The 72,089-nt window shown below is 40.0% G+C and overlaps 2 protein-coding genes and 6 pseudogenes across 5 annotated transcripts in view; 5 read left to right on the forward strand and 3 right to left on the reverse strand.

The window, feature by feature from the left end:
- The first annotated feature begins 13,607 nt into the window (after nt 1-13,607).
- On the forward strand, nt 13,608-19,345 carry LOC147495148 (uncharacterized; annotated as a pseudogene). Its single transcript, XR_015199548.1, has 9 exons — nt 13,608-13,636; nt 13,750-13,868; nt 14,110-14,253; nt 14,338-14,487; nt 14,577-14,660; nt 16,016-16,131; nt 17,988-18,046; nt 18,626-18,707; nt 19,067-19,345. The product of XR_015199548.1 is annotated as an uncharacterized LOC147495148 (transcript).
- A 7,960-nt stretch (nt 19,346-27,305) lies between these two features.
- LOC147495149 (shaggy-related protein kinase eta pseudogene) lies at nt 27,306-28,123 on the forward strand (annotated as a pseudogene).
- An 83-nt stretch (nt 28,124-28,206) lies between these two features.
- LOC147495150 (phosphoribosylamine--glycine ligase-like) lies at nt 28,207-30,151 on the forward strand (annotated as a pseudogene).
- A 1,494-nt stretch (nt 30,152-31,645) lies between these two features.
- On the reverse strand, nt 31,646-35,871 carry LOC147495151 (cyclin-dependent kinase B1-1-like; annotated as a pseudogene).
- Nucleotides 35,872-36,038: 167 nt separating this feature from the next.
- On the reverse strand, nt 36,039-38,900 carry LOC147495152 (uncharacterized). The gene is given in 9 exon segments (XM_086568319.1): nt 36,039-36,103; nt 37,460-37,510; nt 37,513-37,693; nt 37,696-37,715; nt 37,718-37,785; nt 37,787-37,869; nt 38,237-38,324; nt 38,326-38,464; nt 38,888-38,900. Coding segments are annotated over 9 exon segments (708 nt in total).
- Nucleotides 38,318-40,926, forward strand: LOC147495153 (NADH dehydrogenase [ubiquinone] iron-sulfur protein 2-like; annotated as a pseudogene). The gene is made up of 2 exons (XR_015199549.1): nt 38,318-39,537; nt 40,560-40,926. The product of XR_015199549.1 is annotated as an NADH dehydrogenase [ubiquinone] iron-sulfur protein 2-like (transcript).
- A 15,684-nt stretch (nt 40,927-56,610) lies between these two features.
- LOC147495154 (uncharacterized) lies at nt 56,611-59,347 on the reverse strand. Its single transcript, XM_086568320.1, has 4 exons — nt 58,889-59,347; nt 57,659-58,586; nt 57,323-57,549; nt 56,611-56,679 (listed from the first exon to the last, which is right to left on the reverse strand). Exons 1-4 carry the CDS (start codon nt 59,345-59,347, stop codon nt 56,611-56,613), a joined length of 1,683 nt encoding a protein of 560 aa, XP_086424446.1.
- A 7,219-nt stretch (nt 59,348-66,566) lies between these two features.
- LOC147495155 (uncharacterized) overlaps nt 66,567-72,089 on the forward strand; it is a 6,536-nt pseudogene continuing 1,013 nt past the window's right edge. The window contains exons 1-8 of the transcript XR_015197319.1: nt 66,567-66,950; nt 67,038-67,100; nt 67,437-67,556; nt 67,794-67,936; nt 68,020-68,174; nt 68,262-68,345; nt 69,699-69,814; nt 71,675-71,733. The product of XR_015197319.1 is annotated as an uncharacterized LOC147495155 (transcript). The remainder of the gene's footprint in view (nt 66,951-67,037; nt 67,101-67,436; nt 67,557-67,793; nt 67,937-68,019; nt 68,175-68,261; nt 68,346-69,698; nt 69,815-71,674; nt 71,734-72,089) is intronic.

A 72,089-nucleotide genomic window follows, 5' to 3' on the forward strand; every position in this document is an offset into this window, starting at 1 on the left:
CGAGTAAGACTATGTATCAAACTAAGATAAGCCGCCATATGCTTATCTCTTGCTTTAAAAGACCCACCAAACTGATTTGCAGCAAGGCGAGAATCCGTATATAACTGGAGCTTTCGCGCCCTCAGTATCAAAGCTGTTCTCAAGGCACAAATGGCATCCTCATACTCGGCTTCGTTATTTGAAGCGGCGAAGCCAAGTCGCACAGATTTCCCAATCTTTTCTCCGCTGGGTTTAACAAAAACACATCCAATTCCGACCCGCATTTACTATGGGGAGTCATCCGAGTAAACAATACATAGGTCAATGGGTTTAGGAATTGCGTTTTCAAGTTGGTCTTAAATTAAGCCCCGCCATTGGCGGCGAATGTCTTCCATAGATTCTTCCCCGGCGAAAAAATCGTCAATAGGAGAATCATCAATCGGAAAATCAGCTACCAAAGAAGCCAGAGCATGTCCTTTTTTAGTAGTACGACTTTCAAAGACAATGCTATATGCATTAAGATAACTTTCTCATTCGGCTAATCTACTTGATTCTGATAAAAAAAAGATAGGTCTACCATCATCAATGAAAAGAACAAAGACTAACAAATTTGGGTTGTAGCCGGTATATGCCACTAGGTTGACCCATTGAAGGACTTGTCAATATAGGAGGATCGCCAAGTATGTCTTCTTCGGTTGTTGCAATGCCATCCACAATCACCGCTCCAAGTTGCCGCCTCTTTAAAGTCTCAAGATCCTTCGATTTAACGACTATATCATCGATATAAGCCTCCATTATTTTTCCCAGCCAGAAAAAAATTGTATTGAAGAGTGAAATCCATTTCACCCGAAGAAGATTTAAACAGAATTGAGACGCCCCCAAATCCGGCCTATGTGGAAGATGACACCGCCATTACCTCTTACAAGAGTTAGAGATTTTAGGCGGTACACACTTTCGGTCCGGACCGAGATTGTCTTTTTCTTTGCGTGTAACCAACCTATCTAGGTCGATAGTTTGTCTGGGATTGTGGTCTTCCCTCTAGTTGCTTCTGTGACACCTTCATCCCTGCCTGGTCGGACCTGTCTGGGATGGCAGTTTTTCTCAAATCTGCGAGGTCGGCCTTCCCTGTCAGGTTGGTCCAGTCTAAGATGAAGGTTTTCATTATACTTTCTTCCGTGACGCCTTTTTTCCCTGTCTGGATGGACCTGTCTAGGATGGCGATTTTCCACAAATCTGCGAGGTCGGCCTTCCTTGTCAGGTCGGTCCAATCTTTGGCGGTACACACGATCAGCTCCGATCGGTGATTGTCTTTGTCTATCCCTGTAACCAACCTGTCTAGGCCGGTAGTCACCCTTGGCCAGGTGGTTGGTATAACTATACCACTTCTCCATGTTTTGTTGCTCTTGTCTGGGATGCCCGCCTTCCCAGTCATGTCGGACATATCTCGGATGGCGGTCTTCCCTGAAATTGCTTCTCAGAGGTAAATCTTTTATTTGAGATCGGACATGTCTAGGGTATTAATTATCCCTGCCAATCCGATTATCCCCATAAGTACGGGTAATAGGGTCATTACTCTTAAAGTGTGTACTGGTTGATTGTGTTTGAGAAATAACACGTTGTTGAGGACGATGAAGTGGATCTTCAAGACGGTCCCATACACTGGAATGGCTTACGTCCCTTCGTGGTCGCCTGATGTTATTGAATTTGCAGCCTCTTCCATTGGCCTTTGCCTTTTTGCCAGCTTCCTTCTCAAGTTCCTATTTTAAATTTTTGACTTGTCGTAACTCATGCTCAACCGTATTAGGAGTGGCGGTAGCGGAGGCGGTGGTGGTGGCGGTGGCGGTGGCGGTGGCGCTGCTACGGTTGGATGTTGAGAATTGATCTTACCACTAGGAGCAACTTGATTGTTCAACGGTTCTTGCATTGGCCGATTTGAATTTCGAGGGTTGCAATTCCTATTAGCAAGAGGAATATGTTGACTATTTGGTCTACTTTTTGTGCTTACCATCTTGATTGTTTCACGTGATAATGAATTCTAAATTCCCCACAGACGGCGCCAATTATGTTTCGGCAATAAACTGCTTCAACACAACGAGAGCAATGGTAAAGAACGCACTAAGAAATAGAGGAATTTGATGTTGGGGGAGATGAAACTGAACCAAATAATGGCTGCCTACGTACCCAAGATCTATTCTATAGGGATCAAGTTTCAACGTAGTTCCTTATGAAAAATAATGTGGTATTTATATAGGTAGAGTAGAGAGTCCTTGTAGCTCAAGTAATCTTGTTGCTTGAGTAATTGTGATAGAATATAACTGTCAACTGATAATTATCTTTTTTATAAGAAATGAATCTGGACATAAATCAATGTGCATTAGTGGCAAGCCATGTAACTAAGGTTCAGCCTTAGACACATGAGTTAATGGGTCTGTATATTGATCCATGATATTGCGAATTGGGCTTTAGCCCTGTTGATTAAACGAATAAAATGGAGACCCCTAATAATGGACGTTTGCCACATATGTGGGGGTCGAAACACTATGTATCAAATTTTTTCCTTATTGTCCGTTTGTTATGGTTTGTATTGAGGAATTATTTTGATGGTATATACTCTTGGATCTTTTAGTATGTTGTCTCTAATGCTATCATGATTTGTGGTATCTATCTGAAAAACTCAATTGCAATTTGCTTTTCTCAATATTTGGATTTGAGTACTAATTTAAATGAGCGTTATTGGAGTCATCTGCTAAGAGTAAATTAACGAGGTTCAAAATTCCAAATGAACCCAATTCCAAATTAGTAAGTTCTGTGACTTCCGTCTGTCTACTATTATAAGAGTCATCTGCTAATGTACTTTTACAGCTGGCTGAGATATTTGCGCATTTTGCTAAAGGTAGTTAGTCTACGTCACCCAAGAAAACTAGGGGAAGCTTTTGGTCTTGCTTTTTCCTTTAGATAATAGATTTCAGGTTTTTGTGGATGATTAAAGAGACTTAAATTTAGCTCATATTGCAATCATTTGTATATATATGTATGTGCTTAAGAAACTTAATAAATGAATGGCATAAAATCTACTGTTAAAATTAGGATTTAAAAGAGGTTATGGGTTCTGTTTGCTTTCTCGTGGCCTTAGGGTTTTAATGTATTTAGTATCTATTCAACTCAAGGAAAAAAATTAGTTAACAAACGTGATCTTATATATATGTATTATGTAAGGTTGTAAGCTAAAGAGCATCTATTTGGGTTATGTTTGCCCTCCCTTTGTTCGCCTTTGTTAAATGGTTAACTGAATTTCTCTCTCATGAATAATTAACTGAATGTATAAATGATTTTCTCACTGCTCACACAGTGAGGACATCAATAGGTAATGGCACCATCAACCCTTTTCAATCATTCAGGTACTTTTGGTTTTGAAAATGGTGGATTTAGTAAGGCTTCAACTTCGGATGATGAGCCTGTGATTATACACAAGTAAAGAAAAGTAAGGTCCTCTACTCAAAATAGTGAAATTTTGTAGTTAAAAGCGTGATCCTGTATTGTGTTTTAAAATGTGATCACATAAATTTCAGTTGGATTTTAAAATGTTCTTATTAATGCTAGATTTGTTGTCTTTTAATTAAGTTTATGAAATTGTTTGATAATCAGGTGATAATAGGAGTGGGTATTAACGTAGCATAGTTGTGGAAAACTCTCTGGCAAAATTTAGTGAACATGGATGATGAAACCACTTTCTCAAGCATATATCGATGCGTCTCAAGCATTTCTAAACACATGTATTACTAAAAAAATCGAAAAAAATTAGTTAATGTAAAATTTGTTTTCCTCAAGAGATCATGTGTTATTGTTTTCCATATATTGCACATTATGTAATATTTTATATATGTTTATTAAATTGTGTTATATTTTGTAATGAGAAACTTTTATTTAATTGATCATTCATAATCTTAGCATGACATTATATGGACTAAAGATATACTCTTTTACTATTCTGTGTAAATAATTACCATTTTGTTATATAATTACGTGATCTTTTTACTTATCGTCTAGCACAAAACCAATAAAACTTGCAGTTCTTTGTTGCCGCCATACTTTTAAGACCAATTGACCAAAAATCATATGTGATAACTGATAACTTAGTCTTTTTAATGTTTAAATTAAATAATCTTTTAAATAAAAGCAATCCTCTTCCACTATAAATGTAGTAGCCCGGCTAAAGCCGGGCAAAATGGCTAGTATCATAAATAGCTCGAGATATCTTGCGCATAAGTTCATATGTTGCAGGAATAAGCGGGAAAAGGAAGGAGAAGAGGGGGAATGGACACGCGTCAGGATAGAATTGGGCACCACTATAACTGGAGGACTATATAAAGTGATGATCAGGAGAAAAAAAGACAGATTCGATTCATTAGAGAAATATTTGTAAAACGAGAGAGAGAGAGAGAGAGAGAGAGAGAGAGAGAGAGAGAGAGAGAGAGAGAGAGAGAGAGAGAGAGAGAGAGCCTGTATCCGCCATTGTTAATCAATACAAAAGCTTAGCTGAGCTTAGCTTTATATCATTTCAATCTTGAATATTCATTCAAACATTAGTTCAATTTTAGTGATCTTAGAGAGTTTTCCCAAAACACTACATTGGCACCGTCTGTGATTCAAAGACAAAAAAATATTTTTATTTTCTTCTTTCTTTGAAGATCGAATCCAAGGGTAGAAGTTTTGAGATACCGAATAAGTGAGTGTGTTCAAGAAGATTATGTTAAGATCAATGAAGTTGTGTAAGGAGATATTCATTTTCTTGTCAAGATGCCTCCATAGTGTACTCTGATGAAGTAAAACGATGATGGTTAATGAAGGGAGTACTTCTCAAGTAGCATCCAAGAATGAGGAAAGAAGAACAAGGCGATCGGTAAGTATGGTGGAAGAAGTAGATGAGTTACATGAAGAAGAGGTATCTTTAAAAGTATTGTTGAGAAGGTTGGAAGATTTGGAAAAGCATAATAAAGTTTTAATGGCTGAAAACAAAGCTGTGAGAGAAGATAATGAGAAGCGTGCAGTAGATGCCATGTACGAGAAAGATGTCTAGGATTCGAGTTCAGGCACTCCAGTTAGGAGTGTAAAAAAAACCGTTGACCCAACATCCGGTAGGGTATCCGGTCTTCACCCGCCACCCAAACCTGCACCGACCCGAAAACAAACCCGCCCCGCCCCGCCACCGTTTTTACGCGGTCGGGCTATGGGTGTAGGTTCTATGCTCAAATCCGACCCGTACCGTGTCAAAAGCCGTTGACCCAACCCCGTTGACCCGCACAATTTCAAGACTCTAACTCTAATATTTTTGTATTTTGTTTATATTTTGTTTTAACTTTTGTAAGAATTTGGGAGATATGAATACAAACTTATGAGTTTAACATCAATTTCAAATATTCAAGTTTGAACATTTGGCAAATAAATATCAAAAGTTCAAATTCAACTTTCGAATTTTGGAGAAGATGAATCATTCATCCTTGTATTAATTTCGAATTCTTTAGTTTATATTTTATTATTTTGTACCATGGATCCTCGCTCCCATCTTCATTTTATCATGTTATGGAAAATAATCAATTTACAAATGGTAAATCACGAGAAAGAAGTTTCAAATTTGCAGATATGGTTTTGGGTTCAAGTTCAAGTTTTTTTATATTTGTTTATTTTTTTTATTGATTGATTCTATTTTTTTTTTCTATGTTGTGAATTGAAAATATATTACTTGCAGAATTAGAAAGTTTTTTTTGGGTGAAATTGGGTTCAAATGATAATTTCCACCCGACCGGATGACCCGCCCAAAACCCACCCCGTAAGCTAACCCAACAAGCCGGGTGATGGTACTAAGACATGACACTTCAACCCGCCCCGCCCCGTCGGGAACCACTGGATTTGTATCCCCTAGACCCGCCCCGCCCGATCACTATTTGACCCGTGGTTGACCCGGCCCGCCTCGTATTACACCCCTAACTCCAGTGGTGAGGAAGAGTCAAATCAAGGAAGTGAGAAAAACCCACCTCGAAGAGGTGCAATCAGTAGCGAAATCAACACCAAAGGTGGTGCAAAAAGAAGAGGTAAAAACACCAATTACGAAGGAAATGGTACAGGAGATGATGTAGAGGCAATTTGGGGACAAGCTCCTGGAAAAGGTATCAACCTCGATTCGTAAATTGGCAGATGGTGTAAGTAGAAACCCGTTGAAAAAGGAAGTAGAGAGGGTGTCATTACCTCCGAAATTCAAGAATCCAAATTTCACCCAGTATGATGGGATCGCTGATCCCATGGACCATCTTTTTAGCTATCGACATTAGTTCTCAATATACCATAGAACGAAGTATTGGGATTCTGTATTATGTCGATCATTATCTTCGAGCCTTAAAGGCAAAGCATTGAAGTGGTTATGTACAATATCTGAGGGGACCATTTTATGTTTTCGAGAAATCGAAGAAAGATTCCTCACCAATTATGGTCATCAGAGGGTGAAGCCGAAACAAGTGTTGGTTTTATTCCAGTTGAAACAAGGGAAAAAGGAGTCTTTGAAGGATTTCTTGGCGAGGTTCAAGGCCGAAACTCAATCGGTCGAGAGGATCGATGAGTCTGAAATGACAGCCGTCATGGCTTTCCAAATAGGTGTGATACCTGGATCATATATGCACAAATATCTCTTGCGAAAAGAAGTAAAAAGTCTACAAGAGTTGTAAGATAAAACTGACAGAGATATTAGAGTGGAAGAAGGGATAAATGCAGCCACTATGCAATCTGTATTGTAAGTGTCGGAGACAGGAAAGAGAGACAAAGATAATGGAGATCGACATGAGAGTCGATATCCCTCGAGGTCAGATAACAAAAGACCTCAGGAGCATTATACAAATCAGGATAATTAACCACAACAAATAAGGAAATATGAGAGGACACTGAAAGAAGAGCTAGATCCCAGTAATTTTATCGCCATCAATTCCACACCGAAAGATATATTAAGGAGGATAGCAAAAGAAGTTTTCGTGACCTGGCCAAAATACACTCTCAGGGAGATGAAGGGCAGGCCTTACTGTCAATTCCACAAGATTGAGAACCATGAGACAAACAGGTGCTTGCAGTTATTAAAAGAAATTGATAGGCTAATGAAGGATGGGAAGTTGCGAGAGTTTAGGGCTAATGTCAAACCTGTAGAAACAACAACAATACCCAATAAGAAATATTTCAACAGTAAAAGAAGTGCTTGAGGTCAATGTCGAGCCTGTTCTAGTAAGTCAGAGTATGGTATCGGTTAGCATCCCAGGAGCAATTATGTTCATACCAGATGACATGTCTAAGGTTATGTTGCCGCATGATAACACATTATTAATCACTTTGCGTATCTCTAGATATGATGTGCAAAAGATACTCGTGGATTGTGGTAGTTCTGTAAATATTTTATTTTGGAAAGCATTCATAGGCATGGGTCTCAATGAGACTCATCTAAAGCCACTACAATTCAGTTTGTTCGGGGTTTAATGGAAGCTCTACCAAGCCCGTGGGGAAAATAAAATTGCCAGTTCGAGCGAGACCTCAGACAGTGATGACGAAGTTTGTGGTCATAAAGCATCACTCCGATCACAATGTAATACTTGGCAGAAAGTGGATACACTATATGCGTGATGTTCCAAGTACATTCTACTAGGTACTCAGATTTCCCACAGTGTATGGTTTGCACGAAATTAGGGAGGATCAGTCGGAGTCAGAAAAGTGTAATTTCGTCACTGTAAAAGGGATGATGAAGGGAAAAAGTCAAGACATTGGGGGAGTCTTGGAAAGCTCTAACGAGCAGTTATAGCAAGTTTTACCTACCGACTCCGATATGCAGATACATGAGCAGGTAAAGTTCACACAAGAGACGGTGGAAAAAATTAATATTGGTACAGGAGAAAGTGAGCGTCATACGTTCATTGGTACAGAAATGGCTGCCAATATAAGAAATGAGTTGATAGTCCGTTTTGAAAGAGAATCATGATATTTTTGCATGGTCAATGTTAGACCTCATCGGTATCGACCAATGCTATATGTTCACACAAGCTGAATATGGAAGAAAATGCAACTCTGGTCCATCAAAAGCATCGAAAGGTTAGACCAATGTACAAAGAAGCGGTGCAAGCCGAGATACAAAAGATGTTAAATAATGACATAATTAGAGAAGTAGAGCATTCTCAATGGGTGGCAAACATAGTAATAGTGCCCAAGAAGGATGGTAGATTTCGAATTTGCGATGACTTTACCGATGTAAATAAGAAGTGTCCTAGATGCCATGGATAGATGAGTTGGTTGATCAAACAGTTGGTTTCGAATTAATCAGTTTTTGCGATGGATATTCGGGATATTTTTAGATTTTAATGGTTATTATAGACCAACTAAAAACGGCGTTCATCGTTAATGGAGGTATATACTGTTTCATCCGAATTCCATTTGGATTGAAAAATATTGGAGTCACTTATCAATGGTTAGTACAAAAAATGTTTAAGAAGCTCATCAAACGAATTGTCGAGGTCTATATCGACAATATGGTCATAAAGTCCATGAAAGCTGAAGATCTTGTGAAGGACCTCGACACTGTATTCTGAATATTGTGAGAGTTAAACATGAAGCTTAACCCAGAAAAATGTCAAGGTGAAGCATTTTACATTTGCGCCATATTATTTCTCAGGGTATCGGGCAAGCAGAAGCAACAAATAAAACCATTATGGATAATATCAAGAAGAAGCTGGAAGACAAGAAAAGTCTTTGGGTGGATGAATTAAACAGCATTCTATAGACTTATAGAATGACACCTCGAACTGCCACAGGTGAATCTCCTTTTACATTAGCTTATGGCACGGAAGCAAGAACCCCATCATAAATGGTGGTATCGACATCCGAACCAAAGTCCTAATGAATGACCAAAATAATGAAGTAATGGCGTTGAAGTCCTCAATCTCGAGGAAACAAGGGATCAAACAAGATTAAGGCTCGACACATACTATAGCCTTGACAGCTCTAACTTTCTCTTCATATACCAGTAGAGGACACCACATTGCCAAGAAAAACTAGGCTATCCGTGAGAAAACTACACTTCTTGAGGTTTACATACAACATATTCTCACGTAATACATTGAGAACTTCCCAGAAAAGATACAAGTGGCCCTCTTCGTTATGGCTGTAAATGAGGATATTATCAAAGTACACAACTACAAAAAACATACCAATAAATTGTTTTAATACCTGATTCATGAGGCGCATGAAAGTACTTAGGGCATTTGAGAGGCCAAATGGCATAACCAACCATTCATACAAGCCGCCTTTGGTTTTAAATGCAGTTTTCCATTCATCCCAAAGCCAAACACGGATTTGATGATACCCACTCTTCAAATCAATCTTTGAGAACACTTGTGAACCTTCTAACTCGTCCAACATATCATCCAATCTTGGAACAGGAAATTGATAGCGAACTATGATTTTGTTGATGGCGCGACTATCTATACACATTCTCCAAGTCCCATCTTTTTCGAGTCAATAGAGCTGATATTGCACATGGGCTCATACTTGGACAAATCATACCCTTGGACAACAACTTATCAACTTGAAGTATTACATTCTCGCTTTGGACTCGCTCTCAGAATGTGGTAAGTTTGGCAAGCTTGAGCCTGGTACCAAGTCTATGTTGTGTTGGATGTTCCGCATGGGTGGTAAAACACTTGGAAGATCTTCTGGTACTAAGTCCTTAAATTCCTCCACCATAGTCTGAACTTTCGGGTAAACTGGCTCATTGGCTTTATTGTTTCCCTTGATAACAAGGGCATAAATTTCTCCACTCTCTTTGGAATATTTCAAGAAATTACTAGATATTAAGAAATTATGCACCTTCTCTTTTGAAGCTTTGGACCCAACTGGATTTCCCATTGGAGCAAGGACAACCCGGACGCCATTCTTAGAAAATATAAAAGTGTTATGTTTCCCCCTATGGGTTGAATCAACATCATACTGCCACGACCTTCCTAACAACATATGACATGCATTCATGTCCACTACATCACAAAGGACTTCATCTTTATAACGACCGCCCGATTGAAAAGGAAATCGACACCTAGAATCTACCCTTGTTTCGCCAACATCCTTGATCCACCAATTGAATATGGTGAAGGGTATTTTTCAGTAGCTAATTGCAGCTTATCAACCATCTCCTTGGAGACAATATTCTCACTACTTCCTCACAATGATCAAGTTACAAACCCGCCCATTAACCGTACACGGGTTTGGAAAATATTATGGCGTTGTGGGTGCAGTCCATGATGTGGGGTAAGGAGTAATTTCGAACTACAAAGGAAACTCCATCATCGGATGTACTACTTCTTCTTTTTCTTCCAATTCAGCATCATCCAATTCATGTTCTTCGTCATGCGTGGTTAAAGTCACTTGGGCTATTTGGGGACAATGGTTTGACCGGTGTCCTGGCTGTCCACACCTATAACATTTATCATTGTATGATTGAGAATATGGATTGGTAGAGTGGTTAGGTGGTTTTGAAGTACTAGTCCCCGGTGTAAATTTTGGTTGGAAATTTCGGCTAGGTTGCGTTGGTGGAGTAGAGGATTGCTGCATGGGTGTTTTTCCTGGTCATTGCTGGAAGGTGGAGGTGTTGTTAATGTTAGGGTCAATGTGAGGTTGATTTAGTGGTGTGTATGGTATGCTAGGGCCATGATTTTGGTCAAGGTTAGATTGAATGGGAGGTGTATATGGTCTGTTAAGGCTAGGATTTCGGTTTACTGGTCTCTCCATTATGGTTTCAGCCCTTAAAGCTAGTCTAACAGCATCACTCAAGGTATGTGCAGTCTGCAAGGTGATCCGATCTTGAATAGTGTACTTCAGTCCGCTAATGAACCTTGCTGTTTGTTGGGCATCTGACTCACTAAGGTCATTGCGTGAAGCCAATCTATAAAACTCAGTAGTATACTCATCCACTGTGCAATAACCTTGTCGACAATTATGATATTGTGAGAACAAGACTTGATCATAATCAATAGGTAAGTATCTACCACGTAACATCCGTTTCATTTTAATCCAAGTTTTAATAGGAGGTTTGCCAACATGAGTACGAGACAATTGAATTTGATCCCACCATGTTGAAGCGCCAGCCTTCAATTTGTAGGCAACATACTTCGCTCTCTTTTTATCAGGAATTTCCGTGAACTCAAAGAACTTCTCTACTTCAGACAACCAGTCACTGAAATCTTCCATGTGAAGTTGCCCATTAAATGAAGGCAGATTCATCTTCACTTTGAATTCACTCCCCCTTTCTCTATAGTAATCATCTCTTTGAAAATTCCTCCTCCATCGTTGATTCCTTGGAAGTTCTGCCAAATTTTCCAATTCCTCATCACTAGAATCACCGCCATACGTTACAACACTACACGTATATTTTCAGTCCTTACTTCTTCCCTACGAACTCCATTTTCATTCCTTACTTCTTCCCTATGAACTCCAAGATTGACACCCCTTTGCGGTAGTCGCAGATCGGGTGTTGTAAGGTTGGTTAAACCCGCCACCAAAGCCTGAATTTGACGCTGGGTTTGCATTTGAGACTCTACTAGCCACTCAACCATGTCGAGAGTTCTTCGAACCACGTCGGAAGAAACTCTCTCACCACCATTAGAAGTCATCACACCAAGAGAAAACCTAGACTCTGAATACCAATTGGCGTAGCAGAAGTGTTGAATTGTAGATCACGTCTTACAATTCGATTGTTAGGCTTGAATCCACAAGAAACACTCTTGGAATATCAAGAACAAATAATTTAATTTTATGGAATTTTATTGATAATTGCATAAAAAAAATCCATTACAATGAGAGTGTCTTTATATATAATAGACACTAATTCACATAAATAACTTACCAGGGACACTTGATAGTTTATTATAGACTGCATTCTAAAAACATATAATTCTAACTACTAATAATAACTGCTAGTAGCTGAATTCTATTAGAAATTAGTCTGCAGATAACTGAATTCTGCCTGAATTCAGTCTTAACCTACATCATTGGGTATCCAACACCTTGGGGTAAGACTGGAATCAAACCAACGTAGTTCTGGGGCTGACTTTTATAGACGCTACGAGTGTGTAGTTGGTAGAATACGTGTGGTGGTATGGACATGTGTACTACTAGGATAAACGACCGTCCTCACAAATTTACGCGTGTGTGATGGTTCAAAGTATTATGTTGTTTGAGCTGGTGTAGGAAGAGTGTGGTTAAAGAGATAATAATGGTTTTGATTTGAGTGTTGCGCGCCGGATAAATGTCGATACCAATGATAGCAATGATGAAGGTAGTAGGTGGTAATGTCACGAGATGGAGTTGAGTGACAAGTCACTAGTAGTGAATTGTTGTCGGCGAGTTGCGCTTGTTGCTTGCATGTCTAGAGTCGAATAACGCGTTGGAGTGTTTGCTTGTGTCGTGTCACGTATATAGGATGTATTGTGAGGTGGTATGTCCGAGTTATGAGTTGGTGGAGTCTTCGTAGATGTCGGGATCGATTTCGAGTAGGAGGTCCCTTACACTGAGCATCAAAAACATTCACATCATTCATGCAAACCCGACAAGCAAGAGATCATTCACTATTCTGATAGCATCCGGGTTTGTTGTAGGCTTTTCAAGGAAAAAGCTATTCAATGATACTTCAATTATTAAACACATTACTTACTCGGGGCTATAACTTAAATATGTGGAACGCAGTGACTACATCTATTAATTCATTCGTCCTCAATTTTTCGTGGGATTCAAAGAAACATCGAAAGGTGGGAAACATATCGTATGGACCATGTCAACACATTAGTTTATATACATTTAATTACGAAAAGTGAACGGAGGTGTAGCTCAAACAAAAAAGAAAAAGAATAAAAGAAGGTACCTTCAAATTTGATCATTGAGGGTTCGACTCCCTCCATCTCCTACATAAAATCTTTTTAATAGAATTTTTTTTCCCATAATCTATTTATAATAGAATTTATTGAAATAATTTATTGAAATACACTGGTACATGCATGATGATCACACAGATTATTTTTCCCTCTCTAGTTCTCTATATATGAACTCTTTCTTAAAAAGAAAAGAGCCATTTTCTTTTTATTTACAGTTTTAACAAAACTCTTTCTACTACACAGAAGAAAGACAACGATGGACAGTGAGGGAAACAAAGACGAGTGCGAAGAAGTGTTTCTTGACGAACAAGACATCGTTAAAGAAATCCACATTGATGAAGAAGGTCTGCTCGACCCTTCACTCGTCTTATGTATACTTCATATTTAATTTCTCACTCGCCTTTATTTGTTATGATTAACTTTTGGTGCAGAACTTCCTGAAGTCGACGATGAATCAAATTCAGATGTTGAATCTGACTCAGATTCTGATTTTGGTACGCTCCATTAATATAATTATTTAACCGTGTAGTTGGAAAAATGCATGCAATGTGTTATTTGTTACTCATGGCGAAGTTTTGAGTTCAAATCAATTTAACTGAACTGCTTCTAATTGTGAGATTTCTCATTTTGAGTTTGAGTCCATCTCATTTTTTTTTTATCAATGGTTTTGATGCAAACATTGACTAATGAATGCCAACTGGCCAACTTAACACAAGGCGGTTCTTTTTCATCGACTACCTGCACTAATAGATATTGCATAATCTTGGTAGTTTGATTTTGCAAGGAAATTAGTTGCTCCTTTGGCTAATCAAAGGCATTAAATTTGTGGCAGAGGGATATGTGCAGTTGCTTGTAGTCCTACAGATTCAACATTGGTTCTTGGGGGAGGTAGTGGCACAGGAGCATTTCTGTGGAACATTAATCAAGGAGATCAGCGCCAAGTGATTATAGGTATATCAGTGATAATAAAATAACTATTAACAATTTAGTTGATCTAAGGTTCCAAATTTCTCTTTTACCGGCTTTCCCTTGACTAAAACTGAAGTACCAATTTTTTTTTTCTCCCGTGGGTTTTGGTTTTTGTTTTACCACTCTTTTTATATAATATCAAAATCAATTCCTGAATTCTAATCACGAAGGGACAAGGTTTTTCGCTAAAACATACTTTTCAAAATTTTGATGTCTGCAGCAGGGCACGATGATTCTGTTTCTAGTGTAGCCTTTAGTGCTGATGGGAAATTTCTTGCCTGTGGAACGGGTCAAGGGCGCGGTTCAAGTGTGGGACATATGTTCAAGTAGTCATAAGTGCACATTCGATGGTCCTGAAGATATTGAGGTGAGGTCCTGAAAGTAGGTTTGTTTGTTACATAATTTAAAAGAACATGATAGTTGAATTTGTAATATTGATCTATGTACTTAGTGGGTCAGGTGGCATCCAAGAGGCCACTTTGTGTTGGCTGGCTCCATGGATGATTTCACGGTTTGGTTGTGGGATATTGATGAAGATGCCTATCTATATCGTTTTTGGTCCACGAATGTGGTGTCACTTGTGGCGATTTTACCCCAGATGGTACTTTCATTACGTGTGTTGGGAAATGTTCTGTGTTTTGTTCTACACCTAAGGATGTATAGTTAAATCAGCTTTTGATAATGTTGCAGCTAGCACAATTTGTACAGGTTCTGATGACGCATCACTGCGAATATGGAATCCAGAAGATGGAAATAACATACATGTTGTTTAAGGTATGCATTTGGGTTATTGTATTGTATCTAAGGTCCCGACTCCGGTAATGTTAAGTATATGTATAGCACAAAAGTACTAGAATTTGGGAGGCCTTGAAGATACTTGTATCTCTTCTACCATACATTTTCTTTTAGGATGGACTTGGTATGAATGCAAGTTTAATAAAAGTATGCTGGACAAAATTCAAGTTAAAAATGTGATCTGGTGAATCTGACAAAATATCTCCCCCATCTGTTGAATTCCGAGTAAAACTTATACTAGCACATGATGGCACCGTATTCCCCTCAAAGCCTAGCACATAATAATTAGTCAAAGTTCGCTATGCTATGCTATGCTATGCAATCTTTTGAATGCGAAGCAGACCCTTAGAGACATCAAATCGACGGGCCGGGGTTTCAATGTGATATCATTGAATAAGGAACACTTTGTAAACTAAGTAGCTATTAATTTTTGAATTTTAACTGTATTTGGTGCCTTTCATTATTATGCTGTTTTTGTTAGTATCCTCACCTACTTAGCTTAAAACGATGTGAAGGAACTAAATTTACTGGAGGTTTACTGAAGTAGTCAAATTCTGGGTGGTCCGTGATATAGAAAAGTATTTTAGATTCTCAGTTAGCAGTAGTGTTATATATATCATATGTACATGACCAAATCATCTTATATGATATTAATCAAGTTCTACTTGGAGCTACTTTTAGATTCTTTATATCATTTTCACTTCTCAGATTGGTTTTGTCATAGTTTGGGAGACACTTTCGATGGACAGATAAAGATGATAAGAATAGGCTGTTTATAACTTGTGAGGCAGATTTGTTTTGGACACCTTTAAATATTGGTATTGAATACCTTGTTTATGCAGCATTTCCGTGCCTGCAAAAACTGTTTCAACTTCTGTTAATATGGCCAGAGGCATTAACTTGAATGATGTGCTAATGATCGTCAAGTGTCCTTGTTGTCGTACTTCAACCGAATTATCTGGGGTTGACTATGGATACTTGTCAACTGAAGGGATTTTCTATTAAATAATTAGCTCTCTTCGAACCTTCCTCCGTCAGAGTCACTGTCTCACGATAATCTGTAACTGTTCAACCAATGCCCAAGACTCAAGCCAAAGAGTCTTTCTCTATTATTGAGATGGGGTTAGCTTGTCCAGGGACCATATAAATTTACACTGTTCAGGATTTTCCACTCTATATTTTACTAGAAGCACAACCAAGCTGGAATTATGCTTATGGTGTTGATGTTAACAGACCAATGAACAGCTAATCAGTAATCGCATGTCTTAATAATTTGATATTTTAAGCATGTTTACATAACTGTTTTGGGTTCTCTATATTTTCTTTTCCTCCAGGTCATTCGTATCACACTAAGGGACTCACGTGCTTGATGATAACTCCTGATTCTGCTCTTGCTATTACTGGTTCATCGGATTGTTCTGTCCGTATAGTAAACATACGGACGGGGAAGGTCTGGATCCTTTTCTCTACCCCTTTTACCTTTTAGGTTTATGATTTCTTTTCTGCCTTATCTTCCTCTGCTTATGTTGGTGAATATTTAGGTATCAAAAAACATTTTGCTAGAACATTTTTTTATTGACGTCTAAATATATCTACAGTTTTACTGAAGTCCTAATATTAAGAAGTCCCTAGAACATTTTGCTATTGGTTGTGAAAACTGAAGATATGACTATATATACAGTTCAAGGACATGAGTTTACCAATGGCTCTCAGCATCTCAGGTTGCTTAAGTTTCAAGAGTTTAGCATTTGGTGTTTACTTTTGGTTCCTGGTTTAGTTTGATTTTGATTTTGTAATGCAGTGTCTAAATCCTTACCTCCACTTGGTCAATACTTCAATTTTTCCAATATGTACTAAGAAATGTAAGGCTCTAGTTACTAAAAAGTCACGTTTAAGAGAAGCTAATCTGCAAACAAAAAGCAAGAAGAAACATGAAACATTAAGAATTATATAGTATGGAAGGAAAATCACTATTGTTGGAAAGGCTCGGGATAAAGGTTAGGTGGTTGTTTTGCACGAATGGTTTACCTAAGAATAGGGTACTATATGAGGGCATACACTCTATATGTCTTATGCTATAGGCTAGGAACTAAGGTTGGCTTAGTAGCTGAGCTCTTGAAGGGGGACATCCCAACCTACCCTATGTGTTTTCACCTTGAGAAGAGTTGAGTTTCAGTTTCAAGGTCGTACTAGGTTCTCCCAATTTTAAATTTTATTGTTACATTCGCAAAGGCTCCCTCAATTATTAGAATATATAGATTAATCCGTAATTGGGACAGAATGCAACAGATGGTCTAATTTTATATTTGCTTTTTTATCAATAATATATCAAGATTAAGTTTTTTTTTTTTTTTTTTTTTTTTTTTTTTAAGTTGTCGAAGCTGCTTACAAAACAAAGACCACTCCTCCCATTGTGGTAAAGATGAACGGATGGAACAGCCACAATTATATCTCATTCCCTCAAACAAGTGAATCCCAATTACACGAAAATACATGGAAATGTACACCCTTAAAAGTAGGACAAGCACATGCCCATTGAAGAGTTCTTCTTTAAGTTCTTTTATCCCTCCACTGTTTGTCATTTGATCTCATCTTATGTTCTAACTTATCAATACAATTATCGAAAGCAAAAGACCTGAATGCTACACATGATTAACACAATTCATCCCCGATCATACACAAATATAACTTGTAAACTTAAATGAACCATATACTATACTTTGATGAAAAAGTCAACTACAACAGAGTAAAGTACTATTGGAAACCATCATAAATCGCAGAATTATCATCGTTCAGGAATCTAATATCCATTCAGGCCACTGCCAGGAATCGTTGGATAGTTGAAAGTGTGCATGCATTCAAAGTACTCAGTAGTAGCTGAGAGGTTGTAGCATTCTGTTAACATAGACTTATAAGATAAATCTTGCACAAAATGGTGGTGACTACGGAGGTGTTATAGGGTCCAACAGTTAGTTACATAGAATCTGGGCTCACTTGGTCATGCTGCCGATGCTGACACTGTCTCATCATGGAATGTTAGCAACAGCCTTTTCGTGTGTAGAAGTTTTACTTGTGCTAGTTTCTCAAATTCCTGAACTCTCATATTACTTGTGCTAGTGGTCTATCACCTCTTTTATTTATTTATTTATTTAATTTGTAGTTTGTTTAAGATCAACTCTCAAGTCTCATCTGTCTGTATCTCTTTGTGATCCATATGATCTAGATTACTTGTTTAGTACGAATTAATGGATTAAATAGTCTCTAAAGTGAAATGCGCTAAATGTTCATGTTGTGATCTTTATATAGGTAGTCAATTCTTTGATTTCTCATGAGGACCTTATTCAATGTGTTGGACTTTCACCAAGGTATTGAAAGTACCTTGAAGTACTTTACATAATTTCTTAGAGAATAAAAGCATGAAATGTCTTCCACACGCTGTTCTCTCTAATTCCTCTTTGTTTGCTTTGCATTAGTGTCTTTGCCGCCTTAACAATTATCTCAGAAAAAATCTCTTCTGCTTTTGTCCAAATATAAGTATATAACTAAACCCATAATGTTTTTTAGTAAAGTTCTCTTTCAACAATTTTTTGGGTGGTAACTTAAATGTTGACATTTTGCTCAAGCACAACATATTTAGATCGGGATAGGTTAATTACAAAATATAAGCGAAAGAAGAATAATGATCCCACATGTTTGTATTCAGTGCAGGTGTGCGTTGTTGAGGATATGATAGTTGTTATATCTATTTAGGCACTTTGTTGATAGGACATTACAAGATAAGTCTTGCAATGCCCTATTCAGCTGAGGCTTCAATCTCAAAATAATTCTAACAGCTATTTTCATCATGGATGATTGGATGTGCTCTCATGTACGAGCATATGCCTATGTATGCCTCAGCCTTGGTTTCATTTTGAACTTGCAGATATATCTGTTTTTTTGTGCAGGTTACCTTTGGTTGCAACAGGAGGTGGGAAAGAACTCATAATTTGGGAAATAACTCATAGTTTGTTTCGTGTGGTCTTTGAGGTTGGTTACTTAGTATCAATTTGTCAATTGCACTTGTTTTCTTTATATAATTTTTTGCAAACTTGGTGGAGTACCACGTCATTTGGCTTTTAGCATTCGGTGTAGCTAGAATGTATGCAACTCATTTAGGAGTTTAAGAATATCCTTTCAGTTAAGTTACTCTCCTATCATACCCCTTCATAGCTAAGGCCTTGATGAGTTGTCATGTTCTCTTTAAAAGGGATATACTGGTCTAAACATCATAAATTGTATCATATGCTATAAACACTAGAGCAATTATTTAAACCTAATTATGCCAAATGGAACCTAAATGTGAAAGTTACAAACTCTTTTAATGAATACCTGTTTTTTTGTCACAGGCTCATGTAAGTTGCCTGGTATGGTTGGGCGCATCACAGTACATTGCTACTGGCTGTGCTGATGGGAAAATATTAATAATTGACAGCTTATCTGGATGTCTTGTAAAGACGTTCAGCAATCATTCCAAGACCATTCTGTCTCTGTCTATTTCTTCCAATGGGAAGTTTCTTGTCTCCGGTTCAGAAGATAAACAAGTGCTAGTGTTTGACATTGCTGAATTCAGTTAGTTAAAGGAGGCATATATACATTTAGATAAATGAAGCAATTTTGTCCTTTTACTGTTCTGTTATTTCTTGATTACAGTATGTTGATATATATACAAGTAAATCAAAGGATAATTCATGCTGCGTCAAAATGGTATGTACTTGAGTACAAGTAAAACTTACAGTTGAAAGTTTGATCAGTCACCGTTAATGGTGGCTTAGGTCTAGGACAAGATGTGAATCTGTGCTAAATGGGTACTGTACGTTGTAAATAGAATGACATCTTTGCAGTTTGTACCCGACACTTTATATAGACACCTAATGAGGGCATCAAGTTTAACCATTTCTAATGTGCCTACATCCCTATATAAAAAGCATTTTTCTGTTGTAGTGCTACATGGACAATCGAAGTGAAAAAGAGAGGAAAATGTGAATTTATCAAGTTTCCTGGGTGGTTATCGTCTCGACAGTAGAGGTATGCTAGTGTATAAGAACTCCTTAATCTGATGTGCCCAGCTAATCCTTATCTAAATAAGACTTGGATGGAAATAGCAAGTTAAAGAAACGAAGTGTCACAGGGCAAACATTATCTTCTTTCTCATTTTTTAACTTTATTGCTTCGACAGGTCAGCTTCTTTTTTTTTTTTTTTGACCATGCCTATTTTTCGGAGAATTCTATTTTCTATGGATCATGAGTTTGCAATAACGGTTGGAGTTTTTGGCAAAACCTAACACTCAGAAAATACACGAAAATACACAATAACAAAGAGAGAAACTCAATCTTAATAGCTATCAAGATTGAGAGATAACCTTTACAGAGATACAACCCTGTAAAGAGAGAGGAGTGATCTAGTAAGGTGAGAGACTGCAAGGAGTGATTGTAATCTTCCTTCCCACTTTATAAAGGACTAGCTTTTTAGGAAGTAGGCACCATTGGTCGAACCACGTTATATCTTTGTGTTGTGGTTTGCTTTTACTGCTTTACATTATTATCTGTTGTTAATAGTTGTTTAGCGAGTTGGGCATGTTAGTTTGGTTGTAGGAAATATTTAGATTATTGATTGGAGTTGAATTGTATTCAAATATAAATTATCTGTATAGTGGGGAATCGATTGGTATTGGTATTATTGATCCGGCCATTTGTGCTGCTAAGATTATAAAAAGAGTCCGGTTCCTCTATAACCGGGTACAAAGATGGAATCTCTGTAACTGTTATAAATTTTGTGCCACCTGTCTACTTTAACAGCCCATAACTTCCGTTAGTTTCTCTTCTTATTTCATGTATTTTTTTTTTCTTTTTAATATCTAACTAAAAAAACCCATTTCATTTCATTTTTTTTTTTCTCCTTTTAATATCTAACTAAAAAAACCTCACGTATCATAAGTTCATAATTTAAATAATAATAAAAAAAAAACACCCTGACCCATCTCAGCAGGGGAGGATCCAAGGGGCGGGGTGGGTCGCGATCGATGTTTATGATTCTGAACGGAATATCGGAATTCCGCCCAATATTTTGGTTTTTCAAAAAATCGGAAAAAACAACATAGGATCAAAATATTGATGATTTGGAAATTATTCGAAATTTTGAATATGACATGGGTCGAAATATTATGAATTACGGTTTTTGGATTTGTCAGAATTCCGATAATTCCGAAATCCCAAACTATGGTCAGAGAACACCCAACTTTTCAAACCCGATGATCAAATGACTAGTATGGTTTGTCTTGACCTAAAAATGACATGAATCCTAAAAAAAAAAAAAATATATGAATGGGGCCGTGGGGTGGAGGTTAACCGGATTTAGAGGAAAAAGAAAAAATGTTAAGTCACTAAGATGGAGGGGCGGATCTAGGATTGCCATTCAAAGGGGCTGCTACAACTAACATACGCTATAAATGTTTTCTTCTTCGACGGAAAAGTTGGGTGTGATGCAGCTCAGCTAGGGGTGCAGTCGGATATCCAAAAATCCAAATCCGATTTGTATTCGTATTTGTATTCGAAAAATAAGATATTATCCGAAAATTTCAGATATTGAATTCGGATTAGGATAAATTTTTCTATTCGAAGAAGTTTCGGATACTGATCTTGGATTCAAGTGATATCCGTCGGATAATATCCTATCCGATTTCTTATAACATAAATGTAATATTTCATTCTTATATACTGGCACACTTACTTAACTACTTAAGTATTATTATAAAATCTGGTCCATTATCCCAATAACAGTAACTATTAATGCCAGGGTTTTAGAAAGAGAAAGTGTGAAATTCTAGGTTCATTCAATACGCCAGTACACCACTCCGTCCTCTTCTTCCTCAAGTTCTGAACTTCTGGAAGGCAACACCACCACCACGGCTCACAAGAGCATCTCTTTTCTCCAGCTCTTTTCTCTATCTCCCCGTGCGAATCAAATACACCCACATTTTCTTCCTCTATCAAATTATCAACCTATTAGTAGCAAGAACAAGAACAAGAACAAAAACAAGAACAAGAACAAGCAAGTCTGGATCTAGTTTAACGATGAATCCTTCCAAATGTTTTTTAAAATAAAACTATGATACCACCACCACCAGCATATTCAATAATAATTTAGTAATTGTTATTGAATATGATAATTGTTACTACTTGCTGAAAGTGGAGGTGGTAATTGCTTTTATGTTGTTAATAATTTAGTTTTCTTATTTGAATGAATAGACAGATCTAACTTTGGAGTTTTATTAATTTTAATCTTATTTTGAGTTTTTGTGATATTTTTTATCAGATCGGATATTATCCGATTCGGACCGGATATTATCTAATTCGGACATCGGATTTGGATCGGATTCGGATTCGGATATGAGCGCATAAGTTCGGATTCGGATACATCCATATACGAATCCGAACCTATTCGTCTGCACCTCTAGCTGCAGCCATAGTTCGGGATTTCAGAATTATCGGAATTCCGCCTAATCCAAAAAATGAAATTCATAATATTTCGACCCATGTCATATTCGGAATTTCGATTAATTTCAAAATCATCAATATATGACCCTGTTGGTTTTTACCGTTTTTTGAAAAACTGAAATATTGGGTACTGAAATATTGGACAGAATTTCAATATTCTATTTCGAATCATGAACACTGGTTGCAGCCCACCTCCCCCTAGGGGTGATAATTTGGCCCTCAGACCCTCAACCCGCCCGATCCGATTTAAAAAGTTGCATGTTTAAGCCCTCAAAAGTTGGCCCTAACAGATTTGAGGGGCGGGCCGGCCCAACCCTCATGTTTATAGGGGGCGGGGCTAGGGCCTAGATTCTGAAGCATGAGCCCGGCCCTCATTAAGCCCTCACTTGGCCCTCTTACGTTTTCTTGTTATTTTACATTATATTTATGTATTATAATCTAATTATCTAAGTTGTGTAAAACAAAAATCACTAAATTAGTTTTCAATAGAGAATAAATTATAATATAACATAACATATGCGTTTTTTGTAATTGATTTAATGATATGTATATAAGTCATACATAAAAGCAAATCCAACCTAACAAGTAACAACATAGTTAAGTATGAAAAATATAGATGTTTTAAGAATATCATCTCTTCCACCATCTCTATCTATTATTATTATTTTCTAAATACATAACAATTGGTTTTGTATACTTAGTTAAAATTGATATATATAATCAAAGTATGATAAAAATAAATAAAAAATCACAAAAAAAAAAAATTAGTCAAGTATAATTAGATCGGGCCCGACCCGGCCCTTATTTGGCCCTAAAAAATGAGGGTCGAGTTAAGGGCTTGAGTTTTCATGTTTGACCCTACTCGACTTGGCCCTCAATACAAAATAGGGGCGGGCTGACCCGGCCCTCAATCACGAGGGCTTTTATGGTTTGAGGAGCGGGCTAGCCCGGCCCAACCCTTTTATCGCCCCTACCTCCGCCCCCCTTGGATCCGCCCCTGCTGAGATGGGTCGTTTATTTATTTAAGTTATGAACTTTTTTTTAGTTAGATATTAAAAGGAGAAAAAAATGAAAATATAAGGGAAACTAACGGAAGGTATGGGGCTGTTAAAGTAGACAGGTGGCACAAAATATATAATAGTTGATTCTGAGATTCCATCTCCGCATCCGGGTTATAGAGGAACCAGACTTATAAAAATGTTGCCAGACATGCAGAAATGAGAACCCACTTATCCACGCAAGCGAGGCGATCCAAAGATTTCAACTATCTCCTGGCTTAACAACGATAGCAAGAGTCTTGAACAAAAAAATAATAGATACATTCCAAAGAAGCAATTGAAACACCGCATTCACAAGTAGCTAAATATATACCGATTCATCAAAATATCTAATCAAGTTCGACTACAAATCTATTTAAAAAGTAAAACTATTTAAACGGTATTTTACGGTCTTTGGGGCCAAAATCATTTCTTTCCACAATTTCGATTCTAACAAGCACCAAAATTCAAATCCAAAGAAGAAAAACAGTACATCTCGACACGACGACACATTAACACATAACATACAAAATTTCATAACCAACGAACCATATTAACATTTCAATTTTCAAACAACAATTTTCACATATCTAAAGTCTACATTCCACCAAATCAAGTAATACAATTTAAGGACCCGACTTGTCTGCATCTTATCGATAACTGTCATTCAAGTGAAATAAATTTAGGAGTCACTGAAATGCTATTGTAATTGAATGTGGTGTAGCTCAATCCATGGCCAAAAGCAAAGATGGCATTTCCGTTGTAGAACTAACTTATATGTTCATCCAAGATAACTTTTTGCAGTATCTGGTCTGAGTTGCATTGAAGTTATAGTGGATATATATGAAAAAATAATTCCACTAAAATGAATGCCAAAATGTGCAACTCAAAGCGACACGAACATGTGGACAAGGGGTGGTTTTATCACTTGTGTGTTGGCTCTGTATTTGTCCTTCTGTTCATCAACACGCTTACACGCGAAAATGAACCACTCGACTTCACTTAACTCATTCGTCCCGTTCTTCAACCTCAACCACAAACACCATTCTTACAACAAACGCTCAAATGTTAGTTATATCCTGAATTCTCTTGAATCTGATCACACCATCTCCCAAGCACCAATGTTCTTAAAAACGAATCAAAGAAAGGAGAAAATTAAATGAGAAAACGAATTTAAATGTAATGCAAGTTTGATGTTGTTAAGACTTTCCTGAGAAACTAGTGGTGATAAACTCTTTGACTGTTACAGGGATGGAAGAATGAAGGGGCTCTTTACAGGCGTGGCACCTCAAGGGTTTTATTGTTCGGTCACTATTAAGGGTTAAATGTTTGACAAAATTTTAAAATTTTAAATGTTCACATGATGACAAAATTTAGGTTTCGGTTTTTTTTTTTGGTCAAAAACTCAAAATGCATGTACCAGTGTATTTCAATAAATTCTATTATAAATAGATTATCGGAAAAAAAAAAAAAAAATCTATTAAAAACTTTTATGTAGGAGATGGAGGGAGTCGAACCCTCAGTGATCAAATTAGAAGTTGCCTTCTTTCTTTTTCTTTTTTTTTGTTTGAGCTACACCTCCGTTCGATTTTCGTAATTAATTGTATATAAACCAATGTGTTGACGTCAGATTCACACTCCATGGCCCATACGATATGTTTTCCACTTTTCCCCCACATTTCGATGTTTTTTTGAATTCCATGAAAAATTGAGGACGAATGAGCGTAGCATGTCATCCACATATTTAAGCTATAGCTCCGAGTAAGTAATGTGTTTAATAATTGAAGTATCCTTGTATAGTTTTTTCCTTGAAAAGCCTACAACAAACCCAATGCTATCAGAATAGTGAATGATCTCTTGCTCGTCGAGTTTGCATGAATGATATGAATGTTTTTGACGCTCAGTGTAAAGGACGAGTTTGCATGAATGATATGAATGTTTTTGACGCTCAGTGTAAAGGACTTCCTACTCCAAATTGATCCCGATATCTATTTTTGACGCTCAGTGTAAGGGACCTCCTACTCCAAATTGATCCCGACATCCACGAAGACTCGACCAACTCATATCGACTCCAAACATACCACTTCACAATACATTCTATACACGTGACGCGCATACAAGCAAACACTCCGCCAACGCTATTCGACTCTAGACATGCAAGCAGTCGCACACTCGCCGACGACAATTCACTACTGGTGATCTGTCACTTGACTCCATCTCGTGACATTACCACCTGCTACATTCATCACTGCTATCATTGGTATCATACCTTTATCCGCTGCAACACTCAAATCACTACCATCATTACCTCTTTAACCACACTCTTCCTATACCAGTTCAAACAACATAATACTTGGAACTAACCATCACACACGTGCAGCTTGTGAGGACGTGTCGCTCATCCTAGTAGTACACATGCCCATACTACCACACGCATTCTACCAACTACACACTTGCAGCGCCTATAAAAGTCACCTCTAGAACTACGTTGGTTTGATTCCAGTCTCACCCCAATGTGCTGGATATATAGACATTTTCTTCTCATAAAAAGACATGACCACCCACCAAAACACTCCCATTTTTATATTAGAGCTAAGCCATAAATTTTAGATTAGAGCTAAGTTGGTGTAATGCCATGTTAATACCCTAAGATAAAAATAGACATTTACACTTTGTCAGATCAAAGGTATTGGGCCATAAATTCTTGCGATGAATCTACAAGATTTATGTTGACTAGTAAATGAATTGAATCAACGAGGAATAGAGAACGTTAAGATCAAGTACTCACATTTATGGAAGTTCCTTATGGAATTTGTTGCTCGCCTTCCACTCGGTTTTAGTAGTGTGTCTTTGAGACTATAGAAGATGTGTCATTGACAGAGAAGTCAAGGTATGAGTGTATGACACTACTCGACCACGTGTTAATATTTTTAGTTATCTATGTCCAAACTCGCCCTACATGCTTGGGCGAGTTCAAAGGTTTCCATCCGATCACTAGACTGCTGGGCAACCTGGGAAAATCCTTTCCAGTTTTCACAAAATAAAGAATGAGAAATAACCCGAGAAGATAAAAATATCACTCAATACACTAGAATAAATTGACGTGAGCAAATATCGTCAACCCGATATTCCAGCCCAAATCAAATACCATTAATACTTAGTAGTTGAGAATGCTCCCAGTGACCCACGTCAGCCCCTTTTTCTCTCGAGATCCATTACATCAAATTTTTCATAAAAAAAAGAATTCTACGCCTTTTTTTGGCGATTTCAATTGTTCGTAATCCAAAATAGATAAAAACCTCTTTCCATGTTTTTTTTTTCAATTCTACAAAACACTCCCAACTATCCAAAAAACAAATTCATCTCTTCAAACCCTCTCTCTTATTCTTCTCTTCTTCAAGTAGTTAGATTTAAAAGATACTCCAAGTCTTTAGTTATGTTCTTCTCTCAACTGAAAGAAGCGACCAATACAGAGAGTATGGCAAAGAAAAAGAATGGGGAAGATTCAGCATGTAGCCAGAAAGCAGAAATCGATGGAGACAGAAAAGAGTCCAATTTCATTCAACTTCGCATGGAGTTGTTGACGAGTTTTTCTAGCCGTGATAAAAGCGAAGTTACTTTTAGAAAGAAGAAGAAAGGCATGATTTTCTATCTCTGAGCTGTTTATCATTTTTGTAATTTTTCAACAAAAGCGTAGATTGTGCATAACATACTATAAAAATCTTCATTCAGTTGAAGAAACAACTACCGAGCATCTATGTTTTATTGTTTTTGTAGTTGTGTAGTGGTCGGTTTATTGCATACAAAGCGGACTCAAATGCAGTCCCGAATAACAAAGAAATAAGAGGCTTTGGCTGGAATCACATGGTCTCTTTTTTCAGTGGCCCCATCTTCTCATTCTTCTTATTTTCCAAACCACCATTATCAACAACAACAACATAGTGTGAAGAAGATCGATTCAACTCAAATGGGCGAAGAAAATAATAATAAAGTAGTGATCTTTACCTTTTTTTTACTTTGCTTTGTTTTCAAGTTTATGGATGATTCCTGATTTATGCTACAATTGCAGGAAATAAATTCAGTTTTTGTTGATGGGAATGATCAAGTTACGGGCCATATTATATCTACTACTATTGGATGAAAAAATGGTGAACCCAAGCAGGTGGGCAATTACTTGATTAACATGTTTTTATACTCTCTGTTTAAGATTTAACAATTGATGCTTCTTCTACGCACTATCGCCTACATGGCGAGCGTGTTGTGGGGACTGGATCTTTTGGTATTGTCTTCCGTAAGCAAGTATTACTTATGTTCACTATGGCTCCATTGTACATGCCTCATTTTGGTCTAAAGTCGGTTTCTTTACCTGCTAGGCAAAATGTTTGGAAGCCGGAGAGATCGTGGGCTATAAAGAAGGTTTTACAGACAAGCGTTATAAGAACCGTGGAGCTGCAAATGATCGCGCTCAATGGATCACCCAAATGTGGTCTCTCTCAAACACCGTTTCTTTTCCACGACAGCTAAAAATGAGATTTTCCTCAATTTAGTAATGGAGTACGCCCCAAAACCGTATATCGGGTTCGAGACACTATAGCAATGTAAATCGAGGATGCCCCTCATATACGTGAAGCTTTATAATGATCGTATATGCATGACCTTATTTCCATGGAACTATCTCTCGACTTTGTCTATTACTAATTAAACCCTTATTATGCAGATATTTAGGGGGTTGGCTTATATTCAGATCTTGTTCATGGAGTTTCTCACAAGGATGTGAAGCCTCGTAATCTTCCGTATACATTTCTCTTCAAAAATTTATATTCACTAGAGAGACTATGTCGTTTATCCTACAAGCTATGCTTTACGCCTTAGTGCTCTCTCTTATTTGCAATTAGTTGTTTATTTATAAATTGTTTCTATTCCAAATTCGACTTTATACCTGTTGAAGTAAAGCCATGCCTAATGACCTTGATGTCATCCGTATCAGAAAGCATGCACAATTACTAATGGTACTCAACTGTTTCAATTTACTTCTGCATACCTCTAAGGTGTACCAGGTTCGAAACTTATTATAGATATATTTTTTACATATAGATTTATTTCAGTTTTGTTTCGTGTAAGCACCACTAAATTCGTTTTCCAGAGCATAGATTTATTACTTCCAGCTATGGATTTTTAATTTTTATTTGTCGGGTGAAGGAGTGAGGATTAGTATATGGAGAAACATTCAATGTTGTACCCATTTCTATATTGAACAGTTTGTTTCCCCACCTTAAGTTTTCTGATAGATGTACTATGTTTCTCAAGCAATATTTTGGGGCACTGGATGTCGCTAAGTAGCTAAATCGTAAAATATTGTGATGAGACCGCTGAAATTGGAAGAATTTTAGCTATAGTTATTGAGATTAGAAAGTTTTGTAACGTAAGGACAAGGACTTTAGAAACCGTCCAATTTTTATTTTCACAATGTTACACATTTAAAAGTTTTATGGTTTCAGAAATGAAAATTCGGGTTTTTCCTTTTTACTCATGGGATGTTAGTAAGAGCTCATATTGACAGGTATCCGACTTGCGAAGTTGTCTTGGATTTTCCCAGACAGATCAATTAGACGCCAAACATGTTGGTAGAGGTGATAGGTCTCCTGTATAATCCAAAAAAGGTCGCAGAGTTTCTAACCACTTGGCCACCCCAATACCCCCATGCACTTTACACAGGTCACTTGGGTTTTCTAAAGTCTCATTGTTATCAAAGCAGATGGACTTGCTGCGGGAAAAGGAGTTGTAGTTGCAATGACTTTGGAGGAGGCATATGAAGTTGTTGATTCAATGTTGGTTGAGGGTATATTTGGTTCTGCGGGTTGCTCTGTGGTTATTGAGGAATTTCTGGAAGGAGAAGAAGCTTTGTTCTTTGCCTTGGTGGATGGTAAGAATGCCATACCTCTTGAATCAGCTCAGGACCATAAATGCGTTGGGGATGGTGATACAGGACCCAATACGGGTGGAATAGGTGCATACTCGCCAGCACTAATATTAACAGAAGAGCTGAAGTCTTTGGTTATGAGTTTTATAATCCTACCAACAGTGAAAGGAATGTCTGCTGAAGGCTGCAAGTTTGTTTGTTGGGGTCTTGTATGCAGGGCTCATGATTGAGAAAATAGGAGCACCTAAACTAATCGAGTACAATGTGTGTTTTGGAGATCCGGAGTGCCAGGTTAGTCATAACCCTAAGTTAACTTATCTCATCCAGGTTATTGTCAAGGTTCTTGAAAAAGTACTAATGTTAGAGTTGATGCCACCATACATGCAAGGTAATGAACCTACTCTTATATGGGCTTGGTCCAGGAATTTCCCTGGGTCAAAAGGCAACTCATTCATATTCAAAATCCATCATAAGTATGAATCAGTTGTCTGGCATGATAGGATGCTCACAACCCTTTCTTTGTGCAAAGAAGTTATAACAAATTATATGGTCGATTAGTTGCTCTAACTTCTAACTGTGATGGCACTGTTCCCATCAAAGAAAGAGCCTTACATGTGATTGTCGTTATGGTAGACTCCTCGCATATGCCAAGGTGACACATCATGAAGTCGTGCTGGGAATTGTACTTCCAGATGTTTTCTCATCGCCAGATCACCAAACTTAAAAAGAAAAAAATTATATAGATTACAGTGTCTATTGACCACAATTTCTTGCCAAGCCAAACACAATCGCAACCTCAAATGAAAATGATCATATTTCATATTCTGAGTTTTCATTATATAAATGTATCTGCCGTTCCTTGATTCTTTCTGCATGGACTGTTCAAACAGGTTCTGATGGTCCGGTTGGAATCTGATTTAGCACAAATACTACTTACGCAGCGATGGGTCTTCCCTCATATGGGCGGGGGTATGGAGTAGGAGAGTTGTTAAGGACATGACTTACTCTCAAGGCACTAATAATATAAAAGGAATTATTACTCTAGCAGAAGTAGCTGGTGTATAGGAGCGAATGACAAATTGTTTCTAGGTCATTCTAAGTAGATAAAACTTTAAATTTGAAAATAGTTGAGTTGCTAAGTTGCAACTGTTGGAGAATACCGAGTACAATAGGTTGGTCCTTAACACACGCATGCTAGCAAACCCACTATTTTAGTAAATGGAATACTGATTTTAGTAAGTTTAACTACAACAGAGCATGGTTTTAGCAGCGCCATACTCCATCGCTAAAGGTGCCTTTGAGCGTGGCAAAAGATCTGTCGCAACGCACCAGATGGCGTTGCAAAGGCGTGGCTAAAAAGTGCGTCTCAAATACTCAAATGCAACGCCAAAGGTGGCGTGGCAAATGTTTCTAGTTTGTTGCGACGCCTGAGGGTGCTGCTAATACACTAATTCCGTTGCTACTTCATTTATTAAAATTAAATTAATTGCAAATTTTTTTCAAACTATTTATGGCCAGATGGCGCCACAAAAGAGAGCTTGTAACAACTAGGATAAGCGTTGCAAAAGTGATACCTTTTAGCTACACAACTAGGCGCCGCAAAAGGCAACCTTTTGCAACACTATTTAAGTTATGGAAAGTTTAAATATTTGCCTATATAGTCGCGGAAATTTAAATATTTAGTTTGAACATTTGGCGGGCAAAAGACGCCCAAAATTTTAGCCACACACCAAAGCGTGGCAAAAGATATCTACGCTCTTTGTAGAATCAAAGCTTTTAGCTACACCAAAATTGTTGCGAATGATATAAACTCCTGTGCTTTATTTGGGACGCATTTAGCATTGCAAATGGTGCAATTCATACATATACCTGTACATTTCCATTTACATAATCCTGCCCAAAACAATTTTTATAGAACACAATAACCCTAAAACAATTCACCACAAATCATAACAAAATGAATTTCATTACTAAATCATTCAATACAAAAGATCTTAAAGAATTCACATAACTATTTTTTATGAAAAAACATCGTCTCACATAATCTTAACAACGTTCAACTAAATTTAGACGAATTATTCAAGACTAAAATTCCACAAATAATGTCTATAACATGCTAATTTGAGCAAAGATCCACTTTCGAGCTTCTTCTTGATTCTACTACTTCGGCGACCAATCGACCAATCTGCACAACAAATTAAAAAAAAAAAAAAATCACGTGAAAGTAAATTTATTAGAAACATTAATAAACCTAATATATACTCAAGTTGACAATGCATGTGAAACTATGCACCTCCTATATCGTAAAATTGGTGCCCATGGCCAAAAGCTTAGAAAGAACTTATCAAAGTTATAACTTCGATCACATTCATGAAGGTACATATCAAATAAGAAGACAAAAATAGTCAAAACTAATATAAAATGTAAGTAAAGGCGTAAGAAATTATACATAACAGTCATGTAATGTACTCCATATTACAGTAGCTAGATTTATACCCAACAAATTGCAGAAAGCAAGTGCAAATACCAAGATGATAAAGCACACAAGACAGTGAGACGCAATGTAATGCATCCACTTAATCCATAAACATCAACACAGTAGTTCTACTCGCAAAAAACAAAATCATCAAACGATGAAGTCAATACTGAAACTTGTCAAGGCTGTCGAAGTATGGGTGATCAAGTGCTGCCTTTGCTAAAATCCTACTTGCGGGATCATATTGGAGCATCTTCTACTTGTTTCAAGAAAAAAGATTAATATGTTAATAAGAGTTTTTCCTATACTTCACTGATTACTAGGTTTTAGCTGGTTTATAACTTAGCAACTGTACATTTAATGCCAATACACTCGGGAAAAATTGCTATGTAGACCTGATGAATGAAATAGGACAACAATGGCGATTAAAAAATGGTCATCAGAAATCCAACATTCGAAGCATTAAAACCTGACGTTGTTTCATCAAGTCCATCCAATGTTGTTATTTATTCGATTATTATGAATTCCATTAGCCAAGCTTTATGAGGTTCGTAAGACTTTATGAATTTTAGCATGCAACTTGACAAGTTAAATAAAACTTAGAAATGCAACTTGCAACTTAAAGCACCACTGATTACCGATAAAAGATCAACTCCCTCAGGTTCCAAATTTGGAACCGCGACGTTATAAGTTTTGAGGCTTCCACTGAGGATACTCGTGCCAATCTCGCAATGAACTAACTCCCGGCCACTGATCCTCAGATGGTGTTCCCAACAACCTTCAATGCAAAATAAGGTAACTCAGGTAATATGCAAAAGAAATAAGTAAAACAAAAGTACTGTAAAGAGCATATTCTCGGGGAGCATAACTGTACACCGCTATGACTACATAAAGACAAAGATTAGTTAAAACATTATAAATCAGCTTATTTCAGTTTCATCCACAAATGATAAATTGTTGAAATACCAGCTCAACAAGACATTATGCAATGTATAGTGGCCAAATTGACAGTTTTATCACACAAACAAGAAGAAAATGAGCAAATTGGAAAATTCCTAAATCGGGTGAATGGACCCAATCAATATTTTGCAACTTTAAAGATAAAATACATAATCTTTCAAATGCATTCCAGTAGAGGTGCATCACGCTTGACTTGACAAAAGTGTCATGATATTATACTATAAGACACTCTTCAAAGACAGCAAATAATGAGCTCCCACCTATCATGCTAAGGGGCAACCTAAACTCCGGAATCCCAACTTCATCTATTATAGTAGTATTCATATGTATAACTTGTTAGCAGTTTAGAACTATGCACATCAATCTCCTCACACAAACTTAAGAAACACAGGATCAAAGATGTCAACTTGTCATCAACTTCGGCTGTACTATCTATTGACTTGATGTCTAGACTCTAGTCCTCTTATGTCTCCATAGACCATGATAGAGTAGATCCAGTTGACTGTGCTTTATTGCTGTTTTAATTAGGTTTGCCAAATCAACTTGGTGAGTAAAAACTAACACCAAAGCGGACAAATAAATTCTAAAAATAATAATACAGGGACAAAATATTATATTGTCTAAATGCAAGTTAAAATGATGGAAAATCAGAGTTTCTGCTTTCGGTGGCATTATAATCGGGTTTTGGTGAACGAAGTCGTGCCCAACTATCATTTCCACGACCATAAATGCAAAGACATATATGAAGCTCCGGCATGTATGAGTTGATCTATCCTAAAATGTATGTGATGGTTACTAGTTGCAAGTTCGGACCACTTCCATCTACCCTTTGGTCCGTGTTTCCAATCGTGCAATTAGGCATCTTGAAATCATTGCACACACACACATGAATCTTATCGGATCACATGCATGTATTGCCAAAGCTAGCATGTTAACAATTTAAATATCTTCTCTAGAAATAGCAAATAATATGAATAATTATGAAACAAGAGTAAACCAATCCGATTCCTGAATGAGGATATATATCTTTAATGACTTAGTACGTACTGACACTCAATTAATCTTTTGTACAATGAATTAATGAAATGGCTATAGATGTTCAACAATAATGACAAACGAAGGCAACGATATACCAAATAACATGATGGGATGATCCAATTTTAGACCTCTATCAGGTAATATTTGACTAACTCAAATGTAGTTTGACAAAAACGCAACAGGTTGTTTCCCTGCAGAGCTATATGATTTATTTTGATCACACGTCTTTGAGCCACTCCATTCGCTTGGAGTCAGTCTTAGATGGGCACTAAAAACCCACTATTTTTTCAAGTTGAGGCTCCTACGAATTTGAAATTTCAAACGTGTATGCATTATTTTAGGGTCTAAGTTTCTCTGATAGGATGCACTCAAATATATATTTTTTTTTCAAGGGAAGGTCGTAACAAACCATTTATTACGCATAAAATCCAAAACGTCACGGTAATGGACATTCTCATATGAGCAGAAATATTCCTTGGGTTTGCTGATCATAAATGCATAATGAATCTACTTGTTTGTTTTTCTATTTACAGACTTTGTTTACTTTAACATAATATTCAGTTGAGAATATGGTCTGAAAATATGAAATTAACATAAGGAGAAAAAAAAAAAAAACAAACAAACAAAACTTACAGCCTATATATCCAAAATGGGATGCACAAACCAAGCTGGTAGCTAGTGATGATGACACTCACTATTTCACTAATACTAATGAGTAATAATTATATATCTATATCTTTAATGATGATATGACGATAGCTATATATCACAAGAAATGGTTTATGGTTTAAGGCCTATATAAGGTCGCATCCTTCCATCAGGATTTTATATTCATCTGCATTTGTTAATCATCAACTATCTGCTGCAATGGCAACCAAAGCTCCTGTTTTTATTGTGTTACTAGTTGTGTCTTCAATGTTTGTTATTTCCATTGCTAAGCCAAAGAAGCCACCACCTCAACTTAGATCACCACCACGATCGTCTTCCTTTAAGTTGGTGTCATCCCCATTTTTATAGTAATAATATAGTAGAAAAACCACTCTATTAGATAGTGCAGGTTCACCTTTAGAAGTATTAGTTTCTCTAGAATCAACTAAACCTTCTGCATGTTTTATTCCATAAGGGAACGATGTGATGGTTTAAAAAGCTTTAATTCACATACAGTGTACTTGAAGAGTGCCTCAAAACTTGTTTGAGGCAAAATTCTTCACTTTTATTTGTAGAAATATAAATATCCATTTCTACTTATTAAGGGAAAATTCTTTACAGAACAGTGAACTATTTGCTTTGTGAATTTCTCGTAAAATCAACACAAATTTGTGATAGACAAAGCAACAGAGAGAGGAAAGTACCTAAATATATGAAGCAACATTGCATTTCGTAATCACCGTGAAATAGGGCTTGTCTCCTCAACCATTTCAGCTACACCAAGAAAAAAAAAGTTTAGGAAGATGTAATTATTGTTGATTGAAAAATAAAAAGAATAGGGTTCTGAGACCAAATATGCATCCGGCCATGCACCACATATCGACACCGGTGGAGTAGTGTGTTGAGCCGAAAGCGTAACCTCTGGAGCTCTGTACGAGAGAGTTACAATCTGGTAATAATAATAAGAATTGAATAGCGAGAAGAAGGAAGGTTAGAGTTGAAATGGAAATGGAAAAGGAAAAGGAAAAGGAAAAGCAGACCACCTCATGTGTGTAGCTCTTGAGAGGAACGGTGAAGGCTCTTCCAAGGCCAAGATCGGCAATCTTGAGTATGCCCTTGTCCTTGTCAACCAAAAGATTTTGGGGTTTGAGATCTCTGTGAAGCACGCCAGATCGTGGCGATGGGCCACCCCTTTGCACAATTGGTAGAGGAAGCTCGGATGAGATCCGTGTCGAGGTACTTCCGAAGACCGTAGAGAAGGGGCTTCTGTTCTTGTTGTCGACGTGCTCGACACGCAGAGCAATCGGACCAGATAGAGACTCGAGAGAGCATCCGAAGGAGGGCAATCTCGCAAGAGCGGTTGGGGGCACACACACCTTCTTCGTCCATTTCCAGCCGCGTCTTCTTCAGGGCCACCAATTGACCGGTCGTCTTGTCCTGAGCCTTGTACACTTTCCCGTATGTCCCTTCTCCAACCTTCTCCAACTTCTCGTACTTGTGTACTTGTCCATGTACACAACCTATTATTGACAGAGAGTACAACGTACTATGAACACCAACAAAATTCAAAAGGCTCTTTTACTATCTCTGTTGATTGGGTTTTCAATATGGTGGGTGGCAGCAAGAGAAAAAGATGAGAAAAATAAAACCAATTTAGGGTTTTGGATTTTGGATTTTACTTTTTTATTTTTTGGTTTTTTGTTGGAGCGCCAACAATAAAAATAGGCCCGCCCATAAAAAAACCTTTAAAAGAAATTAACTCCCGCCCATAAAAAGCCCAATAGCAGCACTTCTCTAGCTGCAACACATACTACATCCAATAAAACATGGACATTTACAAAAGGTTTTTACAACGAAAGTGGCGTCACAAATGATTGAGTTAACTTTAACAGCAACAATGGCGTGGTAAATGATAAAGCTCTCTATAAAAATTGCATTTTATGTTTTTTGAAAAAAAAAATTATAACTATTTGCCACGCAAGAGGTGTCACAATAAATAAATTTATGTACAATTAAGCTAATAGCACGACAAACCTTTAGCAGCCCCATATGGTGTTGCAATAGGTGACCTTTAACAACAATTTTTTGGCATTGCAAAAGGGTGCGCTGCAAAAGACCCCTTTTGTTGTAGTTTACGATCAGCATTGGAAATGAACGGAGAAGTGGTGGAACGTGCGGAACCACATATTGGATCACTCCAGTCGGTCGCGGTCACCGACGCCGAAGTCGGCTCTATGCCGCTAACTATGCCCCCGCTTGGTCCCCCAAGCGGTGGAGGTTCCGTAAGCGGCGTCATGAGCACCGGCAGCGGGCGGTTGAGCAACTCAAGCGAACCGCCCTATCTTACTACTTAATAGGGACGAAGGGAGAAGGTTGTGAAGGTGGCCTCGTTATCCACACCTCCGTCGGATGAATGGAGGACCGACCGACCGGGTTTTCACGAAGTTGGCGGGTCCCGGAGTGCCCGTCAAAGGCGCTAAGCGATACCCCGGTGATCATCACCACCTGCACCTCACATCTCGGCACGCGGTGGAGCGTGTAACCCGCCTGCTTTCCCCCATTCAACTACATTTGTTCCCGTAATCCATAGCCTAACAGAACGCAGCGGCAGCGAGGGACAACCCGCCCATACAGCCGGCGGGAGGATGGCACTACATGGCAAAGACCGTCCGCGGCGAAACGCCGCGGCGCTGGCGTGGTAGGTAGGCCTACGGGGGAGCATAGCATAGGGAGGAAAAAGGAGCCCGGACGGTGGAAGAGCCGGGGAGCGGGTCATTTGACGGAAATGGAAGGCTTTCCGGCGGCTCATGAATTCTTGGAAAAAGGGAGTGATCCAATGGATCAATGAATAGATAGAGTCAACGGTGCGACACCGCAGTAGCTGCCTACACGCCGAATTAGCTTCGGGTCGGCGGTCTCAATTTCACACTGAGGATTTGCGAATGAATCTTTGGGCCCCTCGAATGGCGTGAGCGCGCGCGGGACCCGCGACGCACGGTTTTAGGGGATCCGCCGAAAGACCGCCGGCGCCCACCGACTAGAGGGACCGAAATTAATAGAGTACAAAACTTATCTTCAAGCTTTACCTTATTCTCGATCGTTCGAGGGCGTCGCGAGTCAATGAAATGAAGTCCTCTGTTTCTTTTTCGGAGGTGCCTTGACCCGCCAGCGAGAGAGATGACTAAGTGACATATGGAATATGGCGGCGACAACAAATGTCGTAGAAGGAGATAACAGGTGGAGCCAACGACCCACTAAGACTAACGTATCTACAACTACATCCCCGAAGCGCCAGCCAAACGGGGCGTGAATCACGAGATGCCAGCCGGAATGATCGGCCGGACGAGGCTAGGTCTGCTTCCCACCGCGTCCTTCCTTGTGTGTCGGAGATACAAAGCGAAAGTGCACCGGAAAAGAACGGAACTGGGTCGATCTATTCTATGGCGAAGCATCCGACGATATAACTGCACACTCACACGATCTTTGCCGAGATAGGAGCATTCGGTGGAACCGTGAACTACACTTGCGGATAGATGTGTGGGACGAGGGCTCGTGGTACCTTTTTCCCACCCTTCCCTCCTCTGCTTTGATAACCGTGTGAACGGAGAGTGGGCGAAGGGAAGGAGGTCCTCATATCTGAGTCGCCAAGACTTACTTGAGCGGTCGCGGGAGATTGGGGAATGGGTCGAGTAAACTCCCCTCGGGCCGGAAAAATCACGCACGAAGTCGACCTTTGATTTGATTGGTATTGATTTTTCTTAGTGATTGGAAAGGAGGGCGCCGGGTATGTTATAGAAAGGGAAGGCGAGGTATTCGAATGGCGAAGAGAGGCGCTTCGGCAGGAAGGAATGGAAATCGTCAAGGATGACTTCTTAGTTGGCTAAACGAGGGGGACCACGCCAGTGATTCTCTGAGCCGGTCCGGATTTCCAACGCCTCGAAACCGGTCGAGATAGATGACAAAGCACCCTTTTCCCCTCTTCCTTACCGGGAGGGCAATCTTCTCTTATGGCCTTCACCTCCCGCCCGGCCGAAATAGAACCCAGCCCCCTTCCCGATCCATTCATTTCGCAGCGGGGGATCAAGAGCTAAGCCCCTCCTATTCGAGGCGGGTGGCCTCGCCCCACAAGCACCCAACCTTCCTTTTGCTCTTCCTTCGGTTTGGCTCCCACCTAACGCCACCTAGGAGCCCTACTACTAAAAAAGGCTTACTTCAATTCCGGCCAAGAAGCCCCCTTGACTATAAGCAAAGTACCCAAGTGGTTGCGGGGAGCGAGACGCTTTCTTTCTAGGTTAGGTTTATGGATGGATTCAGTCAACAAAACTCCCTCCAACTCAATCAATATCAACAACATGTCGTGGACGAAAAGAAGCAAGGGATGAGCCTAACGCATCTAAAAGCTAACGCCAAGATACGTTTTCTTGCTTGACGGAACAAAAGAAGTAACTATCAAACAAACTAAGCCCCCGAAGTACCAAAGGTGCGCTCCGCCCGATGACTAAGAAATGGGTTTGCGCGACTGAAGGAAGTAGGGCTCCTATTGAAACGCTTTCCCTCCCTCAAAAGCGGACCAGCTTTCAATACTAGTTGTTACGTTCTGTTGCCATTTTTCCAATATAATTGAATAGCATGGCACGGGGCTAAGGTAACTCAAGTGGGAGAGCCGTGTTATGGGTGACCTTATTGCACGGTTCGAGAGCACTTGTGTATGTGATGCAAGTGAACGTGTACAAAAAGCATGCGTAAAAGTTTCGTTGTTCGTTCCGGTCGTCGACCCTATCTATGTTTCTCGATGGCCCAAGAACACGCTCATTCTTTAGCCGTAGAGACTTTTGAATTGCGAGGTACCATTACGAGCTCAATATATACTGAGTGTCATTCCGTGAAATAACTTCGAATTTCAAATCATTCACTTGCTTCAACTACTCATGCTATGGATGTGGGAGCATCAACTCCGTCCATGTGGGCTTCGAGGAACGGGAGAAATTGTTGGAATTCTATGAAAGAGTCCCGGGAGCCGGGATGCATGCCGGTTTCATACGACCGGTGGAGTGGCACAAGATCTGCCTCTTGGCTTATGTCGAGATATTGATTCCTCCACACAACAATTTGCTTCTCGTGATCGGCGAATCGAAGAAATTTCAACCGCAACCGTGATCCGGAAACAACGATTAGTGGATATTGGTAATGCTGTCCACGCCCGACAAGCAAAGGATTGGGGATTCAGTGGTGTAATGTTAAGAGGTCGTGCGACATGAAGACATTGATAGCAATATGGGGAAGTTCCCATCAGGCAACAACGGTTCTCCCGACCCTACTCAAGCATGCATATTATGTCGGTGAAGACTTGGTGTGAAGCCTTGGAGACGGCGTGCGGGGCTAGGGTGAGCCGGGGGGGACGTAAGTGAGCGAATGTGTGTAAAGCCCAGTCAAACATGACTGTTCTAGGCGGGCGGGCCACCACCTTCAAATGGTGTTGGTCCGTAGGACCGTGAACGGATTCGCCTCGCCTCTCTCGGCACGTCGGAACCGCATGAGTTCACCGGGGTGAGCACGGTCCGCCAAAATCGGCATAGGTTAGGTGCTATTGATGGAACATGGTAAGCCCATCTTTCTCCATATGGAAGTGCTGCGGGCACATAGAGATGTGGGTAGAGGAAGCCTAAAAAAGCGACGAGTAGAGGTCACACGTGACTGCACCGATAAGGTGGTCGACCGGGCTTTCTCCTTGATCAAAGCAGATCAGCTCGCCCCATTGGTCGGTCGAATCGGGCGGGCCCTGCCCCGAACGTCCGAATGAAATAGGTGGCGGGTTCTCTTTCTACAACCCTTTTGATATGATAGGCCCGCCCCTTCCCCTATCCCTTATGTTTAGGAGCGGGATCCACCCAGAACGCGACCGGTCTTGTGGTGAATGCGGAAGGCACGGACTCCGCGAACGTCCAGCCCCTCGAGAAAGAAAGCCTCAACCGAACCACATTCCTTTTGCGTGCGGATGTAGCTAAGTTTATTACTCTATTGGTCATAGTTCCCTGTTGTTGCGGCGGTGCTTTCGTTTTGCGCGTGAACCAACCAACAAACAAAAGGAAAGGATGCCTCTCGGGCATCCGAGAATGATTCGAGCCGTATGAAGGGAAACTCCCACGTCACGGTTTGCTTTGGGGAAGGAGCCCGATAGGGTCCCCCACCGACTTGGCCCGGCCTAAGTGAAAGTGAAGTGGTGGGCCTACCCATCCCAACCGGGGGTATCTTTGGGATTCGCGAAGAGCAAAGACCTTACGATGTTCATGACCAATCGGATCCCGACGCACCGGTAGGTACCGGAGGAGATCGCTATGATCGTTCATCGTATCCGTGATCGAAGAGATGCGACAAAGTGTTCGGATCATTGTGCAATGTCCTAATCAAATGCCTAGTGGCATGATCAAAGCCGATGATCGTAAGCTATGTCCTCCATCACGATGTCGAATGAAACTATCTATGGAATCGCGGCCGTGTGAAACGTAGATCATCGCCGTTCTTAACCGAGACTCGGTTTAAGCTCCGCCTCGAACCTTGTGGGGTTAGGAGTAAAGCATCCCGAGGTTGGCGATCTCGTTGGGCGTGGAGAAGCATTGGGAACCCCAATTTCTTTCTTCGAGCGGTTTCTTTTCCGTCCCCGCCCGGCATAAGCGCTTCGCTTCGGTTCTTCGAAGAATAAACTTACTTCTCCTTTCTTCATTGATCCGGGGAAAAAGGAACCGCCTACCGGTTGGGAAGCTAGACATCAAGTAAGTGGTTTGATGAGGATAACTAAGGCGACACGCCGGAGTTGGCTGGCGGCACAACAACAGTGGTGCCTTACCGCGACCGCAGCGGACGACGCGGTAGCGTTCTCGGGGTGGTGCTGCGGATTCCAATGTATCGCGTCCCAAGATCGAAACGAGCTTGCCGGGCGGACCACTGCCGTCCCATTCTTGAGTGGCTGGAGCGCAGCCATCTTATCCACTGACTAGCTAGAAGCTATCGCCGGTCGAAGCACTAAAAGAAAAGGACCGGAAACGCGGCGCATAGGAACCACGGGACCCGGGGGAGAAAAGGCGATGTACGGGATACGGGATCCTCGTAGTAGGTGGACCAACATCCAGCCGAGAGGGGCAGCCTTTAGAAGCAACAGGTTGGGAAACCAAGAGAACGCGCCGCGTTTTATTATCTTCTTCCCGCCTAGGAGTAGCAAAAAAGGGATTAGCATTATTGGCCCCATGATAAACCACTAACACCTTCCTCGTTGGGGCTCCGCAGCACCGGGAAAACGCTCTAGCGGCGGAAAATCGCCACTAGTTACGAAGCTCCAATAAGGTATCGAGAGGGCTATCACAAATGGTCGCGAAGTGCCCCTATTTGTAAAGTACCCCTCTTCCTATTTAGGGGTTGAGGCGAAATGGCTTGATGAACCGTTCCGTTAAGCCACGCGACGCCCCATTCACTTGCTTATCGTAGAGGCTGTAAGTACACAGTGCCCCCACAACTATGAATAGTATAGTGGGCTTGAAACACGAGAGTGCCCGCCCTTTCTTTCAAGTAGGCCACTTTTTCCGAACGCAACCGGGATAACCGTGACCATGTATATCTTTCTATTTCGTATTCGATCTTTGTCATTTCAAATGTCCGCTTCAACCACTGTTTCACCTCCCAAAAGCAAAGTTGGCTTGACGAGCCCAGATGAGATGAGGAAGCGGGAGCAAGAAAACCAATAATCTCTTTCTTGTCCTTCTACTTAAGGGGCAAAGAGAAGCGCTTTTACTACTGAGAAAAACGAACGGTCGGTAGCGAAGGTTCAAGACTTAGCCGGCGTTAGCGGGGTAGATTCTCATAGCGAGGCGCTTCGAAGTTAGCGGTTACCGTAATAGCGCCGGCCCCCTATGTGTTATAATGCTGAGCCAAGGACGCTCCGCCTTATCTATAGAAGCAGTCAACTGAGTTCTGAACAGCTCCTTGTTTTTGCGAAGCCCATTAATGATGAGCATCTACCTTGAGGGAACGTGAAGACTAGTTAAGGCAAGTGTCCAAGGAAGCATCCAAGAACGAACCATTAAGTTGCCAACCGATTACAAAAAGAAAAGCTTCCTTTTAGGCTAAGCATCTTCTTTGCCTTCCAAATGGGCTATTGCCACCTTGTCTTGCCTTATCTGTATGGCTTGGCTTACTAGCAGGTCTGGCCAGCAAGTGACGTACGGCTAGTGTAGAAAAAACTACGACCGTGACAAGGGGGCGGGCAGTCAGCCTCTATCAAGATGAATAGGAGTCACTTTTCGGGCTATACCATAGGTAGTCATACCCGGAAGAACGTACCACAAGACCTTCCCATGCTGAGCATACAGCACATAGCATCTAGTACCTTTCTATGACACCTATTACGTACGTAGGCTCATGCCCCCATTCCCTACGGATTTCTCAGATATCAGACTATGTAGGAAGGGCAATCTAATTTGATTGAGTCTTGATTACAATTACTATTACGACACTCCTTCTTGGTATAAGCAGGGGCTTCCGTGAAAAGTTCACTCACCTGAAGATGTCTGATCTGAGCTATACCTATAAGTGAAAGGCATTTATCGGCCTTCATTTCCATAGTCAACGATATTATGCTCCCCCTCCCCGTAGGAGGGCTTTTCCAGCTGGTTAACCATCAGAGTAATCCTTCTATTCCTCACATCAGCAAGTTTCGGATAGACTCACTTAAGTAACTAAAGTATACGAGGAAGAAAGTCAATATAGAATAGAATATCACATAACGCAAGCGTGACGAGTTGTGTGTGATAAACGTACGGCGTCTGCTTTTATTAATCCTTGTTCTTGCTGACCGTAGGAGAGATATGGATAAGCTGCCGATCCGGTCACTCCCTTTCTAAGACCGAGCCAACCAGAAGAATCAAAGTGCTTTCCCATTTCCACTCTATGTATTACCGAATAAAAGTCAATGTGATTGTTATGCCCATCGCTTGTTCCCCATCGATCCATCCCCGTCAACCCTTGCTTCTTTTTTTCTGATACATCTGACTGGTTTACTTTAAATCAATTTTCAGAGCACAGTTCCGATAGTACAGTTCAAGGTTCCGATAATTCATGTTCAAAACCATTCTATCTCTGTTTGCCGCCTATAACGGGCCCTGGTCAGGTCTTCTGCTCAGCATGTTTCTGCTGACCTGCCGGACAACATACCTGATGATCTTTCTTTCTGCGGGTGATTCTTCTGTTGTTCCTGTTGCTGCTATTACTTAACTATCCTCTGCAGTAGAGCCTGCTATCTTTTCCATGGGAACATCACAGTCTAGGGACCATGATGATTCACCTATCGTCTCTGATAAATCAAATAGTACTTCTGATGCACCAACTGTACTAGGTCCTTCTGCTGACTCGACATCCACACATCATATGACGACCCGGATTCAAGATGGGACCATCAAGCCTCGAAGTTACAGGGATCTGCACTATGGTCTTCTTCACTCTGCTTACTCTGATTTTTCTGAGCCTCGTTCAGTTCGTTCTGCTTTAAATAGTCCTCATTGGTATGCGGTCATGAAAGAAGAACCTAGTGCACTTCATCACATGGGATCTTGTTCCTAGAGACCCAGAGATGAATGTTGTTGGTTTGAAGTGGGTGTTCAAAAACCAAGCTAAAGGCAGATGGCTCCTTTTCCCTTTCTTTGCATTCTCTCTTTAGCGTTCGGTCCCCTTATTCGCAAGGGTCCCTTCTCTCGATTTGATAGAATTGCGTATAGTGAACACAGTAGGGCATTGAGGATAAAGAGCAGCATGCTAAGATTTCCATGTCAGCCGAGGAAATGTTTCAGCTCTCCAAGGTCTTTCATTTCAAATCTGATAGAAAGATGCTTTCGAACAGTTTGAATTTCTTCCAAGGCATCTCCAGTTATAATAAGATCATCCACATATAGTAGGATGATAGCAACCTTGCCTTTCAACCTTTTTACAAATAGGCTAGAATCACCTGTAGATACCTGGTAGCCACAGAATAATAGAAATTATGCAATTTCTCCGTACCAGGCCCTTGGCGCTTGTTTTTAAGCCATAAAGCGCCTTCTTTAATTTGCAAGCATAATGTGGATTCTTATTGCTAATGAATCCTTTGAGTTGCTCCATATAGATTTTTCTATCTAAGTCGCCATAAAGAAACGCATTCTTGACATCCATCTGCCATTGTTGCCAAGACTTACTTGCTGCCACTGACATGAGCATCCTGACTGTTGTCATCTTGGCCACTGGTGAAAACGTTTCATCATAATAAATTCCATATTGCTATTGCTGCGAGAAGCCACGAGCAACTAATCTTGCCTTATATCTCTCGATGGAACCATCACTTCACCTTGTATACCCATTTGCAGGAGATAGGCTTCACCCCTTCTGGTAATGGGACAAGTTCCCACGTCACATTCTTCTTTAAGTTTAAGGCCACAATTTATTCCTGCATTCTCCCACTCAAGAATGCCTTCAGCTTCTTCATATGAAATAGGCGCTTCAATATCTTGAGACATGTAACATTCTGAGTATGTTATAGCCTCAATGTAACTTGCATCAGCGTATTTCGGATTCGGCTTCCTCATCCTTGTAGATCTCCTAAGATCTGGTTGGTTGTTAACAACACCACCATCAATAGGTACAGTTACGTCTTGAAGAACCTGTTGATTTCTTTCCTCGTTGCATGCCTCCTCTCGAATACTTGGACTTATTAATCTTCTAACACCTGTTGTCCATGGACTCGAAGATCTCCGAGTAGTAGAAGTAGATGGCTCAGGTTCTAAGTCAAGCATAGCACTAGATTCTGGTGGTACTATATGAACATTCTCATCACGTGCCTCTGTTTCTGGTGCTTCTACGTTGTTCGCTGTCCACCATGTGGAGACACATACACTTTCTCATTTGTAGGATCAATGCATCTCCATCCTTTCTTTCGTTGGTCATATCCAACTTTAATGCATCTAATCGCCTTCTTTTCCAACTTGGTCCTTAGTTGGTCTGGAACAAACACATAACAGATACAGCCAAACACCCGGAAGTGTGATACTGTTGGTTTCTTGTTGTACAAAACTTGGTAAGGCGACCGGAAACCAAGCTTTGCTTGAGGCAATCTGTTAATAACATGCGCTGCAGTTTCCATACACTCAGCCCAAAAGCGTGGTACTACATTCTTCGCATGAATCATGCTACGACAGGTCTCAGCCAAGTGTCTATTTTTTCTTTCTGCGACTCCGTTTTGTTGAGGACTGTATGAACAAGTAAACTGGTGACGGATCCCATGCTCTTGTAAGTAATCCTCAAACACATTTAAGTATATTATCCAGTGCACTCAAAAGGGAATAATAAAATGTTATGATGTTCCTAGGGTACCCCCGGGTACGAGGGCCAGTCCCTGCTCTGTTACCCCTCCCCCTAAACTAGCATGGGACAAATAATAGCATAGAATCTGGCTTGCGGGAAATCCGGAATATATGGTACGTTCCTATCCCTTGGGAAGTTTGATCAATCTTCCTCTCCCGGTCAACTGCGGAAAACCTTCTCAATTCAATTGCCGATTTTTGAGCCTATCTCGCGTTTTCAAGCCCTCTTATGGTCTTTGTACTAGTTCTGCTTTCACAGGCTCTTTAACTAGCCCTGATCTGCCGTCCAATCCATATACATTCATTCTACTCGGTAAATATGGCTTAGCCAGCTCTCTGCCCGCCTCTCCTTTATTGATAGGCTCGGTAGGCTACGTAAGTACTTCCATTGGCCAGTACTTCTCTTGTTAGGCTAGCTAGTAAGTAACGTAGACGTAGTTGGCAAGGCTTTCGGGCTAGTTGAGTCAGAAGCCTAGGCTCGAAAGAAGGAAAGAGAAGAGGCTTCTGTTGGATGTCGCTTAGTTTATATGTCCATCTTTTCCCTTAAACCAGAGTTTTTTCCCTCGAATAAGTGGAAATACATACACCACCGCCTGTAACAGGATTGCTAGTTGGCCCTCTTTTAGCGATATCCCTTTCAAACATGAGTAGGAAACTTATAGTTGAGAAAGTCGTTGACTTGTAAGCCGTAGTCTTCGATTCTTGCCTTGGCAGAGTAGATGACTTCCCTTGCTGAATAGAAGAGGAAGCTTCCGCCCCTTTCCCTTCTTTTGAGTCTACGCGCTTCTGCTTAGTATGTCGTTTATATGCTTCTTAAGCCAGAGGCCAGTTTAATTGATCTAATCATAGGTGGGCCTGTAATTAGCGATTTTCCTCTTTTTCACAAGCATGAGTAGGACTGATAGTGTTGGGAAAGTCATCCTTGGCATAAGCTCTAGTTGATCTCTGTTGTGGCATTCCCATATGCTTCCTAATTCCTATATGTTTCCATATTCTCTATACCATTCCCTCTTTTTTCTTCCCACTCCCTCACCGGTCCCCTCTGTAAGTAAAGATATTTTCCTGCTTAGGTTAGCTCTACTTCCTAGCTAGGTCGGTCATCTATCTGGAATTCCATCTCTTGTTTGGTTTCTGGTACCGGTTTCAGTTCCTTTGTTCAAATCAATATCTATGTCAGGCTTCCCTTCCCGGTTGTCCTGTCCTGTTCAATCCGTTGTTCTTCTGTCTGAGGCAAAGGCGAACCCCTCAAACTGAAGTACCCAGAACAGAAGAGTCGCAGCCCTCTCAGCCGCCCTCAACAAAAAAGAGAATAAAAGGAATGACTTAACTTGGACCTAGGATAAAGATCGTTCATTTGGGCAAGGTTAGACGACCTAGATGTGGAAAGGAGCTCACAAGCCACAAAAAAGGGTGCTGTCTGTCCCCAACAATTCTTCGAACGCTTAGAGTTCGGTCTTTGCGAGGAAAGAAAGCTATGGTCATGATCTACGGCCCCATTTTCACCAAAATTGGCGGCCTCTTTCAAAGATATCTTTCTGTTGGATGAAAGAGAGAGCTCAAACTTCTTTTCCTCAACAATCTTCCTGAATTGTGAAATTTGCCTTCTTGGTTCTGGGACAGACCTTTTTTTCGTCGGGAAGGTCTTTCATTCAATGAAGAAATTCGCAATAGTTAACCGAATCAAAGCAGTAGCCAAGAACAAAGAAAAAAAGCAATTGCGCGGATCGATCCGGCGATACCGCGAACAGCAAGCAGCCCATTTCAACTTTATTTAAATGCGCATCGCATTTAAAGCGCTTCTTTCTAATGCCCTTGTTCCGCTTCGGATGACTCTCTATCTATATCATCTTCTTCAGGGCCCAACACCTCTTCTACTTCTGAAATAGCGTTTGATACAACAGTTGCGTCTTAAACTGAGGATCTTTCTGCGTACCTTTCTTTGGCTTTAGACTTGGGGGAATTGAGACCACACCCTAGCCCAACCAGCTGGGGGCTTACCGATGCCTTTCTTTCGGAGCGGAAACCGAGCCTTCTCATCTATCGGTCTCCTCCATCTATGTTATTATGAGACTTCCTTTTCCACGCGCTCTGACCTTAACCCGAGCCAGCCGCCACTGTCCTCTATTCAAACTAAGCTCTAGCCCTAGCTTCAACAACTTCAGCCCTAGATTAAGCTGAGGCTAATCCTGAAGCTCATTCTTCTGCGTATGTCGTATGCTCGCTCTTGTTTCGGGAAAACTAGATTGTTGGTCAGAAAGACCCTTCTTTAAACTATTATGAAATTGAGTACCTAAGAAAGAGGCACTAAAGCCAGCCTTTCACACCGACCTTTGCTTCTAGACCTGGAACAGCCTCTTTAACGGTTTGTTCCCTTGCCTTTGCTTCTTTATAGCTTAGCTGCGTTAGCCTGCCATTCCTCTTCTTCCTTTTCTCTTGGGTTGGTAAAAGCTGAATCCGCTGGTTCAGGAATAGATGCTTCCTTCCGTGCCTTCCTTGGCAGTAGACAAGACTGAATCTGCTTTAGTGGCAGCTGCGTCTGTTTCGGCTTCTGATTCGGATTTAGATGTGGGTCGGGATATTTATACGTCGTCGGAGTTCGCTTGTGAAACAGCTTATACTTAAGCTTATGCGTCTGTTGATGCAGATTCGTTTTATCTAGGACCTCTTGCTTTAGCTGCGACTTCAGAGTCTACCCATTCAAAATAAGCTGGCCGCTTTGACAAAGTAGGAATTAATAAGTAGTAATTTGCCCCGGAAAGTGGTCCAACCAGATTACCCGCTTACCGTTTCAAGTATGACTGTTACCACTCGCCACTCAAAGCAAGCCAGGGCATTCGATCCGTCACTGGACTTCAGCTTGAAGTTGCCTTTCAGCTTTCCACGTGGTACTGAAGGTACGGAATCAGACTGAGTGGGCGGTGACATAAGCCTTAGATGAGTCTCGCTGAGAGTAGTACAGGAAAGTCCCTGCGCATTAAATAAACTCTTTCTCCCTTGCGAATAGGTTCCCTCCCTAAATTTGATTTCCTCCTCTACAGGTGCATCCCCCCCTGCTATGAGTTCTCATCGAATTGAGCCAAGCGCAAGCCCAGTCTCTCTACTGGCAGTCAGGTCAGTTCCAACAGTTGCTGATTCAGTAGTGAACTCTATCCGTGTCTGCATATGCTGTAACTGGTTCGAACGGAACTATCAAACTCCAGAGCAAGCCACGCAAACGGAGTGACCGAACCCCTGAGGTAGTAACCAGCCCGCATTTCCCGCTGTTTGAGTCAAAATGCCCAATCTCGATGTGGAAAGCATTACACAAACTCCAGAGCAGTCGAGTACTTATTTTACATGCTAAGCCGCTACTGAAACCTATCCGTCTAGTGCAGGCCTTACCTTTAGCTTGGCTCCCTTTTCCGAAAAGACTGAGCTAGCTTACTTTCCTGCCTTTACTGCCGTTCAGTCACTTGGTTGGCTTGAAGCTGCCATACCTGCTAACTACGGAGCAGAAGAAGCAACGGTATGGAATTATACTTCAGTACCGGGCAGTGGTCCGAGACTGACTGAAGCTTGTGGCTGGAAGCAAGCGTACGGAAGCTGACTACACGGAATGAGACTCAAGTTACCCTGTGTCCAAAGCAGCTGGAAAACATAAGTACGCGAATCCCAGCCTGCCTTCACGCTACCTATTTAACTATACATACTTTCCGGCTTGACTAAGATCTTTCAGTCAATTCCTATCCCCACTCCCCCCTTCAATGATATCTCCCCTGCGAAGAAAGTATCTCTCCCACACTTGTTGACTAAGCAGGCAGCGCTGGGCTTTGAACTCAATCGTCCGAGACAGAAGCAAGTGAGTAGTCCGAAAGCATTCCCCCTCTAGCTTAGAGTAGTTCCCTCTCTGCCTCCACTTGAACTGGCTTGCTTTCCGTAGTGTAGTATTCCGCAGCATATGCTTTAACTAGTAAGGAACCCTTATTTCAGTATAAAGATATACCCTCCTCCTCCTAAAGCTACAATGCATAACTAATAGAACCTCCCCTACCAATTCCTTCCCTTCGCTTAACCAGCCCTTTTTTCCTATTCCGGACCTTTAGGGGCTAGCTTACTTTCCAGCCTTCGAGATCGTGGTTGCTTATTCGGAGTCTACTGTATCAGTTCCAATCCATCCAGAAAGGGACTTACCAACCAATGGATAGGAAGGCAAGAGCCCCACTCCGAGAGGAAACTGCAGAAATTGACTAAACGAAGCGTTCACTGCCAGCCCTACATTCAAGACCGGATTGAATGGACGCTGACAACTCCTATCTATAAGCAAGCCATTACTGACCGTAGGGAGCAGCCAAGCAGTGGAGTTCCCGAACCTGCTAATGTAGTTACCTGCCCTTAATTCAAGCCCTTACCCAGAAAACCAAGCCAAGATAGATGTCTTAAGCATATAGCTAGCGTTCCGTTCGTTATCAGACAGGATCACACTAAGCGTAGGCAGTTTCCGGATCTGATCTAGCCGAAGAGCTCTCCCCTTATCGTACTGAACTTGAATAAGGCAGTTTCCCACTAGCCGCTTCAAGTCGTACTCAAGGATTCCCCTATTACCGATCTCGAACAGGCCTCCTACTGTCCTCGCAAAGAGTCTGCCAGGGTGGTCGGGGAATGAATGAAGCAACTTCCTATGGCAAGGACTGGTTGGTTTGGTCTTGTGGGATGGCTGAGAACTCGAGTGGGCAGGGTCCGTTTCCGTCCATATAGGTGGCACATTCATCAAGCCCTTTTACTTAACTTAGTAGCACAGCCATTCATCCCAGTTCTCATGGCCTTCCTTTCTTTCTCGGTCGGGTCGCCTGGCAGAAATTTTACTTTAAAATTTTTTTTTGCGCTTTTTGTCATTGCATTTGAACTTATGAGAATTTGATTGTCACATTCAGATAATTTTTTACTATTTCTACTTTTCATGTTTTTAACCAATGTTGTTTCTCATTGAAATTAGTTGTCTGTTGTTGATACTTGATTTTATATTGCAATGGTTTGCTATGTATCAAATTTTTTCCTTATTGTCCGTTTGTTATGGTTTGTATTGAGGAATTATTTTGATGGTATATACTCTTGGATCTTTTAGTATGTTGTCTCTAATGCTATCATGATTTGTGGTATCTATCTGAAAAACTCAATTGCAATTTGCTTTTCTCAATATTTGGATTTGAGTACTAATTTAAATGAGCGTTATTGGAGTCATCTGCTAAGAGTAAATTAACGAGGTTCAAAATTCCAAATGAACCCAATTCCAAATTAGTAAGTTCTGTGACTTCCGTCTGTCTACTATTATAAGAGTCATCTGCTAATGTACTTTTACAGCTGCGCATTTTGCTAAAGGTAGTTAGTCTGCGTCACCCAAGAAAACTAGGGGAAGCTTTTGGTCTTGCTTTTTCCTCTAGATAATAGATTTCAGGTTTTTGTGGATGATTAAAGAGACTTAAATTTAGCTCATATTGCAATCATTTGTATATATATGTATGTGCTTAAGAAACTTAATAAATGAATGGCATAAAATCTACTGTTAAAATTAGGATTTAAAAGAGGTTATGGGTTCTGTTTGCTCAGGGCCTTAGGGTTTTAATGTATTTAGTATCTATTCGAACTCAAGGAAAAATTAGTTAACAAACGTATCTTATATATGTATTATGTAAGGTTGTAAGCTAAAGAGCATCTATTTGGGTTATGTTTGCCCTCCCCTTTGTTCGTCTTTGTTAAATGGTTAACTGAATTTCTCTCTCTGTTGAATAATTAACTGAATGTATAAATGATTTTCTCACTCTGTTCACAGTGAGGGCATCAATAGGTAATGGCACCATCAACCCTTTTCAATCATTCAGGTACTTTTGGTTTTGAAAATGGTGGATTTAGTAAGGCTTCAACTTCGGATGATGAGCCTGTGATTATACACAAGTAAAGAAAAGTAAGGTCCTCTACTCAAAATAGTGAAATTTTGTAGTTAAAAGCGTGATCCTGTATTGTGTTTTAAAATGTGATCACATAAATTTCAAAATGTTCTTATTAATGCTAGATTTGTTGTCTTTTAATTAAGTTTATGAAATTGTTTGATAATCAGGTGATAATAGGAGTGGGTATTAACGTAGCATAGTTGTGGAAAACTCTCTGGCAAAATTTAGTGAACATGGATGATGAAACCACTTTCTCAAGCATATATCGATGCGTCTCAAGCATTTCTAAACACATGTATTACTAAAAAAATTCGAAAAAAATTAGTTAATGGAAAATTTGTTTTCCTCAAGAGATCATGTGTTATTGTTTTCCATATATTGCACATTATGTAATATTTTATATATGTTTATTAAATTGTGTTATATTTTGTAATGAGAAACTTTTATTTAATTGATCATTCATAATCTTAGCATGACATTATATGGACTAAAGATATACTCTTTTACTATTCTGTGTAAATAATTACCATTTTGTTATATAATTACGTGATCTTTTTACTTATCGTCTAAAACTTGCAGTTCTTTGTTGCCGCCATACTTTTAAGACCAATTGAGCAAAAATCATATGTGATAACTGATAACTTAGTCTTTTTAATGTTTAAATTAAATAATCTTTTAAATAAAAGCAATCCTCTTCCACTATAAATGTAGTAGCCCGGCTAAAGCCGGGCAAAATGGCTAGTATCATAAATAGCTCGAGATATCTTGCGCATAAGTTCATATGTTGCAGGAATAAGCGGGAAAAGGAAGGAGAAGAGGGGGAATGGACACGCGTCAGGATAGAATTGGGCACCACTATAACTGGAGGACTATATAAAGTGATGATCAGGAGAAAAAAAGACAGATTCGATTCATTAGAGAAATATTTGTAAAACGAGAGAGAGAGAGAGAGAGAGAGAGAGAGAGAGAGAGAGAGAGAGAGCCTGTATCCGCCATTGTTAATCAATATAAAAGCTTAGCTGAGCTTAGCTTTATATCATTTCAATCTTGAATATTCATTCAAACATTAGTTCAATTTTAGTGATCTTAGAGAGTTTTCCCAAAACACTACATTGGCACCGTCTGTGATTCAAAGACAAAAAAATATTTTTATTTTCTTCTTTCTTTGAAGATCGAATCCAAGGGTAGAAGTTTTGAGATACCGAATAAGTGAGTGTGTTCAAGAAGATTATGTTAAGATCAATGAAGTTGTGTAAGGAGATATTCATTTTCTTGTCAAGATGCCTCCATAGTGTACTACAGTAAGTAAAACGATGATGGTTAATGAAGGGAGTACTTCTCAAGTAGCATCCAAGAATGAGGAAAGAAGAACAAGGCGATCGGTAAGTATGGTGGAAGAAGTAGATGAGTTACATGAAGAAGAGGTATCTTTAAAAGTATTGTTGAGAAGGTTGGAAGATTTGGAAAAGCATAATAAAGTTTTAATGGCTGAAAACAAAGCTGTGAGAGAAGATAATGAGAAGCGTGCAGTAGATGCCATGTACGAGAAAGATGTCTAGGATTCGAGTTCAGGCACTCCAGTTAGGAGTGTAAAAAAAAACCGCTGACCCATCATCCGGTAGGGTACCCGGTCTTCACCCGCCACCCAAACCTGCACCGACCCGAAAACAGACCCGCCCCGCCCCGCCACCGTTTTTACGCGGTCGGGCTATGGGTGTAGGTTCTATGCTCAAATCCGACCCGTACCGTGTCAAAAGCCGTTGACCCAACCCCGTTGACCCGCACAATTTCAAGACTCTAACTCTAATATTTTTGTATTTTGTTTATATTTTGTTTTAACTTTTGTAGGAATTTGGGAGATATAAATACAAACTTATGAGTTCAACATCAATTTCAAATATTCAAGTTTGAACATTTGGCAAATAAATATCAAAAGTTCAAATTCAACTTTCGAATTTTGGAGAAGATGAATCATTCATCCTTGTATTAATTTCGAATTCTTTAGTTTATATTTTATTATTTTGTACCATGGATCCTCGCTTCCATCTTCATTTTATCATGTTATGGAAAATAATCAATTTACAAATGGTAAATCACGAGAAAGAAGTTTCAAATTTGCAGATATGGTTTTGGGTTCAAGTTCAAGTTTTTTTATATTTGTTTATTTTTTTTATTGATTGATTCTATTTTTTTTCTATGTTGTGAATTGAAAATATATTACTTGCAGAATTAGAAAGTTTTTTTTGGGTGAAATTGGGTTCAAATGATAATTTCCACCCGACCCGGATGACCCGCCCAAAACCCACCCCGTAAGCTAACCCAACAAGCCGGGTGATGGTACTAAGACATGACACTTCAACCCGCCCGCCCGCCCGTCGGGGAACCACTGGATTTGTATCCCCTAGACCCGCCCGCCCGATCACTATTTGACCCGTGGTTGACCCGCCCGCCGTATTACACCCCTAACTCCAAAGGTGAGGAAGAGTCAAATCAAGGAAGTGAGAAAACCCACCTCGAAGAGGTGCAATCAAGATAGCGAAATCAACACCAAAGGTGGTGCAAAAAGAAGAGGTAAAAACACCAATTACGAAGGAAATGGTACAGGAGATGATGTAGAGGCAATTTGGGGACAAGCTCCTGGAAAAGGTATCAACCTCGATTCGTAAATTGGCAGATGGTGTAAGTAGAAACCCGTTGAAAAAGGAAGTAGAGAGGGTGTCATTACCTCCGAAATTCAAGAATCCAAAGTTCACCCAGTATGATGGGATCGCTGATCCCATGAACCATCTTTTTAGCTATCGACATCAGTTCTCAATATACCATAGAACGAAGTATTGGGATTCTGTATTATGTCGATCATTATCTTCGAGCCTTAAAGGCAAAGCATTGAAGTGGTTATGTACAATATCTGAGGGGACCATTTTATGTTTTCGAGAAATCGAAGAAAGATTCCTCACCAATTATGGTCATCAGAGGGTGAAGCCGAAACAAGTGTTGGTTTTATTCCAGTTGAAACAAGGGAAAAAGGAGTCTTTGAAGGATTTCTTGGCGAGGTTCAAGGCCGAAACTCAATCGGTCGAGAGGATCGATGAGTCTGAAATGACAGCCGTCATGGCTTTCCAAATAGGTGTGATACCTGGATCATATATGCACAAATATCTCTTGCAAAAAGAAGTAAAAAGTCTACAAGAGTTGTAAGATAAAACTGACAGAGATATTAGAGTGGAAGAAGGGATAAATGCAGCCACTATGCAATCTGTATTGTAAGTGTCGGAGACAGGAAAGAGAGACAAAGATAATGGAGATCGACATGAGAGTCGATATCCCTCGAGGTCAGATAACAAAAGACCTCAGGAGCATTATACAAATCAGGATAATTAACCACAACAAATAAGGAAATATGAGAGGACACTGAAAGAAGAGCTAGATCCCAGTAATTTTATCGCCATCAATTCCACACCGAAAGATATATTAAGGAGGATAGCAAAAGAAGTTTTCGTGACCTGGCCAAAATACACTCTCAGGGAGATGAAGGGCAGGCCTTACTGTCAATTCCACAAGATTGAGAACCATGAGACAAACAGGTGCTTGCAGTTATTAAAAGAAATTGATAGGCTAATGAAGGATGGGAAGTTGCGAGAGTTTAGGGCTAATGTCAAACCTGTAGAAACAACAACAATACCCAATAAGAAATATTTCAACAGTAAAAGAAGTGCTTGAGGTCAATGTTGAGCCTGTTCTAGTAAGTCAGAGTATGGTATCGGTTAGCATCCCAGGAGCAATTATGTTCATACCAGATGACATGTCTAAGGTTATGTTGCCGCATGATAACACATTATTAATCACTTTGCGTATCTCTAGATATGATGTGCAAAAGATACTCGTGGATTGTGGTAGTTCTGTAAATATTTTATTTTGGAAAGCATTCATAGGCATGGGTCTCAATGAGACTCATCTAAAGCCACTACAATTCAGTTTGTTCGGGGTTTAATGGAAGCTCTACCAAGCCCGTGGGGAAAATAAAATTGCCCGATTCGAAATGAGACCTCGAGGCAGATGATGACGGTTTGTGGTCATAAAGCATCACTCCGATCACAATGTAATACTTGGCAGAAAGTGGATACACTATATGCGTGATGTTCCAAGTACATTCTACTAGGTACTCAGATTTCCCACAGTGTATGGTTTGCACGAAATTAGGGAGGATCAGTCGGAGTCAGAAAAGTGTAATTTCGTCACTGTAAAAGGGATGATGAAGGGAAAAAGTCAAGACATTGGGGGAGTCTTGGAAAGCTCTAACGAGCAGTTATAGCAAGTTTTACCTACCGACTCCGATATGCAGATACATGAGCAGGTAAAGTTCACACAAGAGACGGTGGAAAAAATTAATATTGGTACAGGAGAAAGTGAGCGTCATACGTTCATTGGTACAGAAATGGCTGCCAATATAAGAAATGAGTTGATAGTCTGTTTGAAAGAGAATCATGATATTTTTGCATGGTCAATGTTAGACCTCATCGGTATCGACCCAGCTATATGTTCACACAAGCTGAATATGGAAGAAAATGCAACTCTGGTCCATCAAAAGCATCGAAAGGTTAGACCAATGTACAAAGAAGCGGTGCAAGCCGAGATACAAAAGATGTTAAATAATGACATAATTAGAGAAGTAGAGCATTCTCAATAGGTGGCAAACATAGTAATAGTGCCCAAGAAGGATGGTAGATTTCGAATTTGCGATGACTTTACCGATGTAAATAAGAAGTGTCCTAGATGCCATGGATAGATGAGTTGGTTGATCAAACAGTTGGTTTCGAATTAATCAGTTTTTGCGATGGATATTCGGGATATTTTTAGATTTTAATGGTTATTATAGACCAACTAAAAACGGCGTTCATCGTTAATGGAGGTATATACTGTTTCATCCGAATTCCATTTGGATTGAAAAATATTGGAGTCACTTATCAATGGTTAGTACAAAAAATGTTTAAGAAGCTCATCAAACGAATTGTCGAGGTCTATATCGACAATATGGTCATAAAGTCCATGAAAGCTGAAGATCTTGTGAAGGACCTCGACACTGTATTCTGAATATTGTGAGAGTTAAACATGAAGCTTAACCCAGAAAAATGTCAAGGTGAAGCATTTTACATTTGCGCCATATTATTTCTCAGGGTATCGGGCAAGCAGAAGCAACAAATAAAACCATTATGGATAATATCAAGAAGAAGCTGGAAGACAATAAAAGTCTTTGGGTGGATGAATTAAACAGCGTTCTATAGACTTATAGAACGACACCTCGAACTGCCACAGGTGAATCTCCTTTTACATTAGCTTATGGCACGGAAGCAGTAACCCCATCATAAATGGTGGTATCGACATCCAGAACCAAAGTCCTAATGAATGACCAAAATAATGAAGTAATGGCAGCAGAAGTCCTCAATCTCGAGGAAACAAGGGATCAAACAAGATTAAGGCACGACACATACTATAGCCTTGACAGCTCTAACTTTCTCTTCATGTACCAGTAGAGGACACCACATTGCCAAGAAAAACTAGGCTATCCGTGAGAAAACTACACTTCTTGAGGTTTACATACAACATATTCTCACGTAATACATTGAGAACTTCCCAGAAAAGATACAAGTGGCCCTCTTCGTTATGGCTGTAAATGAGGATATTATCAAAGTACACAACTACAAAAAACATACCAATAAATTGTTTTAATACCTGATTCATGAGGCGCATGAAAGTACTTAGGGCATTTGAGAGGCCAAATGGCATAACCAACCATTCATACAAGCTGTCTTTGGTTTTAAATGCAGTTTTCCATTCATCCCCAAGCCAAACACGGATTTGATGATACCCACTCTTCAAATCAATCTTTGAGAACACTTGTGAACCTTCTAACTCGTCCAACATATCATCCAATCTTGGAACAGGAAATTGATAGCGAACTATGATTTTGTTGATGGCGACTATCTATACACATTCTCCAAGTCCCATCTTTTTTCGGAGTCAATAGAGCTGATATTGCACATGGGCTCATACTTGGACAAATCATACCCTTGGACAACAACTTATCAACTTGAAGTATTGCATTCTCGTTTGGACTGGTTCTGTAATGTGGTAAGTTTGGCAAGCTTGAGCCTGGTACCAAGTCTATGTTGTGTTGGATGTTCCGCATGGGTGGTAAAACACTTGGAAGATCTTCTGGTACTAAGTCCTTAAATTCCTCCACCATAGTCTGAACTTTCGGGTAAACTGGCTCATTGGCTTTATTGTTTCCCTTGATAACAAGGGCATAAATTTCTCCAGTCTCTTTGGAATATTTCAAGAAATTACTAGATATTAAGAAATTATGCACCTTCTCTTTTGAAGCTTTGGACCCAACTGGATTTGCCATTGGAGCAAGGACAACCCGGACGCCATTCTTAGAAAATATAAAAGTGTTATGTTTCCCCCTATGGGTTGAATCAACATCATACTGCCACGACCTTCCTAACAACATATGACATGCATTCATGTCCACTACATCACAAAGGACTTCATCTTTATAACGACCGCCGATTGAAAAGGAAATCTGACACCTAGAATCTACCCTTGTTTCGCCAACATCCTTGATCCAGCCAATTGAATATGGTGAAGGGTATTTTTCAGTAGCTAATTGCAGCTTATCAACCATCTCCTTGGAGACAATATTCTCACTACTTCCTCCGTCAATGATCAAGTTACAAACCCGCCCATTAACTGTACACCTGGTTTGGAAAATATTATGGCGTTGTGGGTGCAGTCCATGATGTGGGGTAAGGAGTAATTTCCGAACTACAAAGGAAACTCCATCACCAGCATGTACTACTTCTTCTTTTTCTTCCAATTCAGCATCATCCAATTCATGTTCTTCGTCATGCGTGGTTAAAGTCACTTGGGCTATTTGGGGACAATGGTTTGACCGGTGTCCTGGCTGTCCACACGGTGTCCTGGCTGTCCACACCTATAACATTTATCATTGTATGATTGAGAATATGGATTGGTAGAGTGGTTAGGTGGTTTCGAAGTACTAGTCCCCGGTGTAAATTTTGGTTGGAAATTTCGGCTAGGTTGCGTTGGTGGAGTAGAGGATTGCTGCATGGGTGTTTTTCCTGGTCATTGCTGGAAGGTGGAGGTGTTGTTAATGTTAGGGTCAATGTGAGGTTGATTTAGTGGTGTGTATGGTATGCTAGGGCCATGATTTTGGTCAAGGTTAGATTGAATGGGAGGTGTATATGGTCTGTTAAGGCTAGGATTTCGGTTTACTGGTCTCTCCATTATGGTTTCAGCCCTTAAAGCTAGTCTAACAGCATCACTCAAGGTATGTGCAGTCTGCAAGGTGATCCGATCTTGAATAGTGTACTTCAGTCCGCTAATGAACCTTGCTGTTTGTTGGGCATCTGACTCACTAAGGTCATTGCGTGAAGCCAATCTATAAAACTCAGTAGTATACTCATCCACTGTGCAATAACCTTGTCGACAATTATGATATTGTGAGAACAAGACTTGATCATAATCAATAGGTAAGTATCTACCACGTAACATCCGTTTCATTTTAATCCAAGTTTTAATAGGAGGTTTGCCAACATGAGTACGAGACAATTGAATTTGATCCCACCATGTTGAAGCGCCAGCCTTCAATTTGTAGGCAACATACTTCGCTCTCTTTTTATCAGGAATTTCCGTGAACTCAAAGAACTTTTCTACTTGGACAACCCGATCCATCGAAATCTTCCATGTGAAGTTGCCCATTAAATGAAGGCAGATCCATCTTCACTTTGAATTCACTCCCCCTTTCTCTATAGTAATCATCTCTTTGAAAATTCCTCCTCCATCGTTGATTCCTTGGAAGTTCTGCCAAATTTTCCAATTCCTCATCACTAGAATCACCGCCATACGTTACAACACTACACGTATATTTTCAGTCCTTACTTCTTCCCTACTTAACTCCATTTTCATTCCTTACTTCTTCCCTATGAACTCCAAGATTGACACCCCTTTGCGGTAGTCGCAGATCGGGTGTTGTAAGGTTGGTTAAACCCGCCACCAAAGCCTGAATTTGACGCTGGGTTTGCATTTGAGACTCTACTAGCCACTCAACCATGTCGAGAGTTCTTGAACCACGCCGAAGAAACTCTCTCACCACCATTAGAAGTCATCACACCAAGAGAAAACCTAGACTCAATACCAATTGGCGTAGCGAAGTGTTGAATTGTAGATCACGTCTTACAATTCGATTGTTAGGCTTGAATCCACAAGAAACACTCTTGGAATATCAAGAACAAATAATTTAATTTTATGGAATTTTATTGATAATTGCATAAAAAAAAATCCATTACAATGAGAGTGTCTTTATATATAATAGACACTAATTCACATAAATAACTTACCAGGGACACTTGATAGTTTATTATAGACTGCATTCTAAAAACATATAATTCTAACTACTAATAATAACTGCTAGTAACTGAATTCTATTAGAAATTAGTCTGCAGATAACTGAATTCTGCCTGAATTCAGTCTTAACCTACATCATTGGGTATCCAACACCTTGGGGTAAGACTGGAATCAAACCAACGTAGTTCTGGGGCTGACTTTTATAGACGCTACGAGTGTGTAGTTGGTAGAATACGTGTGGTGGTATGGACATGTGTACTACTAGGATAAACGACACGTCCTCACAAGCTGCACGTGTGTGATGGTTCAAAGTATTATGTTGTTTGAGCTGGTGTAGGAAGAGTGTGGTTAAAGAGATAATAATGGTTTTGATTTGAGTGTTGCAGCAGATAAATGTCTGATACCAATGATAGCAATGATGAAGGTAGTAGGTGGTAATGTCACGAGATGGAGTTGAGTGACAAGTCACTAGTAGTGAATTGTTGTCGGCGAGTGCGCGACTGCTTGCATGTCTAGAGTCGAATAACGTTGGCGGAGTGTTTGCTTGTGTGCGTGTCACGTGTATAGGATGTATTGTGAGGTGGTATGTCTGGAGTCGTTATGAGTTGGTGGAGTCTTCGTAGATGTCGGGATCGATTTCGAGTAGGAGGTCCCTTACACTGAGCATCAAAAACATTCACATCATTCATGCAAACCCGACAAGCAAGAGATCATTCACTATTCTGATAGCATCCGGGTTTGTTGTAGGCTTTTCAAGGAAAAAGCTATTCAATGATACTTCAATTATTAAACACATTACTTACTCGGGGCTATAACTTAAATATGTGGAACGCAGTGTTGGGGATTACACCAATACCAATCGGTTCCCCACTACACAGATAACTTGTATGAACACACTTCAACTCCGGACAAAATCTAAATATCAACTACAACCTATACTAACATGCCCAACTCACTAAACAACTATCAACAACATATAATAATGTAAAGCAGTTAAACAACAAACCACAACACAAAGATTTACCGTGGTTCGGCCAATGATGCCTACTTCCACAAGAGCCAGTTCTTAATAAAATGGGAAGGAAGATTACAATCTCTCCTTTTTCGGTCTCTCACACTTTACTAGATCACTTTATCTCTTTACTGTGGTTGTATCTCTCAGAAAGGTTCTCTTTTTGTTTTAGTCCGATTCCAATCCTTCCGACTTGTTTGGTTCTCATTAGGTTAGGTTTTCCAAAACCTTTATTTTTGGTTTTATCTCCAAAAACCAAATTTCGCGGTAATCTTGTAGCAAGGCCCAAAAAAATTTATGCCGGCGGCTGCGCTTTCTTTGAGCGCCGAAGTCGCTACCAAGACTGGAAGCTGAGCGCTGGCGCTCACTTTGAGCGCTGGCGCCACTTTGAGTCGCGGTCGCCTCTATGTTATCGAAACTCGAGCGCCGAAGTCGCCTCTATCCGAGCCGGCGCTGCCTCGACTTAATCGCGATGCCGAATTCGCCCGTTTACTTCGGCTCCGGTTTCTCTCCTCATGTGAGGGATAACTCCACAATCTCCCCTCCCGACGGTGGGGGGCTACCTCCATGCAATTGCCAAATCAACAGAGGAGTGTGTCGCCATTCCGCAATAGCACAACAAACATCAAACTTACCTTCGGTAAGAAGACTTTGGTCATCATATCCGACCCGTTCTTGTCGGTATGGATCTTCTCGACACACAAATGCTTGTCTTCGAAAGTACTTCTCTAATCCAATGATAACGCGACGTGTATGTGCTTGGATCTAGAATGAAAACTTCGGATTCTTGCTCAAGTGGATGGCGCCTCGACCACATAGAACTACTACAACTGTTTTACGCTTTAGCCCTAGTTCGTCAAGAACCTCTTCATCCATAGCAACTCTTTGCAACACTCGGTGGCTGCAATATATACTAAGAAGGTAGTGGAGAGGGCAACACACTTTTGCAACTTAGATTGCCAAGAAACCGCTCCCCGCAAAAGTAACCGTGATAACCGAGGTGGACTTCATCGAGTCAACATCACCGCCATGTCCGCGATCATCGATTAGCCCTTCAAGTAAGGGCTTACTTCCACCAAAGCACAAACATGATTTGGAAGTGCCTTTGAGATATCTCAATATCCACTTAACACCTTCCCAATGCTCTTTACCCGGATTTGATGTAAATCGCTTACAACCCCAACGGCGAAAAGCAATATCCGGTCTAGTACACACCATGGCATACATCAAATCGCCCATCATGGATGCATAAGGAATCTTTTCCATCCGACTCTGCTCATGCTCACCCTTAGGACACATCTCTTTGGTCATGCGGAACCGCCACCAAGCGGATTAAACCGACCGGGCGCTTTGATCCATGTTGAATCTCTTCAACACCTTTCTCAATGTAGCTTTCTTGAGAAAGCCACAACTTTCCACTCTTTTCGTCACGAGTGATCCGCGATCCCAAGTATCTGCTTTGCTTGACCCAAATCCTTCATCTCAAAGGACTTACTCAAGTCTTTCTTCAGCTTGATATCTTGTTGATGTTTGGGCCAACTATCAACATATCATCCACATACAAATAATAGACAATGAAATCCCCATCCGAAATCTCTCGAACAAACACACAATGATCGGAAGCGGACTTCTTGTATCCTTGCTTCGCCATAAAGGAATCAAACTTTATGTACCAATCGCCTCTGCTTGCTTCAATCCATACAAGCTCTTTATCGGCTTGCATATACTAGGTGCTCCTTGCCTTTGACCTCAAACCCTCTCGGGTCGGTCCATGTAGACATCTTCTTCAAGGTCTCCATGAAGAAAAGCCGCCTTAACATCTAGCCGCTTTCAACCTCTAGGTTCATACTTGCGGCCATACCCAATACCACCCGGATAGAAGTCATCTTCACTACAGAGAGAAAATCTCATCAAAGTCAATCCCTTTCCTTTGACCGAATCCCTTCACAACAAGGCGAAGCTTTGTGCCTTGGGTGAGATTGTTCTCCTCATGCTTGACTTTGTATATCCACTTATTCTTGAGAACTTTTCTCCCGTGGGTTTCTCAACTAACTTCATAAGTGTGATTCTTATGCAAAGAATCCATCTCGTCATGCATGGCCTTCAACCATTTTTCTTTTGTCTACGCTTTCAAGTGCCTCTTGATAGTACATAGGTTCTCCACCATCCGATAGTAGCAGCACGTGCGTATGTGGTGGATACCGGTTGAAGCTATTCTCCTCTGTCGGACCTCCTTGCCCCATCTCGGGTGCCTCGGGAGGATACACTTCGCTTGCTCGGTGGTGGTTCATGCATCTCATCCGCATCTTCTATACCAATAGGTTCTATCCCATCATGAGCAATAGATTCTCATCATGAGCTTCAAACTCATGGTTCTCTGCATTCTCAATGCCTTCTCGCGACGTTCCACGGTAGGAACTTCGGTTCTCAATCAACAAGATCATTGGTGAAAGCCTCAGCAACTTTCACCCTCCTCAAAGTCTGCTATGGTTTGGTCTTCTAAGAACACAACATCTCGACTTCGGATTACCTTCTTGTTAATCGGATCATAGAGTTTGTAACCAAACTTTTCATCTCCATAACCCGAAAGATGCACCGCTTGGCTTTTGTCATCAAGCTTGAATCTCTCATCCTTCCGGAATATGCACAAATGCCCCGCACCCAAATACCCTCAAGTATCCATAATCAACATCTCGCCGACCATACTCTCTCCGGATAATCACTATTCGTAGGCTTTCTTGGTGACAAAGTTGATCACATGCACGGCCAGACGATTGCATTGCTTCCCAAGAGCTTCTAGGTAGCTTAGAGTGAGATAGCATGCATCTTATCCTCTCTACAATGGTACGGTTCATTCTCTCTCTGCTATTCCATTCTCATTTGGTGTCTTGGGAACGGTCCGCTCATGACGAATCCCATGACTCGCAATACTCTTCAAATGGCCCAATGTACTCACCCCCATTATCCGGCGAATACACTTCAACAACTTCCCAGTCTCTCTTTCCACCATCTTTGTGGAATTTCTCAAACACGCCAAGTACTTCATCCTTGGTCTTCGGACTATAGACCCATATATCTTTCTTGGACGATCATCAATGAATGTCAAAAGTACGAAACTCCCGGTGGGACTTCACTCTCATAGGACCACATAAGTCCGTGTGCACTAGTTCAGGGCGATGTCCTTTTCGTGAGACGGGAATCTTTGGAAAGATACCGTGTTGCTTTCCTACCAAACAATGAGTACATGTATTTAAATGTGTACCTTTAATGTCCGGCATGGCCTTTTGCTTAGCAAGAACTTCCATCCCTTTTATGCCCATGTGACCACGGTCTCTTGTGCCACGTTCGGATGAAGCTTCTTCTTCGCGATTAAACTTCGCTTTACACAAACTAGCCTGTTTTTGTAAAGAGAGCAAGTTTTTCTTTCCTCCGCCGCTACAATGGAACCTCTCGTCGGTTTCCATACCCCGCTACCAAACGAGTTTACAAAGCCATCGCCATCTAATTTCCCAAAATTAAATTAGGGCTTAACCGTATGTCGGGGACATGTCTTACATCCTTGAGTGTCAAGGTGTAGCCGACATTGGTTTCTATATGAACATCTCCAATGCCTACAATCTTGAGACTCCATCATACCCCATCCTCACTTCACCATATTCACCACAACCGTAGGTAGTGAAGAATCCCCGCGGTGTGGCGTGATAGGATGCTCCCAGATCTATCACCCACTCGTATCCCGACATGAGGTACTTCGGACAAAGACACACCACAATCGACCTGATTCCCACTAGGTCATCGACTAGTGCGGTAGTATCTCTGCCAGTGTTTCCCTTCCTCGCACCATGTCTTCATGTACACGCGGTTATTCTTCTCATCCCTCTTCGTTTCGCGACTCATATCCGAAGTGGCCTTTGGTGGCACAATAGTAACATTGCCTCTCCGCTTTAGAGTTCTAGCTTCACCCTAGATTTATACGTCATCACCTCTAGAACGAGATGGTTTTCTCGCTTCGACCTCTCCCCGTTTCTCGTGAAAAAGACCTCGAGTTAGAAGAGCGCTTCTTGCACTCCTTCTAGTCTCCTCATTCAACAAAGACGTGGTAGCCATCTCCATGGTAACAATTCCATCCTTGGTCGCTCCATGTAGAGAAACCGCTAATGTCTCCCAACTTTCGGGTAGAGAGCCTAATAGAAACAAAGCCTCAACTTCGTCTCCCAAATTGATCTTCATCAAATGCATCGATTGATGATATTCTCAGACTTCATTAAGATGCTCGGACATTGAAGAACCTTTCTTTGGTACTTCGCGGGTTCAAAAACTTCTTAACGACTAGCACTTTGTTTCCACCCGACTTCCTCTCATAAAGGTCTTCGAAGTTTCTTCCATAGACCAAGGTTGTAGTCTCTTGGGCCACATGGTGAAAGACAATCGCCGCCTATCCATTGTCGAATGTATCCAATCGCTTTTCGTCAAAGCTTTTTCCACACCTCATCGGGCCTTTTCCGGTTTTTACTCCCTCATTCTCAATGGGAAGTGCCAAGTCCTTGCAAGATAGCAAGTCTTCCATCTTGGCTTTCCGGATGGTGTAGTTCTTCCTATTCGGACTCATCATAATGAAGTGTTCACGGAATGGTCCATCTCTACAAGTTATTTAACCTCAAATCTTCTCTCGAATTTCACAAACACCTTTCCTCGACCAAGATTCGGATAACACCCTAGGCTATTCTAACCAAGGCTCGATACCACTTGTTGGGGATTACACCAATACCAATCGGTTCCCCACTACACATAACTTGTATGAACACACTTCAACTCCTGACAAAATCTAAATATCAACTACAACCTATACTAACATGCCCAACTCACTAAACAACTATCAACAACATATAATAATGTAAAAGCGGTTAAACAACAAACCACAACACAAAGATTTACCGTGGTTCGCCAATGATGCCTACTTCCACAAAGAGCCGTTCTTAATAAAATGGGAAGGAAGATTACAATCTCTCCTTTCAAATCTCACCTTACTAGATCACTCTTATCTCTTTTTACGGGGTTGTATCTCTCAGAAAGGTTCTCTCTTTGTTTTAGTCCGGATTCCAATCCTTCCGACTTGTTTGGTTTCGTTAGGTTAGGTTTTCCAAAACCTTTATTTTTGGTTTTATCTCCAAAACCAAATTTAAAGGTAATCTTGTAGCAAGGCCCACAAAATTTATGCTTGCTGGCGCTGCCCTTTGAGCGAAGTCGCTACCAAGACTGGAAGCCGAGCCGCTGGCGCGCCCTATGTTATGGAACTCGAGCGAGTCGGCTATCTGGCGGCGGCCTCGACTTGTCGCGATGCGCGAATTAGCCGTTTACGTCGACTTCGGTTTCTCCTCATGTGAGGGATAACTCCAACACGCAGTGACTACATCTATTAATTCATTCGTCCTCAATTTTTCGTGGGATTCAAAGAAACATCGAAAGGTGGGAAACATATCGTATGGACCATGTCAACACATTAGTTTATATACATTTAATTACGAAAAGTGAACGGAGGTGTAGCTCAAACAAAAAAGAAAAAGAATAAAAGAAGGTACCTTCAAATTTGATCATTGAGGGTTCGACTCCCTCCATCTCCTACATAAAATCTTTTTAATAGAATTTTTTTTCCCATAATCTATTTATAATAGAATTTATTGAAATACACTGGTACATGCATGATGATCACACAGATTATTTTTCCCTCTCTAGTTCTCTATATATGAACTCTTTCTTAAAAGAAAAGAGCCATTTTCTTTTTATTTACAGTTTTAACAAAACTCTTTCTACTACACAGAAGAAAGACAACGATGGACAGTGAGGGAAACAAAGACGAGTGCGAAGAAGTGTTTCTTGACGAACAAGACATCGTTAAAGAAATCCACATTGATGAAGAAGGTCTGCTCGACCCTTCACTCGTCTTATGTATACTTCATATTTAATTTCTCACTCGCCTTTATTTGTTATGATTAACTTTTGGTGCAGAACTTCCTGAAGTCGACGATGAATCAAATTCAGATGTTGAATCTGACTCAGATTCTGATTTTGGTACGCTCCATTAATATAATTATTTAACCGTGTAGTTGGAAAAATGCATGCAATGTGTTATTTGTTACTCATGGCGAAGTTTTGAGTTCAAATCAATTTAACTGAACTGCTTCTAATTGTGAGATTTCTCATTTTGAGTTTGAGTCCATCTCATTTTTTTTATCAATGGTTTTGATGCAAACATTGACTAATGAATGCCAACTGGCCAACTTAACACAAGGCGGTTCTTTTTCATCGACTACCTGCACTAATAGATATTGCATAATCTTGGTAGTTTGATTTTGCAAGGAAATTAGTTGCTCCTTTGGCTAATCAAAGGCATTAAATTTGTGGCAGAGGGGATATGTGCAGTTGCTTGTAGTCCTACAGATTCAACATTGGTTGGGAGGGGAGGTAGTGGCACAGGAGCATTTCTGTGGAACATTAATCAAGGAGATCAGCGCCAAGTGATTATAGGTATATCAGTGATAATAATATAACTATTAACAATTTAGTTGATCTAAGGTTCCAAATTTCTCTTTTACCGGCTTTCCCTTGACTAAAACTGAAGTACCAATTTTTTTTTCTTCCGTGGGTTTTGGTTTTTGTTTTACCACTCTTTTTATATAATATCAAAATCAATTCCTGAATTCTAATCACGAAGGGACAAGGTTTTTCGCTAAAACATACTTTTCAAAATTTTGATGTCTGCAGGGCACGATGATTCTGTTTCTAGTGTAGCCTTTAGTGCTGATGGGAAATTTCTTGCCTGTGGAACGGGTCAAGGGCGGGTTCAAGTGTGGGACATATGTTCAAGTAGTCATAAGTGCACATTCGATGGTCCTGAAGATATTGAGGTGAGGTCCTGAAAGTAGGTTTGTTTGTTACATAATTTAAAGAACATGATAGTTGAATTTGTAATATTGATCTATGTACTTAGTGGGTCAGGTGGCATCCAAGAGGCCACTTTGTGTTGGCTGGCTCCATGGATGATTTCACGGTTTTTGGTTGTGGGATATTGATGAAGATGCCTATCTATATATATCGTTTTTGGTCACGAATGTGGTGTCACTTGTGGCGATTTTACCCCAGATGGTACTTTCATTACGTGTTGGGAAATGTTCTGTGTTTTGTTCTACACCTAAGGATGTATAGTTAAATCAGCTTTTGATAATGTTGCAGCTAGCACAATTTGTACAGGTTCTGATGACGCATCACTGCGAATATGGAATCCAGAAGATGGAAATAACATACATGTTGTTTAAGGTATGCATTTGGGTTATTGTATTGTATCTAAGGTCCCGACTCCGGTAATGTTAAGTATATGTATAGCACAAAAGTACTAGAATTTGGGAGGCCTTGAAGATACTTGTATCTCTTCTACCATACATTTTCTTTTAGGATGGACTTGGTATGAATGCAAGTTTAATAAAAGTATGCTGGACAAAATTCAAGTTAAAAATGTGATCTGGTGAATCTGACAAAATATCTCCCCCATCTGTTGAATTCCGAGTAAAACTTATACTAGGACATGATGGCACCGTATTCCCCTCAAAGCCTAGCACATAATAATTAGTCAAAGTTCGCTATGCTATGCTATGCTATGCAATCTTTTGAATGCGAAGCAGACCCTTAGAGACATCAAATCGACGGGCCAGGGTTTCAATGTGATATCATTGAATAAGGAACACTTTGTAAACTAAGTAGCTATTAATTTTTGAATTTTAACTGTATTTGGTGCCTTTCATTATTATGCTGTTTTTGTTAGTATCCTCACCTACTTAGCTTAAAACGATGTGAAGGAACTAAATTTACTGGAGGTTTACTGAAGTAGTCAGAATTCCTGGGTGGTCCGTGATATAGAAAAGTATTTTAGATTCTCAGTTAGCAGTAGTGTTATATATATCATATGTACATGACCAAATCATCTTATATGATATTAATCAAGTTCTACTTGGAGCTACTTTTAGATTCTTTATATCATTTTCACTTCTCAGATTGGTTTTGTCATAGTTTGGGAGACACTCGATGGACAGATAAAGATGATAAGAATAGGCTGTTTATAACTTGTGAGGCAGATTTGTTTTGGACACCTTTAAATATTGGTATTGAATACCTTGTTTATGCAGCATTTCCGTGCCTGCAAAACTGTTTCAACTTCTGTTAATATGGCCAGAGGCATTAACTTGAATGATGTGCTAATGATCGTCAAGTGTCCTTGTTGTCGTACTTCAACCGAATTATCTGGGGTTGACTATGGATACTTGTCAACTGAAGGGATTTTCTATTAAATAATTAGCTCTCTTCGAACCTTCCTCCGTCAGAGTCACTGTCTACGATAATCTGTAACTGTTCAACCAATGCCCAAGACTCAAGCCAAAGAGTCTTTCTCTATTATTGAGATGGGGTTAGCTTGTCCAGGGACCATATAAATTTACACTGTTCAGGATTTTCCACTCTATATTTTACTAGAAGCACAACCAAGCTGGAATTATGCTTATGGTGTTGATGTTAACAGACCAATGAACAGCTAATCAGTAATCGCATGTCTTAATAATTTGATATTTTAAGCATGTTTACATAACTGTTTTGGGTTCTCTATATTTTCTTTTCCTCCAGGTCATTCGTATCACACTAAGGGACTCACGTGCTTGATGATAACTCCTGATTCTGCTCTTGCTATTACTGGTTCATCGGATTGTTCTGTCCGTATAGTAAACATACGGACGGGGGAGGTCTGGATCCTTTTCTCTACCCCTTTTACCTTTTAGGTTTATGATTTCTTTTCTGCCTTATCTTCCTCTGCTTATGTTGGTGAATATTTAGGTATCAAAAAACATTTTGCTAGAACATTTTTTTATTGACGTCTAAATATATCTACAGTTTTACTGAAGTCCTAATATTAAGAAGTCCCTAGAACATTTTGCTATTGGTTGTGAAAACTGAAGATATGACTATATATACAGTTCAAGGACATGAGTTTACCAATGGCTCTCAGCATCTCAGGTTGCTTAAGTTTCAAGAGTTTAGCATTTGGTGTTTACTTTTGGTTCCTGGTTTAGTTTGATTTTGATTTTGTACGAGTGTCTAAATCCTTACCTCCACTTGGTCAATACTTCAATTTTTCCAATATGTACTAAGAAATGTAAGGCTCTAGTTACTAAAAAGTCACGTTTAAGAGAAGCTAATCTGCAAACAAAAAGCAAGAAGAAACATGAAACATTAAGAATTATATAGTATGGAAGGAAAATCACTATTGTTGGAAAGGCTCCGAGGATAAAGGTTAGGTGGTTGTTTTGCACGAATGGTTTACCTAAGAATAGGGTACTATATGAGGGCATACACTCTATATGTCTTATGCTATAGGCTAGGAACTAAGGTTGGCTTAGTAGCTGAGCTCTTGAAGGGGGACATCCCAACCTACCCTATGTGTTTTCACCTTGAGAAGAGTTGAGTTTCAGTTTCAAGGTCGTACTAGGTTCTCCCAATTTTTAAATTTTATTGTTACATTCGTACAAGGCTCCCTCAATTATTAGAATATATAGATTAATCCTTAATTGGGACAGAATGCAACAGATGGTCTAATTTTATATTTGCTTTTTTATCAATAATATATCAAGATTAAGTTTTTTTTTTTTTTTTTTTTTTTTTTTTTTTTTAAAGTTGTCGGCTGCTTACAAAACAAAGACCACTCCTCGCCCCATTGTGGTAAAGATGAACGGATGGAACAGCCACAATTATATCTCATTCCCTCAAACAAGTGAATCCCAATTACACGAAAATACATGGAAATGTACACCCTTAAAAGTAGGACAAGCACATGCCCATTGAAGAGTTCTTCTTTAAGTTCTTTTATCCTCTCCACTGTTTGTCATTTGATCTCATCTTATGTTCTAACTTATCAATACAATTATCGAGCAAAAGACCTGAATGCTACACATGATTAACACAATTCATCCTGATCATACACAAATATAACTTGTAAACTTAAATGAACCATATACTATACTTTGATGAAAAAGTCAACTACAACAGAGTAAAGTACTATTGGAAACCATCATAAATCGCAGAATTATCATCGTTCAGGAATCTAATATCCATTCAGGCCACTGCCAGGAATGCGTTGGATAGTTGAAAGTGTGCATGCATTCAAAGTACTCAGTAGCTGCAGAGGTTGTAGCATTCTGTTAACATAGACTTATAAGATAAATCTTGCACAAAATGGTGGTGACTACGGAGGTGTTATAGGGTCCAACAGTTAGTTACATAGAATCTGGGCTCACTTGGTCATGCTGCCGATGCTGACACTGTCTCATCATGGAATGTTAGCAACAGCCTTTTCGTGTGTAGAAGTTTTACTTGTGCTAGTTTCTCAAATTCCTGAACTCTCATATTACTTGTGCTAGTGGTCTATCACCTCTTTTATTTATTTATTTATTTAATTTGTAGTTTGTTTAAGATCAACTCTCAAGTCTCATCTGTCTGTATCTCTTTGTGATCCATATGATCTAGATTACTTGTTTAGTACGAATTAATGGATTAAATAGTCTCTAAAGTGAAATGCGCTAAATGTTCATGTTGTGATCTTTATATAGGTAGTCAATTCTTTGATTTCTCATGAGGACCTTATTCAATGTGTTGGACTTTCACCAAGGTATTGAAAGTACCTTGAAGTACTTTACATAATTTCTTAGAGAATAAAAGCATGAAATGTCTTCCACACGCTGTTCTCTCTAATTCCTCTTTGTTTGCTTTGCATTAGTGTCTTTGCATTTAACAATTATCTCAGAAAAAATCTCTTCTGCTTTTGTCCAAATATAAGTATATAACTAAACCCATAATGTTTTTAGTAAAGTTCTCTTTCAACAATTTTTGGGTGGTAACTTAAATGTTGACATTTTGCTCAAGCACAACATATTTAGATCGGGATAGGTTAATTACAAAATATAAGCGAAAGAAGAATAATGATCCCACATGTTTGTATTCAGTGCAGGTGTCGTTGTTGAGGAT

The sequence above is a fragment of the Coptis chinensis genome, chromosome 6 (genome assembly GCF_015680905.1).
Source record: "Coptis chinensis isolate HL-2020 chromosome 6, ASM1568090v1, whole genome shotgun sequence".
NCBI lineage: Eukaryota > Viridiplantae > Streptophyta > Magnoliopsida > Ranunculales > Ranunculaceae > Coptis > Coptis chinensis.

What these genes read in the sequence shown, in the direction of transcription:
- LOC147495154 (XM_086568320.1), bottom strand. Translation starts at nt 59,347, where the DNA reads ATGGATCGGGTTGTCCAAGTAGAAAAGTTCTTTGAGTTCACGGAAATT. An exon ending in AAACCATAATGGAGAGACCA is followed by an intron (nt 58,587 to 58,888) that starts GTAAACCGAAAT and finishes TAAATGTTATAG; the next exon opens with GTGTGGACAGCCAGGACACC. An exon ending in TCATGCGCCTCATGAATCAG is followed by an intron (nt 56,680 to 57,322) that starts GTATTAAAACAA and finishes CACAATATTCAG; the next exon opens with AATACAGTGTCGAGGTCCTT.